The sequence below is a fragment of the Pituophis catenifer genome, unplaced genomic scaffold (assembly GCF_029215685.1).
Source record: "Pituophis catenifer annectens isolate HBS135680 unplaced genomic scaffold, rPitCat1.0.hap2 SCAF_5, whole genome shotgun sequence".
Lineage (NCBI taxonomy): Eukaryota > Metazoa > Chordata > Lepidosauria > Squamata > Colubridae > Pituophis > Pituophis catenifer.
This window is the reverse complement of record NW_027256885.1, coordinates 1,933,250-2,005,338: the sequence shown is the minus strand read 5'-3', so window position 1 is coordinate 2,005,338 and position 72,089 is coordinate 1,933,250.

Here is a 72,089-nt window from a genome sequence, read left to right as displayed (position 1 = left end):
CGCAGTGCTAGTGTTTTTGGACGCTGAAAAAGCCTTTGACAGATTGAATTGGCAATTTTTATTAAAATTAATAGAAAGGATGCAATTTGGAGAACAATTTGTACAATCTATTAAGGCAATATATCAAAAACAAACAGCGCAAATAATAGTTAATGGTGGCTTAACAGATCCCTTTAATATAGAAAAAGGAACAAGGCAAGGTTGTCCCTTGTCTCCGTTATTGTTTGTGTTGACGCTGGAAGTTTTACTAAGTAAAATACGTGAGATGGACACAATAAAGGGAATTAAAATTAGACAGCATGAGTATAAGTTACGAGCATTTGCGGATGACCTGGTTGTTACCTTAACCCAACCGGTGCAATCGATTACAGCCTTGATGGACATAACCTGCTTATATGGACAAGTATCTGGTTTTAAAATAAATGCAGCCAAAACGAAAATAATAGCTAAAAATATGGTCAGAAGCCAGAAAGAAGAGATAGAAAGGTTAACAGGATTTGAAGTAGTTAAGAAGGTTAAATACTTAGGGGTTTATATTATGACTGCAAATATGAAATTATATCAGCATAATTATGAACCACTATGGCACAAAACACAAAAGGAGATGGAAAACTGGAAAAAACTACAATTGTCTTTGCTGGGAAGGATAGCCGCTGTAAAAATGAATATTTTACCAAAATTTTTATTTCTTTTTCAAATGATACCTATACTTTAAAAAGATGAAAATTTGAAGGAATGGCAGAAGGGCATAAACAAGTTTGTGTGGGCAGGGAAGAAACCTCGAGTTAAACAAAAGATAATGCAAGATATCTGAGAAAGAGGTGGTCTTAAAATGCCCAACTTAAGATTGTACTATGAAGCCACTGCCCTCTCAGCAATTACAGACTGGATAAATTTAACGGAGGAAAAGATATTGAATATTGAAGGATATGGTTTGGTCTACGGCTGGCATGCTTATTTAGTCTATGACAAGAAAGTAGATAAGGCTTTTAAAAGTCATATATTAAGAAATTCTCTATTGCGTGTCTGGAAAAAGTACAAATATAAATTAAGTGATAAGTTACCAATATGGACAGTACCCAGACACGCGATAGAGAATATAAACTTAGAGCAAAAGCAAGATAAGAATACATATAAGGAACTTCTTTATAAGGAAGGAGTCAGATTACAATTAAAACCAATGGAGCAATTAAGAGAAGAAGGAATTATTAGGACATGGTTTCAGTATGGACAGCTGCAGGCCAGATGGAGAGAAGATCAAAAAATTGGTATTTTGCAGCAGGATGAGAATTTGATAAAGCAAACAAGAGATAAAGGTCAAATGCATATAAAAGGGTTGTATAATGCACTAGTGGAAATAGATTCAGAAACAGAGTTAGTCAAGGACTGTATGATAAAATGGGCACAAAACGTAGGTGAACCAATAATGATGGAAACATGGGAAAAGATATGGGTCAGAAATGTAAGATTTACACAAGCACAAAATTTAAGGGAGAATTTTTATAAAATGTTTTATAGATGGCATTTAGACCCCAAAAAATTAGCCTGTATGTATCCAAATTTACAACCTAAGTGTTGGCGATGTGAGTGTAAAGATGCTACATATTTTCATATATGGTGGACATGTAAAAAAATTAAGGCTTTTTGGATAAAAATATGGTGGATTATTCAAAATATTTTAAAGAAAAAAATTAAATTTACACCACAGTTCTTTTTGTTGGGAATAGTCATGGATTGTACTGTAATAAAGACTAAGTTGGTTTTGAACTTAATAAAGGCTGCCAGGTTACTGGTGGCACAGTACTGGAAGAAGGAAGATCCACCCACCATTGAGGAATGGACATTAAAAGTTGTGCATTTGGCAGAAATGGCGAAAATTTCATCATATCTTAAAGACCACTCAAATGAAAGATATATATCGGAATGGAGAAGATGGATCGATTACATACAGAAGAAGTATCCGAATAAGAAGATTCATATAGCATATGAATGAAGTAACTTTGAGTAGTTTATGTTTGTTTTTTGAATTATAAGGAGTTAAGGATCTAGGGAGAATATGAAATGTAACAATTTGTTAGCATATTCTAGCTTTTGATTTGTGAATGCTATACCCTGTGCTTGTTCTGGGAAGTCTAGGGAGGGGGGTGGGGGGGAAGGAGGGAAAGGGGGGGGGGGGGAAGGGGAGGGAGGGGTTGAGGGGGGAAGGGGTGTGTGAAAATGTTTGTACTTTCTATAAAACTTTTTAATAATTAAAAAAAAAAGATTACCAGAGTAATAAGAAAAATAAAACTAAGGACTTCCGGTTTGTCTGCCTCCGATGAAAGACGGTCTCTTCTTAAGGACCGCCAGCCCCGCCGCCTGTAGAGCCGCTTCGATCCCAAGAAGCAGCTTGAAAACTCCGAAATCTGAAGGATTGGAGGAGGAGAGCGAGCAAGGTGCAGGTTGAGCCCCTGTGAGCCCCCAGAAAATCGCTACTGGGGAGGAAACAGGCGTGGCTCCCTTTCAACTTGCTGAGACTCCGGACGGCGTGTGACGACTCTGCTTTCCGCAGAGCAAGTCGGCTGCAGCAACCATCCAAACTAAACGAAATTAACTTTTATTTATTTTTTTTATTTATTTCTTTTTTTTTATTGCAAAAGTTTTACAATTACATTTTCACCCCATTTCCCCCCCCTCAATCCACCCAAATCTCCCAACCTCATCCTCCCTAACCCTCCCTAACCCTCCCCTCCCCCTGACCTTCCATACAATATACTCAGATCAAGAGAAACCCCCCCCTTTGTATAAAACTTGAACCCCTCCCTCCCCCTTATAATTTTTCATCTTCATTACATTAAAATATTTCTATCTTAATATAACATTTTCAAATAAAAACTATTTGATACTTCCTGGTTTGATATTTGTTCTGAACATAATCTATCCACTTTTTCCATTCCCATTCATAAGTCTCTTGTGAACAATCTTTTAAATATGCCGAAATCTTCGCCATCTCTGCAAAACTGGCCATCTTCAAAGTCCATTCCTCGATCATGGGCAAAGCTTCATTTTTCCAGTATTTACCTATCAATAATCTCGCAGCTGTTATCATGTACAATATCAACTTTGTTTCACCCGAAGTAAAACCCTTAACTATACCCAATAAAAACAGTTGTGGAGAAAATTGAACTTTTTTCTTCAAAACATTCTGCATAACCCACCAAATTTTTATCCAAAAAGCCTTAACTTTCTTACAAGTCCACCAAACATGATAATATGTAGCATCTAAACAATCACATCTCCAACATTTTGGCTGAACATTAGGGTACATACACGACAATTTTTGGGGGGCTAAATGCCATCTATAAAACATTTTATAGAAATTTTCCCTTAAATTCTGCGACTGTGTAAATTTAACGTTCTGAACCCAAGTTTTTTCCCATGTTTCCAACATCACTGGTTCTTCAAAATTTTGTGCCCACTTAATCATACAATCTTTAACCAATTCAGTTTCTGAATCCCTTTCTAACAAAACATTATAAAGCCTTTTAATATGCATTGGACCTTTCTCTTTTATATGTCTAACCAGTTCTTCCTCATGCAACATAATACCAGTTTTTTGGTCCTCTTTCCATCTCAGTTGAAGTTGATTATATTGTAACCAAGTTAAGTTAATCCCTTTGTCCAACAGTGTCTCTAATGTCTTCAACTGCCATCTACCCGCATCTGTAAAAAGAACCTCTTTATATAAAAACCCCCCGAGTGACATTATATTTGTATTCCACATAATATGACCAAGATACAACCATAGCAGTATTTTGTAATCCCATTTGAGTCGGTGCTTCTTCCAAACCCTCATTAAAGAGTCTCTAAGTATATGGCTTTTAAATACTTTATCCACTTTGTTCTCATAGAATAAGTAAGCATGCCATCCAAATTCAAGATCAAAACTTTCTATATTCAATATTCCAGCCTTTTTCCTTCCAAACCAGTCGCTTACTTGAGTCAAAGCTGCTGCTTCATAATATAATTGTAGGTTTGGAAGTTTAAGACCTCCCCTTTCTGGAACATCTTGCATAATTTTCAGTTTCACTCTTGTTTTTTTCTCGTTCCAGACAAATCTATTCACTCCACTTTGCCACACTTTCAATTGTTTATCACTTTTAAGCACCGAAATCATTTGAAACAAGAAAAGAAATCTTGGCAAAATGTTCATCTTAACTGCTGCTATTCTTCCAAGTAAAGACAGCTGCAGTTTTTTCCAAATCTCCATATCTTTCTGAACCTCTCGCCACAACACCTCATAATTATTTTGAAACAGTTTCATATTTGATTCTGCAACCTGAACACCTAGATATTTTACCTTTGGTACAATCTCAAAACCTGCCCTCCTTTCAAGCTCGTATTTACGATCTTGTGTCATATTTTTAACTATCATCTTAGTTTTTTTTCTGGTTCAATCTAAAACCTGAAACTTTACCATAGTCTTGTATAATGTCTTTCATCTGGATTATTGATTCCATTGGCTGTGTTAGGGTAACAACCAGATCATCTGCAAATGCCTTTATTCTGTAATCCTCTTGCCTTATCATTATACCTTTCAAGATATTAGAGTCCTGAATTGTGTTTAGCAAGACTTCTAATGTTAAAATAAATAACAATGGGGATAACGGACATCCCTGTCTTGTTCCTTTTCAATTTTAAACTCTGTTGTCAAGCTTCCATTGATGATAATCTGTGCCTTTTGCTCTTGGTAAATTGCTGAAACCGCCTGTATAAATTGATCCCCAAAGTCCATCTTTTTTAAAGTCTTTAATAGAAAATTCCAGTCCACTCTATCAAAGGCCTTTTCCGCATCCAAAAAGACCAGCACTGCAGGTACCTGTTTATTCCTCTCAAGATATTCCAATAAGTCTATTACTTGCCTTACATTATCCTTCATGTATCTACCCTCGATAAATCCCGCTTGATCATCATGAATCACCTTTTGAATTACTGGCATCAACCTGTTGGCTAGTACTTTTGCATAAATTTTATAATCAGTATTCAGAAGAGATATTGGTCGATAATTCTCCAGTTTTTTAGGACCTACTTGCTCTTTTGGTATCAAGGAAATATAAGCTGTTGTCCATGATGGGGGTATTTTACCCCCTTGTTGAATATTACAAAATAGATCTCTGAGTTGTTGCACCATTTCTGCTTGCAAAGTTTTATAATACACTGCAGTCAAACCATCAGTTCCAGGAGCTTTAGCTGTTTTCAATTGTTTAATTGCTGCAATTATCTCCTCTACTGTTATAGGATAATTCATTCTTTCCTTTTGTTGATTAGTAATTTTTGTAACTCTTTTATTATCTAAGTATTTTTCTATAAGTCCATTCTGCATATCATCTTTAGCATATAATTTGGTATAATAATCTACAAAGACTTCTTTAATTAATTTTTGTTGAGAAATTTCTTTCCCTCCAATATCGATACTGTCAATAGTCCGCATACTCTGCTTCTTCCTTAATGTATAGGCCAACCATCTGCCCGGTTTATTGGCGTTACAAAATGTATTATGCCTCGCATATTGTAGATTTGTTGCAACTTGTTCCGCCATAAGCATTTGAAATTGATCTTTCAGAAGTTTAATAACACCACGTGTTCTTTCATCTGTTGGGTTTTTAATAAGTAGCTGTTCTTTATTCTTTATTTCTGCTTCCAATTCAGATCTTTTCTTTTGTCGATTCAGTCTATGTTTAGAATTCATATAAATGAGTACCCCTCTCATATAGGCTTTGCTCGCATCCCACACAATTTCAACTGGGGTACCCTTATTCAAGTTCATTTTAAAAAATTCTTTCAACTGCTTCTTAAGTTCTGTTATATTTTTTCCATATCTAAACAAGTTTTCATTTAATCTCCATGATCGTCTCTCGATTTTACCCATCTCAATTTCTATCCATACTGGGCTATGGTCGGTCAAAGTTCTTGGAAAAATCTTTGTTCTTTTTGTCTTAACAAGTAGATCATCTGACAACAAAATAAAGTCAATCCTAGAGAAGGATCTATGTCTATCGGAAAAAAAAGTATAGTCCAATTCTTTTGGGTTGTGTATTCTCCAAATATCTTTTAATTCCAAATCTTCTTTCATATCAAAAAAAATCTGTGGTAGTCTAATCCTAGATTTCGCCAAACTCTTTTTATCTAATTTAGAATCAATTACACCATTCCAATCTCCCATAATTAAAATAGATCTATAGTCCCATTGCAGTATTTTAGTGTGTAACATTTTATAGAAATGATCCTGTTGTTGGTTGGGAGCATAAATTCCAATCAAAAGAATTTGGCCATTTACTGTAAGCAATTCAATTGCTATAAACCTACCATCTTTATCTGCTTCTATAATTTTAGCTGTCAATCTTTTGTTTACATAAATAACCACACCATTCTTTTTTTGCAAAGTTGAAGCTATGAAATGTGTTCCTAATTTAGAATTTATCAAGTATTTTTGATCTTGAGTTCTAATATGAGTTTTTTGTAGACAAATTATATCATTATTAAATTGTCTCAAATATGCAAATAACTTCTTCCTTTTCTATAATGAATTCAACCCATTCACATTCCAAGATAAGCACTTAATTGTCATCTTTATCTTTTTGAAGCGACGAGCAGAATAGCCGAAGACCCTCCGAAATCTTCGGTTTTGCTCCCCCCATGGCTTCAGACTCTTGTGTAGTACTCTTAGCTCCCTTTTTGTATTCTCTTTCCTGTTGTTGCTTTTCTTTAAGTTGCTTAGATTTTGCACGAGTTATACGCTGGTCTTTGACTTCAACCATCCGAGCCGGGTCCAAAATTGGAGAAGATTCTATCAGGTGCTCCTCCAAAAAACCTCCTACAGCACCCTGCATTTCCTCTGGCTCCACCTGCTTAGACTGTTCTTGCAACTCTTGCTGGAGTTGCTTCTTATCACTCTCCTTAATCTCCAACACTGTAGACGTACATGGAGATGGTGTTCTTTCTTTAAGAATAGTAGAATAAAAATGCTCCGCCTTCTCCACAGTATTCAAGCGATGTCTTTCTCCATTATATTTCAAAATTATACCAGTTGGGGCATCCCACCGGAATGGTATCTCTTGTTTTTTCAGTTCATTTACTAGAAAGCCAAAATCTTTTCTAGCTTTCAACATTTTGGGTGGCAATTCTTTGTAAACTCCAATTTGAGCCCCCCCCCCCCCCACTTGCACAGAGGAGAGAAAAGATTTTTGCAGGATATCATTTCTTATTACTCTGTCTGTAAAATATATCACCACATCTCTAGGCAATTGTCTTTGTCTGGCCACCCAAGAGTTCACTCTGTAAATTTTGTCTATTTTATAAAAAACCACATCAGGATTAATTTTTAATAACACTGCCAAAGCCTCAGCACAAATCTGTCTCAAATCCTGTCTGTCATCCTCTCTGATTCCTCGAAGCCTTATAGCGAATTCCATGGCCCTGAATTGCATCATTATAATTTCATTTTCAACTCTCTGCATTTTATCATCAACATCAGAAATTTTATAATCATTGTCCTTAATCTTAACATTGACTTCTGATTTGAATTCTTCCACTTTGGAGTCCACTTTAATAATAAATTCTGCAAGGCCAGACGCCACATCTGATATTTTTTTAGTCACCTTGCCATAATCCTGTTTCACCATATCTTTGATTTCATTAATTTCCTGCATAATTTCCTGTTGAGATTTTTGAAGTTTATCATCTATTTCCTGTTGAGATTTTTGAAATTTATCATCCAAAGCCTGAGAGATAAATTATTTTAAATTTTCAAAATCAAAATCTTTTTTCTGAGTCTGTTGGGCGGAAGGAGGCTGTAATTCATGTTTGTGTGTGGGGGATCCCCCCCCGCTGCCTTTCCTTCCTGCTTCTTTGAAGCCATCCTGCCACGTAAGTTAGTTTTTCTGAAAAGGGAAGTCCTTTTTCCTTTTCCACCTCCACAAAGAGTTCTAAAAAAGTCCCCCAGGTTTAATCAAATAGAAACTAGACTGAAGCAGACTCAGATTTTAAAGAAAGAGTTTTTTCCTCTTCTCCTGTTCCTCTGTATTACAGGCAGAGTAACTTTGTAACAAATCAAAATAGCTTCAAAGAATCACTTTCACTAGCTCGTTAACTCTGCTGCTGGGCGCCATTTTTTTTTTTTTTCAAATCAGTTTCACTCGATCGAACTTTCTCTTAAGTTAAAAAGTCACCAAAGCATTAATACTTGCGATTTCCAAGTTAGGGGGTTCAAGTTGATATTTCCGCTGTTTGTTAAGGTTGGTTTCATTCAATTAAAACGTTTGCAGCAGCCGGCTTGTTCTGCAGGAAGCAGAATCGTCCCACGCCGTCCGGAGTCTGGCAAGTTGAAAGGGAGCCGCGCCTGTTTCCTCCCCAGCAGCGATTCTCTGGGGGCTCACAGGGGCTCAACCAGTGCCTTGCCTTCTCTCCTCCTGCAATCCTTCGGATTTTGGAGTTTTCAAGCCGCTTCTCGATGTCGAAGCGGCTCTACAGACAGCGGGGCTGGCGGTCCTTAAGAAGAGACCGTCTTCACCGGCGGCCAGCAAACCGGAAGTCGAAATTAACTTTAATAATTAGCGCAAACAACAACTTGAACCCTCAAATCTGGAAATTGCAAGTATTACTGTTTTTGTGACTTTCTGTTTTAAGTAAAAGTCTGAGCGAGTGAAAGCGGCTTGAAAAAATGGCGCCTGGCTTCAGCGTTAACAAGCTGAGAGTGAGAGTGGATTTGTAAAGTTATTTTAACCAGCTACAAAGTTGCGCTGCCTGTAATAAGGAGGAACAGGAGAAGAGGAAAAATTCTTTTTAAAATAAGCTTGAGCTTGCTTCAGTCTAATTCTATCCACAATTTGATTAAACCTGGGGGATTTTTTTAGAGGACTTTGTGGTGGTGGAAAAGGAAAAAGGGTTTCCTTTTTCAGAAAAGCTAATCTACGTGGCAGAATGGCTTCTAAGAAACAGGAAGGAAAGGCAGCGGGGGGGGATCCCCCACACATAAACATGAACAGCAGCTTCCTCCTGGTCAGCAGAGTCAGAAAAAAGATTTTGATATTGAAAGTTTAAAAGAATTTATTACTCAGGCTCTGGATGATAAATTTCAAAAACCTCAACAGGAAATTAAGCAAGAAATTAATGAAATTAAAAATGTGGTGAAAGAGAATTATGGCAAGGTGACTAATAAAATATCGAATGTGGTGTCTGGCCTGTCAGAAATTATTATTAAAGTGGATTCTAAACTGGAAGAATTTAAATCAGAAGTCAATGTTAAAATAAAGGATACTGACTATAAAATTTCTGATGTTGATAATAAAATGCAGAGAGTTGAAAACGAAATTACGATGATGCAATTCAGGTCCATGGAATTTGCCATAAGGCTTAGAGGTATTAAAGAGAATGATAGACAAGACTTGAGACAGATTTGTGCTGATGCTCTGGCTGTGCTGTTAAAAATTAATCCTGAAGAGATTTTTTACAAAATAGACAAAATTTACAGAGTGAACTCGTGGGTGGCCAGACAAAGACAATTGCCTAGAGATGTGGTGATATATTTTACAGATAGAAGAATAAGAAATGATATTTTGCAAATATCTTTTCTCTCCTCTGTGCAAGTGGAGGGAGCTCAAATTGGAATCTATAAAGAACTACCACCTAAGATGTTAAAAGATAGAAAAGACTTTGGTTTTTTAGTGAATGAATTGAAAAAACAACAAATACCATTTCGGTGGGATGCCCCAACTGGCATAATTCTGAAGTACAATGGAGAAAGATATCGATTGAATACTGTTGAGAAGGCGGAACACTTTTATTTTACTGTTTTTAAAGAGAGATCACCATCCCCACGTACATCTACAGTGTTGGAGATAAAGGAGAGTGATAAGGAGAAGCAACCTCAGCAACAGATGGAAGAGCAGCTTAAGCAGGTGGAGCCAGTGGAAATGCAGGGCGCTACAGGAGGTTTTCTGGAGGAGCCCCTGTTAGAACCTTCTCCAATCTTGTCCACAAGAGATGAGGCTTTGGACCTGGCTCGGATGGCTGAAGCCAAAGACCAGCGTATAACTTGTGCAATTTCTAAGCAACTTAAAGAAAAGCAACAACAGGAAAGACAATATAAAAAGGGAGCTAAGAGTACTACACAAGGAAGTGAAGCCATGGGGGGAGCAAAACCGAAGATTTCGGAAGATATTCAGCAATTTTGCTCGTCGCTTCAAAAAGGTGTAGATGACAATTAAGTTTATCTTGGAATGTGAATGGACTGAATTCACCACAGAAAAGGAAGAAGTTATTTACATACTTGAGACAATTTAATAATGATATAATTTGTTTACAAGAAACTCATGTCAGAACACAAGATCAAAAATACTTGATAAATTCAAAATTAGGAACACATTTTATAGCTTCAACCTCGGAAAAAAAGAATGGTGTGGTCATTTATGTAAATAAAAGATTGTCAGCTAAAATTATAGAAGCAGATGAAGGCGGCAGGTTTATAGCAATTGAACTGCATATGGTAAACGGCCAAATTCTTCTGATTGGAATTTATGCTCCTAACCAACAACAGGATCATTTTTATAAAACTTTGCACACTAAAATATTGCAATGGGATTATAGATCTATTTTAATTATGGGAGATTGGAATGGAGTAATTGATTCAAAATTAGATAAAAAGAGCCTGGCGAAGTCAAGGATTAGACTACCACAGACTTTTTTCGACATGAAAGAAGATTTGGAATTAAAAGTTATCTGGAGAATACATAATCCAAAAGAATTGGACTATACTTTTTTCTCTGATAGACATAGATCTTTCTCTAGGATTGATTTTATTTTATTATCAGATGATTTACTTGTTAAGACAAAAAGAACAAAGATTTTTCCAAGAACTCTAACCGACCATAGCCCAGTATGGATAGAAATTAAGACTGAAAAGACTGAGAGAAGATCATGGAGATTAAATGAAAACTTGTTTAGATATGAAAAAAATATAATAGAACTTAAAAAGCAGATGAAAGGATTTTTTGAAATAAACTTGAATAAGGGTACCCCAATTGAAATTGTGTGGGATGCGAGTAAAGCATATATGAGAGGGGTACTCATTTATATGAATTCTAAACATAAACTGAATCGACAAAAGAAAAGATCTGAACTGGAAGTAGAAATAAAGAATAAAGAACAGTTACTTATTAAAAATCCAACAGATGAAAGAATACGTGGTGCTATAAAACTTTTGAAAGATCAATTCCAAATGCTTATGGCAGAACAAGCTGCAACAAATTTACAATACGCAAAGCATAATACATTTTGTAATGCCAATAAACCGGGCAGATGGTTGGCCTATACATTAAGGAAGAAGCAGAGTATGCGGACTATTGACAGTATCGATATTGGAGCGAAAGAAATTTCTCAACAAAAATTAATTAAAGAAGTCTTTGTAGATTATTATACCAAATTATACGCTAAAGATGATATACAGAATGGACTTATAGAAAAATATTTAGAAAATAAAAGAGTTACAAAAATTACCAAACAACAAAAGGAAAGAATGAAACATCCTATAACAGTAGAGGAGATAATTGCAGCAATTAAACAATTGAAAACAGCTAAAGCTCCTGGAACTGATGGCTTGACTGCAGTGTATTATAAAACTTTGCAAGCAGAAATGGTGGAACAACTCAGAGACTTATTTTGTAATATACAACAAGGGGGTAAAATACCCCCATCATGGAAAACAGCTTACATTTCTTTGATACCAAAAGAACAAGTAGGTCCTAAAAAACTGGAGAACTATAGACCAATATCTCTTCTGAATAATGACTATAAAATTTATGCAAAAGTACTAGCCAACAGGTTGATGCCAGTAATTCAAGAGGTGATTCACGATGATCAAGCGGGATTTATAGAGGGCAGATATATGAAGGACAATGTAAGGCAAGTTATAGATTTATTGGAATATCTTGAGAAGAACAAACAGATCTCTGCAGTGCTGGTTTTTTTGGATGCGGAGAAAGCCTTTGATAGAGTGGATTGGAACTTTCTACTAAAGACTTTAAGAAAGATGGATTTTGGGGATCAATTTATACAGGCGGTCTCAGCAATTTACCAAGAGCAAAAGGCACAGATTATTATTAATGGAAGTTTGACAACAGACTTTAATATTGAAAAAGGAACAAGACAAGGTTGTCCGTTATCCCCATTGTTATTTATTTTAACATTAGAAGTCTTGTTGAATACAATACGGGACTCGAATATCTTGAAAGGTATAGTGATAAGGCAAGAGGACTACAGAATAAGGGCATTTGCAGATGATCTGGTTGTTACCCTAACACAGCCGATGGAATCAATAATCCAGATGAAAGACATTATAAAAGACTATGGCATGGTATCAGGATTTAGACTGAACCAGAAAAAAACTAAGATGATAGTTAAAAATATGACACAAGATCGAAAACACGAACTTGAAAGGAGGGCAGGTTTTGAGATTGTACCAAAGGTAAAATATCTAGGAGTTCAGGTTGCAGAATCAAATATGAAACTGTTTCAAAATAATTATGAGGTGTTGTGGCGAGATGTACAGAAAGATATGGAGACTTGGAAAAAACTGCAGCTATCTCTACTTGGAAGAATAGCAGCAGTTAAGATGAACATTTTGCCAAGATTTCTTTTTTGTTTCAAATGATTCCGGTGCTTAAAAGTGATAAACAACTGAAAGAATGGCAAAGTGGAGTGAATAAGTTTGTCTGGAACGAGAAAAAAACGAGAGTGAAACTGAAAATTATGCAAGATGTTCCAGAAAGGGGAGGTCTTAAACTTCCAAACCTACAGTTATATTATGAAGCAGCAGCTCTGACTCAAGCAAGCGATTGGTTTGGAAGGAAAAAGACCGGAATATTGAATATAGAAAGTTTTGATCTTGAATTTGGATGGCATGCTTACTTATTTTATGAAAACAAAGTGGATAAAGTATTTAAAAGCCATATACTTAGAGACTCTTTGATGAGAGTTTGGAAGAAGCACCGACTCAAATGGGATTACAAAATACCGCTATGGCTGGATCTTGGTCATATTATGTGGAATACAAATATAATGTCACTCGGGGGGGTTTTATATAAAGAGGTTCTTTTTACAGATGCGGGCAGATGGCAACTGAAGACATTAGAGACACTGTTGGAAGAAGGGATTAATTTAACTTGGTTACAGTATAATCAACTTCAATTGAGATGGAAAGAGGACCAAAAAATTGGTATTATGTTGCATGAGGAAGAATTGGTTAGACATATAAAAGAGAAAGGTCCAATGCATATTAAAAGGCTTTACAATGTTTTGTTAGAAAGGGATTCAGAAACTGAATTGGTTAAAGATTGTATGATTAAGTGGGCACAAAATTTTGCAGAACCAGTGATGTTGGAAACATGGGAAAAAATTTGGGTCCAGAATGTTAAATTTACACAGTCGCAGAATTTGAGGGAAAATTTTTATAAAATGTTTTATAGATGGCATTTAGATCCTAAGAAATTGTCGTGTATGTACCCTAATGTTCAGCCAAAATGTTGGAGATGTGATTGTTTAGATGCTACATATTATCATGTTTGGTGGACTTGTAAGAAAGTGAAGGCTTTTTGGATAAAAATTTGGTGGGGCATGCAGAATGTTTTGAAGAAAAAAATGCAATTTTCTCCACAATTGTTTTTATTGGGTATAGTTAAGGGTTTTACATCGGATGAAACAAAGCTGATATTGTATATGATAACAGCAGCGAGATTATTGATAGGTAAATATTGGAAAAATGAAGCTTTGCCCACTATCGAGGAATGGACTTTGAAGATAGCCAGTTTCTCAGAGATGGCAAAGATTTCAGCATATCTAAAAGACCGCTCACAAGAGACTTATGAATGGGAATGGAAAAAGTGGATAGATTATGTGCAGAACAAATATCAAACTAGGAACTATCAAATAGCTTTTCACTGAAAGTATTATATTAAGATAGAAATATTTGAATTTTGTGAAGATGAAAAATCATATGGGGGATGGAGGGGTTCAAGTTTTATATAAAGGGGATTTTGATGGGAGTATGTTCTGTGGAAGTCCGGGGGGGAGGGGAGGGTTGGGGGGGGTTGGGAGGGTTAGGCTGGGGAGCTTGGGGTGGGTTGGGGGGGGAAATGGGGTGAAAATGTAATTGTAAAACTTTTGCAATAAAAAAAAAAGAAAGAAAAATAAAACTAAGAAAAAGACACTTCCAGATACCTTCAAAAACATGACACAGGAACTACAGCTTCAAGATGTATGGAGGGAGGTGAATAAAGAAAAAAAAAAACCAGTATACATTCTATTCTAGCCCACACCAATCGTGGTCTAGAATAGACATGGTCTGGATGACGACAGAACTCAGAAAAGATGTAGAGGAAGTAGAAATATCAACAAATACTTGGGCGGACCATAATCCGGTAAAAGTAATATGGAAAGGATATAGAAGAAAGAGAAGATGGATGATGAACAAGGAAATATTAAAGGATAAAGATTATTCACAGATGATTGAAAAAGAAATGAATATATTCTTCAAGATAAATACAAAAGAGCAAACCTCACTCCAAAATTTATGGGATACGGCAAAGGCCTATATAAGAGGCTTGACAATTGCATACACAGCGAAGAAAAATAAAGATAAACAACAAATAAGAGACAATTTGTTAAAAGAACTTAAAAATATGAATCAGAGTTACAGAAAGAACCTCAAAACAAAACAATTAAAGGAAAAATAAATTTGACAAAACATAAAATTAATCTGATTACACAAACAGAAATAGCAAGGAAAATCAAATTAGTGAAACAGAGCCACTTTGAACATGCAAACAAAACAGGACGTTGGCTGGCATACAAATTGAAAAAAGAAAAAGAGAAGAGAACAATACACCAACTGCAAGATGACACAGGAGAGATATACTATAGAAACGAAGATAAAAAGAAAATAGCAAAAACTTTTTCCCAAAATTTATATGAACAAGAAGAGACCTTGGAAGAAGATATTAAAGAATATTTAAATAAAACAAACACCCAAGGATTAGAAGAAACACATAGAGAATAGACCAATTACCATGATAGAATTAATAGAGGCAAAGAAAAAAAAACCCAATAAAACTCCAGGACCAGACGGCATACCGACAGAATTTTACAAAACATGTCAACACCCAATAGATGAAATCTTACTTGAAACCTTTAACGATGCACTCTTGAAAGCCACAATCCTCAAGCTTATAGAAGAGTATGGAAGAGTAGCTGGACTTAAAATTAACGAACAAAAAACAAAGGCATTAACGAAAAACCTTACAAACCAACAAGAGAAAGAATTAGAAGATAAATTGGGAATACTGTGAGGGATCTCACGAAGATCGATGGTTCGTTGAGGGCACTTCCAAGAAAAGTCAGCACACAAGGATGCAATCAAATTAAGTCTTTATTTAGAAGTAAAAGTGGAGTAAAATGAGTTTCCTGGCATGGAGGCATCCATGCCTGGATTGAGCCCATGGATCAGTTCCATAGGAAGGTAGAACAAGAGCAGGGGAGAGCAGCCCCTGTGCAGGGGTTCTTATAGGGGCCCCTGGCCCCTCCCTTACCAATGTGTGAGGGGGCCGGAGGGCCATTAACTTTCCCCAATGGGGCTGCAGGGGCCGGAGCCCCTTGACCCACCAGTGGGATCAAAGGTGCCTCTTTGCTCCCATCTGGTGGCCTTTGAAGAAACTGCCATGGCTGGCACAAAACACCTAATAAATACAAATGTCAAAAAAGGTAAAATATTTAGGAATCTGGCTTACTAACAAAGGCTCATCAATTAGAGAGGATAATTATAATAAATTGACAAGACAGATAAAAAAGGATTTAGAAATGTGGAGTAAGTTACAATTATTGTTCCTGGGAAAGATCGCCTTGATTAAAATGAACATATTACCCAGAATCCTTTATTTGTTTCAAGTAATTCCAATAAAACTGGGGAAGGATTTCTTTAAAGATTTTAACAAAATGATTGCAAATTACATCTGGCAGGGGAAGAAAGCAAGGATCAAAATAAAACACTTACAAGATACAAGAGAGAGAGTAGGATTAGGATTAGGATTACTGGATTGGGAAACGTACTACAAAGCAGCATCACTGATTTGGATTAAGGACTGGATAGAACTCAAAAATAAAAGAATACTGACATTAGAAGGTTTTGATTTACAAAGGGCCTCGCATGCATTTCTGTGGGAGGGAAAACACAAACAACATGGATATTTCCAATGACATATTATTAGAGAAGCACTGTTCCAAACTTGGCAGAAGATAAAAAAAAGTACATTATGATAAAATTCCAGAATGGCTATCGACCATGGAGGCACAGATCTACCCCAATGCTATGGATATTGATAAAATGAAAACCTATAAAGATTTGTTAAACAGCCAAGGGGAATTAAGATCAAGACAAGAACTGAAAGAACAGGGTACAGACATTGACTGGTGGCCATATTTACAAATAAAATCTCGGTATAAGACAGATTCGGTACAATTTGGATTCCAAAAAAAGCCATATGAATTAGATAAAATTTTACAAGGGACAGATGATAAATTGATAACCAAAACTTATAATTATTTATTAAGATATAAATTAGAAGAAGAAGTGGTTAAAGAAAACATGATAATTTGGACGGAAAAATTTCGGATATAACATTGAATTGGAAAAATGGGAAAAATTATGGAATGTAAATTATAAGCTAACAATGTCTGTATCCTACAAAGAGAATATGTACAAAATGTTCTATAGGTGGCACCTCCCGCCCGCCCGACTGGCAAGAATGTTTCCGAACACCTCCCCAATATGTTAGAAATGCAAACTTCAAAAAGGAACCTACTACCACATGTGGTGGTCCTGTCAGAAAGCAAAACAATTTTGGCAAGCAATCAAGATACAAATAGAGGAAATCATACACCAGAAAATAGAAATAGAAATGAGGCCAGAAACCTTTTTATTAGGAATAATTACAGGACAATACAAAAAAGAAATAAAATACCTAATTATTCATATACTAACGGCAGCACAAATAGTTTTTGCCCAGAATTGGAAGAATGAGGACATACCAATAGAAGATAAAATAATTAGTAAAATTATGGAATGTGCAGAAATGGACAAACTTACAAAGGAAATACAGGAAAAGGAGGAAACGGACTATTATTTAGTATGGCAGAAATGGTATAACTGGTTGGAGAAGAAGAAAGGAAAACAAGGATAGGGATACAAATGAGAAGATAAAAATTATAGATAAAAAATTAAGTACCAATTAAGGAACATAGTAAATTAAATATGTAGATTAAGAAAACACAAAGAGATGAGGTATTAGGAATATAGATACAAAGGATATATTAGAAAAAGATAGAAAAAAGGTATAAATAAAAATACAGACTACCAATGCGATAAGTCTAAAAAGAAGATGTAAAGATTTGATTTATGTTTATTTGTTTTGTAGGTTTTATTGTCGTTTGTATGTTTGTTTGTACTTTTTAACAATAAAAAATTTAATTAAAAAATTTACAAGAGGTGATTAGTAATGTAATGTTGGATATATTTAATGATTTATTAATGAAGGCAAAAATGCCAGATTCATGGAAGGAGGCATATGTAATACTTATACCTAAAGAAGACACGGATTTACAATTGATAAAAAATTATAGACCGATTTCGCTGTTAAATGCAGACTATAAGATTTTTCCGTCAATAATGGCACACAGATTGAAAAAGCCACTAAATGAATATATGCATGCAGATCAAAATGGATTTTTACCAAAAAGACAAATTAAAGACAATATGAGGATGATTTTGAACACTTTGGAGTATTATGAGAACTATCCAGAAAAACAGATGGCGTTGATGTTTTTGGATGCCCAAAAAGCTTTTGATAATGTGAGTTGGCAGTTCATGATAAAACAACCACAGAGAATGGATTTTGGGGAGAGATTTATAAATACTATAAAAACAATATATAATAGACAATTTGCTAAGATAATGATAAATGTGGATATGACAGAAAATTTCAGCATAATGAAAGGTACTAGACAAGGATGTCCTCTTTCGCCATTGTTGTTTATCTTGACCTTAGAAGTTTTAAATAGAAATATTAGACGAGATGAAGAGATAAAAGGGATAAAAGTTAAAAAAGAAGAGTATAAATTGCAGGCCTTTGCAAATGATTTGGTATTTATTATAGAGGACCCACAAACAACAGGCCCTAAATTATTAGAACAAATAGAAGATTATGGGAAAGTCTCCGTCTTGAAAATAAATAAAGACAAAACAAAAATTTTGGTTAAAAGCATAACAGAAAAACAAAAAAGAGAGATGGACGAAAATTTGGATATACAAATAGTGAAGTATCTTGGAATATATTTAACTTCAAGATGTGTAACAATAAAAGAAGAAAATTATTATAAATGAAAACAGCAAATTGAAAGAGATTTGGAAAAATGGTAGAATCTTCAATTATCACTCATGGGACGGATTGCACTGATAAAGATGAATATATTACCAAGATTATTATTTTTATTTCAGACTGTGCCAATAAAAATTGAAAAGACCTATTTTCAATATCTTAATAAGATAATAAGGAAATTTATATGGCAAGGGCCCTACCCTCCATTTATATGGAGGGTAGGGCCGAGGACTTTGTGCAGTATCTGTATGACAAAATCCCTCAGATTCGGGAAGACTTGGACTCTGACTGGGTAGATTCAGGAGGGATGACAGAGGCAGGTCTTGAGAATGTTATCTGGGAAGAGTTTGACCCTGTGACTCCCGAAGACGTGGACAGGATTCTGGGTAGACTGAATGCAGCCACATGTTTATTGGACCCGTGTCCCTCCTGGTTGGTGCTGGCTTCTTGGGAGGTGACACGAGGCTGGCTCCAGGGGATTATAAATGCTTCATTGAGTGAGGGTGACTTTCCCGCCGCCTTGAAAGAGGCGGTGGTGAGGCCTCTCCTCAAGAAACCTTCCCTGGACCCGGCAGTGTTAGCAAACTATCGTCCAGTCTCCAACCTTCGCTTTGTGGCGAAGGTTGTTGAGAGTGTGGTTGTGTGACAGCTTCCCCAGTACCTGGATGAAACAGTTTATCTGGATCTGTTCCAGTCGGGCTTCAGGCCTGGGTACAGCACGGAAACGGCATTGGTCATGTTGGTTGATGATCTCTGGAGGGCTCGGGACAGGGGTTGCTCCTCTGTCCTGGTCCTATTAGATCTCTCAGAGGCTTTTGATACCATCGACCATGGTATCATGCTGCACCAGTTGGAAGAGTTGGGGGGTGGGGGGCACTGTGTTACAGTGGTTCTCCTCCTTTCTCTCCGACTGTGACTGTCGCAGTCTGTGCAGAGGTCGACCCCGAGGTGCCTTATATGTGGGGTGCCACAGGGGTCGGTCCTCTCGCCCCTTCTGTTCAACATTTATGTGAAGCCACTGGGTGAGATCATCCGTGGTTTCAGGGTGAAGTACCATCAGTACGCTGATGATACTCAGCTGTACATCTCCACCCCGGACCACCCCAATGATGCCCTTGAAGTGATGTCCCGGTGCCTGGAGGTCGTGCGGATCTGGATGGGGAGAAACAGACTCAGGCTCAACCCATCCAAGACTGAGTGGCTGTGGTTTCCGGCATCCCGATATAGTCAGCTGGTGCCATCACTGACTATTGGGGGCGAGTCATTGGCCCCCACGGAGAGGGCTCGCAACTTGGGTGTCCTCCTGGATTCACGGCTGTCTTTAGAAGAGCATTTGACGGCTGTGGCCAGGAGGACTTTTTATCAGGTTCGCCTGATTCGCCAGTTGCGTCCCTTTCTGGATCGGGACTCCTTACACACAGTCACTCATGCCCTCATCACTTCCCGCCTGGACTACTATAATGCTCTCTACATGGGGCTCCCCTTGAGGAGCACCCGGAGGCTCCAACTGGTGCAGAGTGCGGCCGCGTGGGTGGTTATGGGAGCGACATGGCATTCCCATGTAACACCTCTCCTGCGCAAGCTGCACTGGCTCCCGGTGGTCTTCTGGGTGCGCTTCAATGTTTTGGTTACCACCTTTAGAGCGCTCCATGGCTTAGGACCCGGGTACTTACGGGACCGCCTGCTGCCACCAGTAACCTCTCACTGGCCAGTATGCTCTCATAGAGAGGGGCTCCTCAGGATGCCGTCGGCCAAACAGTGTCGACTGGCGGCCCCCAGGGGAAGAGCCTTCTCTGTGGGGGCACCTGCTATCTGGAATGAGCTCCCCCCAGAGATACGGAGGATCCCGGATTTACGCACCTTCCGCCGCGCCCTCAAGACTGTTTTATTCCAACAGGCTGGCCTGGCCTAACCTCCCTTTTTAATTTTTAATTGTAAATTTTAAATTTGTCTAAAATTTTAGGGGTGTTTTAATCTGTTCTGGGCCAAATTTATTTAATTAGGTTTTTATACTGTTTTTAAATTTTGTAATTCTGTGTGTTTTATCTCTTGGCTGTTCACTGCCCTGAGTCCCTCGGGAGTAGAGCGGTATATAAATCTAATAATAAATAAATAAATAAAAAATAAAAGGGAAAAAAGCAAGAATAAGCATAAGAATGCTGCAAGATACGAGATTGAGAGGTGGATTTCGTTTACCAAACTGGGAATTATATTATCAGGCAGCAACACTGACATGGTTAAAGGAATGGGTGGAGCTAAGAAACACAAGGTTGTTAACATTGGAAGGTTATGACTTACAATTGGGATGGCATGCTTTTTTGTGGTATGGTAGAAATAAGATACACACATATTTTCATAGACATTATGTAAGAAATGCATTGTGATTGGTATGGGAGAAAGTAAGAGATAAGTACTATGTAAAAATACCAACATCGTTAAGTATTGAAGATACAGGTCACAAATAAGGTTAAGTACTTGGGGATATACTTGACAGCAAGATGTAGTACACTTAAAGAGAACAATTATAATAAACTCAAACAACAGATAGTGACAGACTTGGCAAAGTGGGAAAATTTACAATTATCATTAATAGGGAGAATATCAACGATTAAGATGAATATACTACCTAGAATTCTATACTTGTTCCAGACAATTCCACTTAGGTTGGGGAAAGATTATTTTGAAGATTTGAATAAAATAGTGTTGAAATATATTTGGCAGGGAAAAAAAGCAAGGATAAAATTAAAATTGTTACAAGATGCTAGAATAAGAGGAGGATTTGGCTTGCCTAATTGGGAATTATACTATCAAATGACAAATTTGATGTGGATCAAGGAATAGATAATGGATAATGTTAAGAAATACTAGATTATCAAGGTCATGATTTGTTGTTGGGGTGGCACACTTTTTTATGGTACAAGGGAACAAAAACACAGGGGTATTTTAGAAGACATTTTATAAGAGAGGCTTTGCTATTAAATTGGGAGAAGATTAAAAGACAACATTATTTAAAAATTCCAGTCTGGTTATCAACTATTGAAGCATTCTCATATTCAATAACATTTAGAAAGGAACAAATTGTTAGATATAGTGAATTATTGAATGAAAAGGGTGAACTTAAATCTATGCAAGAATTAGAAGAACAAGGTATAAAGATGAATTGGTTTTCCTATCTGCAAATACATTCTAGATACGATAAAGATTTTAAGACAGAAGGTTTTATGATAATTTGACTAATTTAGATAAAATTTTAACAGGTACTGATGAAAACGTAATTAAAAAATTATATGGATATTTATTGGAGGTTAAATTGGAAGAAGAACAAATTAAAGAAACAATGATTGCTTGAGGGAAAAATTTTGGATGCGGGATTGACTTAGAGAAATGGCAAAAATTGTGGTCGCAAAATTATAAAATGACAATGTCAACTGCATATAAAGAAAATTTGTATAAGATGTTTTACAGGTGGCATTTACACTGAACGAGAATAGCCAGAATGTTCAAGAATAAATCAGAAAAATGTTGGAAATGTCATCAGATACCGGGCTCATATTACCATATGTGGTGGACGTGTGCAGAAGCTAAAAGATACTGGACTAAAATCCACACATAGGTGGAAAAAATGACTTCAAACCAGAGATTTTTTTATTGGGGATTGTACCTGAAACATATAATAGAGAATTGAGATATTTGATTGTGAATGTATTAACAGCGGCTAGAATTGTGTTTGCCAAAAATTGGAAAAATGAGAAAATACCAACGCAAGACGAAGTTATTAAGAAAATAATGGAATGTGCAGAAATGAGTAAATTGACATTTGAAATTAGAGAACAAGAAGATAAACAATATTATAAGATATGGGATTTATTTTATCAATGGTTAGATAAAAAAATATGGAAATGAAATATGATGGAGATTTTTATAATATAAGAATTGTAGAACTATATAAAATATAACATAAAGATGTATTATTATTGGATCGATTTAGGATGATGAAATGAATGTTATAATATAAATTAACTTAAATCTTAGAATATTTTGTACAAAATGAGGGAAGAATAGCTATAGTCAAATAAATGATTAATGAGGGCAATAATACATAGATATATATTAGATCGATAATATAAGAATTTAGGTAAACTGTAAGCTATGAATATGGTGAAGACGCACAAAAGACTTGTAACCAACTGACACACTGTGTGTAATTGAAGATGGTTTTATGTTTTTATGTATGTTTGTTTAAAAATAAAAATAAAATTTTTCAAAAAAAAAAAATACCAACATGGTTATCGACTATGGAAGCCTTAATATACCCAAATGTTTTCAATTTTGGAAATATTGTTAGATATAAGGATTTACTAACAGACAAGGGGGAATTGAGAGAGAAACAGGAACTAGAAGAACAGGGGATTGAGACAGATTGGTATATGTATATGCAGATACAAACAAGATATGAGAAAGATGCTAAATTATATGGTTTTTACAGGGAAAAGACTGAGTTGGATAGGATACTCACAGGAACAGATGATAATTTAATAAAAAAAACATTATAATTTCTTACTTAGCATTGAATTAGAGGAGGAACAAGTAAAAGAAACAATGATAGCTTGGGGAAGAAACTTTGGATATTCAATTGATTTGGAAAAATGGCAACAACTATGGGAAAGGAATTATAAATTAACGATGTCCACTGCATATAAGGAAAACAATATAAAATGTTTTATAGATCAATGGTCACCAACTGGTGGTCTGTGGACCACTGGTGGGCCATGAGAAAATTTTGGTGGTAGGCAGAAAATTTATTTGCATTTTTTTATATTGCACTAAATCAGGGGTCCTCAAACTAGGGCCCCTGGGCCAGATACATGCAATGAACGTTTGTGTTGCTGCAGAGTGTCTCCCCCTTTAGGGTCTTTTGTGTGGGTTGGAGGGAGGCAGAAATTCTGACTTGGGGTCTGCTTCAGCCTCCTGGTGTGGGGCTTTGGGCGAAGGCTGGAGCAAAGCGTTGCTGCTGGCAAAGAGCTGGAGGGCCTTGTTCCAGTGGGACTGCATCATGGCCTGGAATTGGCTGACCATCTCAGCCTGCTGAGCCTCCAGGCGCCTGTACCTGGCCTTGCACTCCCGCAGGTCTTCCCTCTGCTTGGAAAGCCTATGCTCGTAGTCCTCAGTGAGGTGCTTCTACTGAGCCTCCTTCTCGGTCAGATCCAATTTGAACTGAGCAGTTGTTTTGCCAACTCTTTCTCATGGTGGCTGCTTAGCTCCACAACTGCTTCCTGTTGGGGCCATAAGGAACCCGGGCGGGCAGGCGAGGAGTGGCTGGGAGGGGAGGGATGAGTAGAGACTGGCGAGGTACCCCTCAATGTGAGTGACACCGAGTTGACCACACCCACCCAGTCACATGACCACCTAGCCACACCCACCCAGCCGGTCATTAGGCAGATCATATTAGTGGTCCGCGGGATTTAAAATTATGAATTTAGTGGTCCCTGAGGTCCAAAAGGTTGGTGACCCCTGTTATAGATGGCAGATGCCACCTGAGAAATTAGCAAAAATGTTTAAAGAAAAATCAGCTAAATGTTGGAAGTGTCATCAACTACCAGGATCATATTATCATATGTGGTGGACATGTCCAGAAGCTAAAAACTATTGGAGTAAACTTAAGACTTGGTTGGAGAAAATAATACAGCAACGTATTGAATTTAAACCAGAGCTGTTCCTATTGGGTATCCTACCAGAAAAAACTAGCAAGGAAAATGTTTATTTGATAATACATGTAATAACAGCTGCAAGGATTGTCTATGCACAAAATTGGAAAGTAGAGAAAATACCTTTGGAAGAAGAAGTAATAAAAAAATTGTGCAGAAATGAATAGATAAACTCTAATGATTAAGGATAGAGAAGACTCAGAATATTTTAAAATATGGAATTATTTTTATTATTGGCTGGAGAAGAGATATAAATGATTAACTATATAAGTATGTATAAATATGTGAAAAGTAGAATATTATGTTAGTGATGAATTGATACTATGGATTGGATAAGGATCAAGATAGAAGAAATAACAACTACACAGAAGAAGAAAGAACTTTGGAAGATAACACCGAGATGTCGCAGGGAAGAGATAACTGATGTATTAAATGTTTGTTTGTCTAAAAAAATAATAAACTTTTTCTAAAAAAAAAAAGAAAGAGGACAGGAGGAGAGACTGCCTGAAACTTGTGCCGTGTCCAGCCCAATGAAGTCGCTCCATGAGCCAGAATGGAGGGGTGTGACAGCTTTGGGATCAGGGGATTCCCGAGACTGGAACCTGTTGCCTCCGTCTCAAAGTCAATCGTTGACAGATCCCTGAGCGGTTTGAACGGATGGACGTGGGAAGTTATGCGCTCCCTACACAACCTTCTCAAGTGAGATGGAGCTTAACACAACCCACTTTCACTTTTCCTGATCCAGGACCTGGTGGAGGAATTAGCAGCCAGCAGGCACCTTTCTACCTGGCCAGGGATGACAGGAGGAGCGGCTCTGCGCAGCCGGGCAAAGAAGCATTTGGGAGACAGCAGATGCAGCCAGTGGGGACCGCCAAACCCCCCTGCTGCCCCCCCTCACCAGCCTGCTTTTGCACTACCCCCTGCAGAATGTATCCCCCCAGGCTCAGGATTCTATCCTGGCCAGGGGTGGGTCCAGTGCCAGTGGTCGCCAGCACCTTCTGCTCCAATTTTCCAGGGATCCCCATGGGCCCAATTTACCCCAATGATCCTAGCACATCGGTGGGGGATAATCCAGCAGCCGGCTGGAGCTCCTCCCCCCTGCAGCCCAACAAGCAGCGCAGCAACTGGCCCCTGTCCCTCCTCCGGCTGCAATCCAGCCACCAGCAGCAGCTCTGCCACAGGATCCAGCCCAACTGTCCGCGCTCACCCCACCATCCGCCGGGGCGCACCAGCAGCTCCCAGCCCAGCCACCTGTTGCCGGGCCCAATACACCTGCAAGACCACCTCCACCCCATTTTAGGGCCACCTTCGATGGTAAGCCTCCCAAACTGGCTTACTTCCTCAGCCGTATATGGGCCCATATAGATCAGTATGGGGAACAATACGAAACTGATCGCGACCTAGTATCTGCAATTTCAGAGGGGATGAATGAAGGTGATGCTTTGGACTGGGTAGCCCAGCTGCACAACGAGGGAGCGGCTGAACTAAATGATGCTGAAGGGTTTGTTGAGCTGCTCTGGGCCCGATTCGATGACCCTGATCGGATCAACGAGAACGAGGCCACAATAAAAGAGATGAAGCAAGGTAATCAACCCATAAAAGACTTTGTATGGGACTTTAGATGGGTCACAGGGAACCTTGGACATTGGCCGGACCACATACTCCTACACTATTTTAAATAAGCCATTGATCAAGAAGTCAGGAAAGCATGTGGCATCCGAGGGGTGCCAGAGCGACTGCAGGACTGGTATGCCATGTCCATTGCTCTGGATAGAGAAATTCACCCCCTCTGCAAAGCCCCAGCAGAGAAGCTGCCTCGGAGAACCCTGGCTAGACGTCAAATTTCAAAGCCTGCTGAAGTCCCTCCCACTCAACCTGCAGGGGTGATTAAATGCTATCGTTGAGGACAAACAGGTCATTGAGCTTCTGAGTGCCTAGCCCCTGCACCAGTTCCACAACAACGCCCAGCCACAGCCACCCAATGCAGAAGGGCTCCAAGAAAGCCCCTGGATGCCAGCCGATTTGCCAGACAAGCCATAGAGGTTCCCCTCCCCATCGAAGAGAGCGAGGAACCTCTGGCCAAAGAAGCCCCTCCTGACGAGGCTAGCAGAGAAGACGACCCGATGGTGAGTTCACCCATCCCCTCTTTTTCAATTAAAGTGAAACTAGTGGTGCCAGAGACTGGGGAGCAAGGAGAAATACCAGCAATAATAGATACAGGCTGTACCAGATGTTTAATTGGACTTCCAATTGTTGAATAATTAGGAATAAAAACAAAAGACTTAAAGCACCCAATTAAGTTTGAACAGGTGGATGGGACATTAATTGGGGGAGTCCCAGTCACCCAAGTCACTGAAGTGGTTAGATTGGACTTTGGGAGACATCGTGAACTTATACGCTTTATAGTAGCACCAAAGATGTCAGAATCTGTTATATTGGGCCTTGCTTGGCTTGACAAGTGGGCCCCCACCATCAAATGGGAGGATAGATACCAGAAAATAATAATTGGCATCGGCCCACTGCCCCCCATCCCTCCTCCCAAGAGACTGCCAAACTATAGAAGCCAATTGCCAGAAACCACAACAGCCGCTTCAGACTGCCCTCCAGGCGAGCCCCAGATTCCCAAGGAATATAAAGACCTAGCTGAGGCATTTAGTGAGGAGGAATGTAATTTCCTTCCCCCTCATCGACGCACTGACTGTGCCATCGAATTAGAACCTGGGGCCAAGTTACCAAAACCCAGAATGTACTCCATGACACCTGCGGAAATGACCGAGTTGAGGAAGTACATAGACACCAACTTAGCCAGAGGATTCAAGACTGCAAAATCTAAAGTGGCAGCCCCCGTCTTGTTTAAAGAGAAGTTGGAGGGCAGAGATTATGTGTTGATTTTTGGAATATCAATGCAGTTTGCATACAAAACACCTACCCCCTACCCCTAATGAAGGACTTGCTGGACTTCCAGCGGTGACGTCATCACGAACGGGTGAGGAAACGGAGGCTCCGTCTCTGAAACCCAAATTTCCTCATTAATTGCTCTTTAGGGGCATTCCCGAACTTGGAGGGATCGGGAAACGAAAGAGGAATTCGCGAAGCCCCCTGGTGTTGCGCTGTCATCAGGGAGGTCGAGCGATCAACCTCTTAAATTGGTGGAGAAGAAGTCGGCCTTATCGGCGGACAGGAGTGATGGCGCCCACCTAGATCAAAGCAAAAAGTGGAAGCAATTCCGAGTGACTGTCAGATAGATCACCTACAATAGAGACGGCAAACGGGACGCGCGATCGAATCAGAGAAAGACAAGTGAGTTACAACAGCGGCGATACAAGAGGAGAAGGAAAAAAGGGGAAATAACTACAGCGCGGAAGAGAGAATCCCATAGAATGACTAAGCAAAACATCAGAAAAGGAGAAATAGCACTCGAAGCGGTCTGACTGCAGACCTTTACAGCTGATCAAAGGGAGCAGCCTGTGGACTTTGTGGATATAGAGACAAGCTGTTTGATCTTGGGAATTATAACTGATTCAAACCCCAAACATCGGAAACCGAATACAGAGACTGAAATACCGGACTAAGTGGTGAATTTCACGGATACAGAAGATCTGTCAGGATTTTGAACTCTGGATTTACAAATAACTTTGGATAATAAGAACTTAAGTTTAAAAAAAAAAGATTTGAAAATTGAATGCAGAGATCCGATTACTGGGAGAAGAAATTAAAAAAAAAAAGACTGAGACAACACAGATTGTGTTTTTCATGATTGTGAAAGAACAGACTGAGAGAGGTAAAACAAGAAGACAATAAGGACTAAAGAAAATAAAAATTAAGTGAATTATTAATTTTGAACTGTTTAATTAGTTAATAAGTTTAATATTTGAAAGAAATATATAAGTTGACAATATTTTTATAGCTATAAATTGTATTGTGGAATTGTAGTTAGACAAGGAATTATTGTTAAAGCGAAAGACTGATTTTTATATAAAATAACAGATAAGTTGACTGTATCTCTGAGATAGACTGATTGAAAAAGGGGGTAATTGAAAAGATTGCTAATTAGGAAAATAAGAAAATTAAATTAAAATCTTGATTGATAAGTAAATAGATTTATACTGTGAACAAGAATTAATTGCTTAATCGGGATAACTGGCAATATAATATAATATAACGATATATAAGTTGTGTGGTGTATAAGTAGTATTTGGAGGGGAAAAGAGATATTAAGGAATAACTTAATAATTGATGCTAAGGTTGGAAAGCTTTACACGAATATTAAAAATGTATACAACATCCACCATAACAAAGACAGGGAAAAAACCTACAACTAGTACGTTAGTAATGACTCCCTCCCCCTCACAACAAAAAACAATAGATAGCATGATGGGGAAAGAAAAAGAAAAAGAAAAACTGGAAATGGCACCTAATGTAATACAAGATATGTTTCAAAAGATCCAGGAAACACTGCTTCAAACACAAGAAAAAATAGCTGAAAATCAGGAAGAAATGAGAACGTTCCATGCAGAGATCAGAAATGAATTAGGAGAAGTTAAGGAAGATATTAAGACCATGAAAGATAAAATTGGGGGCATTCAAAATTCTATAGCAGAAAATGAACAGAGAATTAGGAAAACGGAAACAAAAATAGATCACGTGGAATTAAAAGTAGAAGCAATGGAACAAAAAACCCTACAACTAAACAAAGAAATGTCAGACTCCTTGGCCATGCTCGAAATGGAAAAGGCCTCATACTTCCTGCGTTTTCAAAACGTTCCAGAAGAAAAAAATGAGGATTTAGAAGGAAAGATGGTGGAGATTATTGCAGGAATGATACAAAAAGAGCCAGAAGAAATAAAAGGACAATTGGAAGAAATTTATCGTGTACAAACAAATTATATAAGAAGACACAGATTGGCGAGAGAAGTCCATGTTAAATTTTTAAAAAAATCAATCCGAGATGAAGTCTATAAGAAATCTAGAGAAGAAACTGTGATCTATAATGGAAAAGAAATTATAATTTTAAAACAGATACCCCGAAGAGTAAGAAATCTACGACAACAATATCAGTTTTTAACACAACTATTGATCAAATACAAGATAATGTATAGATGGCTGCCAATAGAGGGGATCTTAATTACGTGGGAAGACAAAAGATATAAAATAGACACTCTAGAAAAGGCAAGAGAATTTCATAACACACATTTTAGACTAGAAGTAGAACAGGAAAGTAAGGAGGAAACAGATAGTAAAAGTCAAGAAGAAGAACCAATAGAAACAAAGGAAGAAAAAGAAATAAGACAGAGGCAAGAAAAAGAGAGAAAACAGAGAGAAGGTGCAAAACCTAGAGAACGGATGGAAACAAGAAACACCAAAAAACAGATACAATAGGCAATGGATGAACAGATCAAACTCTTTTCGGTAAACATTAATGGCTTAAATGCCCCAAAGAAAAGGAATCAAATTTTCACAAAATTACAAAAATTAGAAGCAGATGTGATATGTCTGCAAGAAGTACACATTCAAAAAGATTATCAAAAAATCCTAGAAAACCCCAAATTAGGAAAATTATATTTATCTCTGGCCCCAAAAAAGAAAAAAGGAGTAGTGATTTACGTAAAAGAAAAAATACAATCTAAACTAGTTTATACCGATGAGCAAGGTAGAGTGGTGATGGTTGAATTAGAAATAGGAAAAAGGAAAATGTTAATTGTAGGGATTTATGCACCTAACCAAAAACTACAGGTTTTTTTTAAAGACCTACATATAAAATTAGCAGAATTAGAATATGATGATATTTGTGTAATAGGGGATTATAATGCAATAGTAGATGCAAAGAAAGACTACAAAACTGGGGAAAAAAAACAAAAGAAAAAAGAAATACTTCCAAAAGAATTCTTTACTATGGCTGAAGAACTAAACTTTTTTTTTTTTTTTTTTTTAATTTGATTTATATGCCGCCCTTCTCCGGAGACTCAGGGCGGCTTACAATGCTTTAAGCAATAGCCTTCATTCTTTTGTATATTTTATACAAAGTCAGCTTATTGCCCCCACAAACTGGGTCCTCATTTCACCTACCTTAGAAAGGATGGAAGGCTGAGTCAACCTTGAGCCTTGGAGAGATTCGAACCAGCAGAAATTGCAGGCAGCTGTGTTAATAACAGGGTGCACTAAACCCTTGGCAGACGTATGGAGGGAAACATATGAAGAAGAGGCCCAATACACCTTTTACTCCCATCTGCATAACTCCTGGTCAAGACTGGACATGGCATGGATGACCCCAAGTATCAAAACAGAAGTAGAAAAAATTGAGATAGGCACAAACCAATGGGCAGACCACAATCCACTATTCATAAACTGGAAAGGGGAAAGAAGACGTAAGAGATGGACAATAAACCAAAGATTATGTAAAGAAAAAGAATTTAATTTGATGTTAGAAAAGGAAGTAAAAATATTCTTTCAGATAAATAAAATAGAGGAAACCTCTTTACAAAACACATGGGATACTTTAAAAGCATATATAAGGGGCCTAGTAATAGCATATACGAGGAAAAAAAATAAAGAGAAGAAAAAACAATTAGATAAATTAGAGAAAGACCTAAAACAAATAGAACAAAAACTCCAGGAAAAGCCCCAGAACAAAACAATAAGAGAAGAATGGGAAATGATTAAGCATAAATTGAATTTGATAAACCAAATAGAACTAGCCCAAAAAATAAAAATGGCGAAACAAAACTATTTCGAGCACGCAAATAAAACGGGCAGATGGCTAGCCTATAAACTGAAAAAAGAACAGAAAAAAAGAATGATATACCAATTGAAGGATGATAAAGGAGAAATTCAACATAGTAAAGAGGCCAAAAAAGATATTATTAAGAAATTTTATGCGAATCTATATAATCAGGGGAAAATAGAGGAAGATAAAATAAAACAGTACATAGAGAAATCAGGAATGCCAAAAATCACAGAAGAACAAAGAATTACTCTCAATAGGCCAATAACCAAATTAGAACTGGTAGGGATTACGGAGACCTGGTTGGGCCAGGAGGGGGGGGTCCCCCTCGTTGAGATGTGCCCTCCAGGTTTCTATGCATTCCATCAGCATTCCATCAGCCGAGGTCCCAGGGGAGGGGTGGGGGGGGTGGCGGTTCTAGTAAAGGAAGGTCTCGCCCCAAGGGAGGCCACTGTACCTCAGATAGCCGGATGTGAGTCCCTCTTTGTGAAGTGGGGACAAGGGAGGCAGATGGGCTTGCTGATTACGTACCTGGCTCCCTGCCACGTGTCGGCGGCCCTGCCCGAGCTCCTCAACGTGATTGCCGAGGTGGCGGTGGAGACCCCCAGGCTTATGGTCATGGGGGACTTTAATCTGCCGTCTGTCGGTGAAGCGTCTGAGGCGGCTCGGGAGTTCATGGCTTCCATGACGGCCATGGACCTGACCCAATTAATTTGTGGACCCACGCACATAGGAGGACACACTCTGGATCTGATTTTTGTCTCTGGGCAGTGGAAGAATGATCTCGAGATAGGGGAGATAGTGATTAAGCCCTTGTCATGGTCGGATCATTCCCTTCTTAGGCTTGACTTTCTAACCGCCACATCCCGCCGCAGGGAGGCGGAACAGACCAGATGGTTCCGCCCCAGGCGCCTGATGGATCCTGATAGGTTCCAGATGGAGCTTGGGCCATTTCCTGAGACTCTGACTCATGGCTCGGCTGAGGATCTGGTGGCCGCCTGGGATAGGGCGGCCGCTGATGCTTTGGACCGAGTCGTGCCTGTGTGGCCTCTGACCTGTCGCCGAGTCTACCTGGCTCCTTGGTTCTCCGAGGAGCTGAGGGGGATGAAGCGCCAGAAAAGACGCCTAGAGAGCAGTTGGAGATCTAGTCGCTCCGAATCCAACCGAACACTGGTAAGATCTCATATTAAGACTTACCTAGTGGCGATAAAAGCGGCAAAATGTAACTATTTTTCCGCTCTTATCGCATCGGCAGATAATCGCCCCGGCCGCCCTGTTTAGGGTGACCCATTCCCTCCTTCATCTGGGAGCGCGGGAGGATCCCTTGCAGGGTCGTGCCGAGGATTTTGTCCAGTATCTGCACGATAAAATCACTCAGATTCGGGAAGGCTTGGTCTCTGACTGGGTAGGTACAGACGGGATGATGGGTGTCGGTCTTGAGACTGCCATCTGGGAGGAGTTCGACCCTGTTGCTCCCGAGGACATGGACAGGATACTGGGGCGGCTGAACGCAACCACATGTTTATTGGACCCGTGTCCCTCCTGGTTGGTGCTGGCCTCCCGGGAGGTTACGCGAGGCTGGCTCCAGGGTATTATCAACGCTTCCTTGAGCGAGGGTGTCTTGCCGTCCGCCTTGAAAGAGGCGGTGGTGAGGCCCCTCCTCAAGAAGCCTGCTCTGGATCCGGCTGTTTTGGCTAACTATCGTCCGGTCTCCAACCTTCCCTTCTTGGCGAAGGTTGTTGAGAGTGTGGTGGCGCAACAGCTTCCTGGGTACCTGGATGAAGCTGTTTATCTGGATCCGCTCCAGTCCGGCTTCAGGCCTGGGCACAGCACGGAAACGGCATTGGTCGCGTTGGTGGATGATCTCTGGAGGGCTCGGGATAGGGGTTGTTCCTCTGTCCTGGTCCTGTTAGATCTCTCAGCGGCTTTTGATACCATCGACCATGGTATCCTGCTGCGCCGGTTGGAGGGGTTGGGAGTGGGGGGCACTGTTTTGCAGTGGTTCTCCTCCTATCTCTCTGACCGGTCGCAGTCGGTGTTGGCAGGGGGGCAGAGGTCGACCCCGAGGCGCCTTGTTTGTGAGGTGCCTCAGGGGTCGGTCCTCTCGCCCCTTCTGTTCAACATTTATGTGAAGCCGCTGGGTGAGATCATCCGTGGCTTTGGGGTGGAGTTCCATCAGTACGCTGATGATACTCAGCTGTACATCTCCACCCCGGGCCATCCCAATGATGCCCTTGAAGTGATGTCCCAGTGCCTGGAGGCCGTGCGGATCTGGATGGGGAGTAACAGGCTCCGACTCAACCCTTCCAAGACCGAGTGGCTGTGGCTTCCGGCGTCCCGATATAGCCAGCTGGTACCATCGCTGGCTATTGGGGGCGAGTTATTGGCCCCCACGGATAGGGCTCGCAACTTGGGCGTCCTCCTGGATGCACGGCTGTCTTTAGAAGAGCATATGACGGCCGTGGCCAGGGGGAATTTTTATCAGGTCCGCCTGATTCGCCAGTTGCGTCCCTTTCTGGATCGGGATTCCTTACGCACAGTCACTCAGGCACTCGTCACTTCCCGCCTGGACTACTGTAATGCTCTCTACATGGGGCTCCCCTTGAGGAGTACCCGGAGGCTCCAACTGGTGCAGAATGCGGCCGCGCGGGGGATTATGGGAGTGAGGGGTCGCTCCCATGCGACACCTCTCCTGCGTGAGCTGCATTGGCTTCCAGTGGTCTTCCGGGTGCGCTTCAAGGTGTTGGTTACCACCTTTAAAGCGCTCCATGGCATAGGACCTGGGTACTTGCGGGACCGCCTTCTGCCGCCGATAGCCTCCCACCGTCCAGTACGCTCCCACAGAGAGGGACTCCTCAGGGTGCCGTCGGCCAGGCAATGTCGGCTGGCGACCCCCAGGGGGAGGGCCTTCTCTGTGGCAGCCCCCGCCCTCTGGAACGATCTGCCCCCGGAGATAAGAAGGATATCGGATCTTCGGGTCTTTCGCCGAGCCCTGAAAACTCTTCTTTTCCAGCAAGCAGGGCTGGCGTGAACCCCGCCCCCCTTTTTTAGTTTTTAATGGTTATTAATTGTTTAGTTTTAATTTGTTAATGGGTTTTAATTCGCACTGTTTTAATTCGGGCCAAAGTATATAATTCTTTTAATTAATTTTAAATTTTGTATTGTTATGTATTTTAGTTTTGGCTGTGCACCGCCCTGAGTCCACTAGGAGAAGGGCGGTATATAAATTGAATAAATAATAATAATAATAATAACTAGATGAAGTACTGAAAAAGCAAAAAAACAATAAAACACCGGGTCCCGACGGGCTACCGGTAGAAATATATAAAACAATGCAAGAAGTATTGGGAGAGAATATGTTGCGATTATATAATGAAGCTATGGAGAAAGCCAAGATACCAAATTCATGGACAGAAGGACTTGCTGAACCACTTATCAAAAGGCAAAATCTTCACCAAGCTAGATCTAAGGGAAGCCTACTACTGAGTCCGCATAAAGGAGTGGGACAAATGGAAAATGGTGTTTAACTGCCCGCTGGGCAGCTTTCAATTCTGGGTCATGCCTTTTGGGCTTCAAGGGGCCCCTTCAGTGTTCATGCAGCTGATCAATGAGGTTCTACATGAGCACCTATATAAGGGGGTCCTGGTTTACCTTGACATATTCAGCGAGAACATGGAAGAACACATCAAACTAGTCAGACAGGTATTGAAAAAACTCGTAGCCATCAAACTTTATGCAAAGCTGTCAAAATGCGAGTTCCATAAGGAGTCCCTGGACTACCTGGGTTACCGGGTATCTAATCAAGGGATCCTAATGGACCTGGGAAAGGTGAAGGCTGTGCTAGACTGGCAATCACATAAGCAACTTTAGAGCTTCCTGGGGTTTGCAAACTTTTACAGACAATTCATCCCTTCCTTTGCCGAGGTTGCGCTCCCTTCTGATGGAGTTACTAAAAACTGGTCCATCTCTGACCAAGCCAAAACCTAGCCAGCCCCTAGCTTGGACAATGGACTGTCAGAAATCCTTTGAACAATTAAAACGGCGGTTTGCAACAGAGCCGATCCTCCAACACCCTGACCCAGACAAGCCCTTCATAGTCCAAGCCGATGCCAGTGACATAGCGGTCACAGCTGTCCTACTGCAGAGGAATGCCCAAAATGAATTGATGCCTTGTGCGTATGTGTCCAAAAAACTAACGGACATGGAATGCAGTTGGGCGCTGTGGGAGAAGGAAGCTTTTGTGGTGCGATGGGCTCTCCTATCCTGGAGACACTTCCTAGAGGGGGTTAAGGAGCCTTTTGAGGTATGGACTGATCATAAAAACCTTGAGGCACTAAAGACCCCCTGGAAGCTTTCCCCCAAACAAGTTCGCTGGGCTCAGTATTTTAAACGCTTTAACTTCAAGCTAAAATACATCCCGGGGCGGGGGGAAAAACCTAGTGGTCGATGCATTCTCCAGGAAGCCCCAGTTTGACAGCCGACAAGAAGAGGTAGTACATGCCATGATCTCCAAAGCTCAGCCAGCTTGCAAAGCTTTCAAGTTGCCATGAGCAGGAGGGAGGAAGAACTGATGGAGCTGATTGATTTCCCTAACTGAAATTACATTCCACAGATGCTTTTCTACTGGAATCAGTAGGAGAGTTTTGGGTTTCACAGCCAGCCAAAGTGGTTAATTGGAGAATGTGATTTATGACATGGCCAGGGAGGAGGGGAGAGACAGGGTCATAGGGGAATGTAAATCTACGTAGGATTAGTTCTAACTGCATCCGAATATTGCTGAAATGGTGCTCCTAATAAATGACTGTATTTCTTTTGAAGTTTGGCTCATGGCTCATGAATTAATTAGGGCATCTTTCGGAAACTTCACAACCCAAATACACACTAGGGCACAAACCAGACTCCATTCTGACCTCCCTGAAGACAAGTTGACAGTGGAGTTAAAAGCTGTGCTATCAGACGATGTCTGGTTCAAAGAAAACCAACTGGACTTAACGTTGCGGGAGGGCCTGGCTTGGAAAGGGAGTAAGGTTTATGTGCCCCGCTCCATGAGACTGCTGGTGCTGAAACGTAGCCACGACTCCCCACTAGGGGGCCACTTTGGGTTCTTAAAAACCCTCCATTTGGTTAGAAGGCAGTTCTGGTGACCAAAGATGAAAACCGACGTAGGGGACTATTTTAGAAGCTGCACTACCTGTGCCACCATGAAATCCCGACTGGGGAAACCCCCTGGTGTTCTCCAGCAAGTGGCAGAACCTACGCAACCATGGGAGGAGATTGCAATGGACTTTATCGTCGAACTGACAGAAAGCAGAGGAAACACAGTGATTTGGACTGTCATTGATTTATTCTCCAAACAAGCACACTCCACTGCCTGTAATGGACTACCCTCTGCCAAAAAGCTGGTGAAGCTTTTTGTGAAGCACATCTACAGGCTACATGGGGTCCCTCGGAGAATAATATCAGATCGAGGGGTCCAATTTACTGCTAAGTTCTGGAAGGAGTTCCTAAGGTCCATTGGGACGTCACAGGGGCTTAGCTCAGCATTTTATCCTTTGACTAACGGATCCGTTGAAAAAGTGAATGCCATGGTAGAACAATACATTAGATGTTATGTAAATTATCAACAAGAAAACTGGGCGGAGTTATTACCATTTGCGGAAGTGGCTTACAATAATGCAGTACACAGTACTACAGGATTGACTCTGTTTCAAATAACTACTGGCATGGATTTTGTGCCTATGCCTGAATTGCCTAGAGAACCACCCACTTCCATGTCCCTAACAGAATGGATGACCTCTTTGAAAAAGGGTTGGGAGGATACTAAGAAGGCCCTAGCAGAAGCAGCTGAGAAATATAAAACCCAGGCAGACAAACACAGGTCTCTCCAGCTGCCTTTTTGAATAGGAGATAAGGTGTATTTGTCAACGAAGTACCTAAGATTGAGACTACCTAGCAAGAAATTTGGACCAAAATTCATTGGTCCCTTCCCTATAGTGAAGGTGATTAACCCTGTAACAGTCCAGCTTAACCTCCCTCGAATCCTGGGAAAAATCCATCCTGTGTTTCACAGCACCCTTTTAAAACCAGCAGTGGGCTCTACCTTGAGACCCTTACCAGCTGCTCCCCCCCTCCTTTGATAGTACAAAGTGAAACCCATTACGAAGTCAAGAAGATTCTTGACTCTAGGATGCAATGAGGTCGGTTACAATATTTAGTACACTGGAAAGGGTACCCTTTGTCAGAAGCCACATGGGTCAAAAGTTGGGGTCTGAAGGCTGATAGACTAGTGAAACAATTTCATGATAAGTTCCCTGACAAACCAAAGGGTCCTCTGGGAGGAGGGAGACGAGGTTAAGTGGTTTTATGAACAACATGTTAATCAGTGGTGGGTTTCAAAAATTTTTACTACCAGTTCTGGTGGGTGTGGCTTGGTGGCCGTGGCTTGGTGGGCATGGCAGGGGGAGGATACTGTAAAATCTCCATTCCGTCCCCAATTCAGGGGAAGATTACTGCAAAATCCCCATTTCCTCCCGAGAATAGATGGGGACGGGGCCAGTCAGAATTTTTACTGCCGGTTCTCCGAACTACTCAAAATTTCTGCTACCGGTTCTCCAAAACTGGTCAGAACCTGCTGAAACCCACCTCTGGTGTTAACCCTCTTCTTTTGTGTTTTGTTCATTTTATTTTCCAGAGTGTGGTTTTTCCATCGGGGGGGGGGATGCCTTCAGCTTTGGAAGCCATATTAACACCAGAAGCTTCCACGCTGCCAACTCCATGTGCCTAGGAAAGTAGGAGGGGGGATTTAGGAGAGTGAATGTAGTTAGACATAATAGCATTCTTCCTTTCAGTCAAGGTCATGGTGTTTATGCATCTAGAGGAAGAGTGGTTACAGCAGTGGTGAAATCTAAAATTTGTTACTACCAGTTCTGTGGGCGTGGCTTGGTGGTGGGGGGTTAATGTGACTGGGTGGGCATGGCCAATTTTTTTTTTTACTTTTAAAACCATTTTTTCTACAACCTCTTCAGCGAAGAGGTTGTAAAAAAATGCTTTCAAAAGGCTCTGACGATCCCAGCTGAGTTGCCTGATCAGCAGAGGCTTTTTTAAAAACTCAGCTTCGATCATCAGAGGCATTTAAAAGAAAAATAGGGTTTTTTTCTTTTAAATGCCTCTGACGATCCAAGCTGAGTTTTTAAAAAAGCCTCTGCCGATCAGGCAACTCAGCTTGGATCGTCAGAGGCATTTAAAAGAAAAAACCCGGCGGTGACATGGGGCCGAGGTGGCACAGGAATAGATCGCTTCATTCCCAGTGCCGATTTTCTAACGTTTTGGAGCCCTTTGCGGGCAAAGATCGGTCCTGGTGGGACCGGCAATAAAGAGGGGAATCTTTGGAGGAGGCGTGGAGAGGTGCGATCTCCCACCACACCAAGAAGGACCCTCAATCCAAGCTTAGAAGAAGCCAGCTGGTGTGGCTGACTCAGAGGCCTGACGCCCTGAACAAGAACAACAGGAAGCAGAAGAGTGAGTATGGTGTGAGAATCGGCAGTGAGAGCAGAATAAGAAGAATTTAAGTTATTTTTTGCTGAATAATTGAAAGAGGAGAAGAAGTTGGATTTCGGAGGGGTAGCAGGCTGGAAGAAAGGCTCAGAGTGTGAACGGGCGGCAAACAACGAGGAGAGCAAAAGTGAGGAGTTGAATTTCAGACCAGCTGAGAAACATTAGAGAACTGAATATTGAACGTGGAAAGCGGGCGACCCAGGAAGCTGGGAAAGAGCAGTGAACCGGACACAAGGTCTTATTTCTATCCTCATTTTAGCTGCCCCAACGGAAAGGAAAAGGTGGATTGGCAAAAGTAAGAGATGCATATGAGTGACAGTGCTGATTAGAGATCGTCATATTGGATTACTTCAGAGAGGAAGCTGGAAGTGTGAAAAGGAAAAAAAAAGACTGTAGTTGAAATACACTTGACTTTTTAAAACATACAAAATTTGGAAACATAGTGAACTTTTGGTTATATAATTTAATCACTGATAAATGAATACATTGCTAGAGGAATCTTTGTATTTTGGGATCTATTTGGGAATTATATTTAACTGGTAGTAATTTATTATCTATAGTGTTATATATATATCCACATATTTCTACATCTATATATAATCCATATTTATATTTATAGCAATTTAAAATTTGTACTTATAATTAATTATTATTAACAGCCTCTTAATTACTTATTAACCTTTTAAAGTTGTGATAGTTTCTTTTTCTACCTCTCTAGTTTCTCTTTCTTTCTTTTCAGTACATTTCCTTTACATTAATTATCAATCATTTAAAGTAAATAGCAAAAGTTAATATTAGATGTTTCTTTTTAATTGAGTAACTTTCCTAAATGAACTAATTGACTAATTAATACTTAGAAATTATATAGGATTTTAGAGTAATTATTAAGGGATTAATGAATTGTTCTTGTTAAATAGAAATTTAGTAATTAATTTAATAATTTATCAATTTAGTACTGCAACATATTAAGAGGATAGAAAAGAGAGGGAAAGGAAAGAAGCTGTATTGTAAAGTGAATGGTGAATGGTGATTTGGGAGAAGATAAGATAAAATCTTAGTGGAACAGTATAGAATTTTTTAAAAAATGACTAGCACCACCACAACTACAGTGAAAACAGGAAAGAAAATCACTTCAACATTGACTGGACAACTTCCGGTGGCACCGCAGGCATCGATGGCTGCTCCCTTTGGAGCGCTAGCCCTGCGATCTTGTTAAAACCGCTAGAACAGCGAAAATCAGCTGTCTAGCGGCTTGGAAACTTTCCCCTCAGGAAAAGGGGGGAAAGAGAGCAGCCAGGCTTGGGTAGAGCTCCCCAAGAGCCCCAGGAACAACTCTGGGGCTTGAAGGGTGAGAGCTCCCTGGAAGCCTGACAAAAGCTCCGGACCCGGGACGCTTCTGCTTAAAGCAGAACAAGATGCTGCGACCACTCCTGCAACAATCTTACAACATATTGGATACAAAAGCAGGCAGAGCGAAGTCAGGAGGGACTCTAATTGCAAGTATCAATCTTTAACTCCTGTGTATTGAATACTTCCTTCTTGATTGCCAAAGGAAGAAAGTGAAAGGAAATGGCGCCGAGTCCTAATTGGGTGTGGTAATGAAAGTTAACTGTAAAATACTCCTCAGCGCAGACAGACTTTGCTGATAATAATTGAAATTTGTTTTAAAAGAAAGAAGAATTAAAGTGGATTGCAGATAAATTTAAAACTTATTGAGGACTGGAAACTAATTGGAAATTAAGTTGATTTACTGGACTTGTTCTGGCTGTTGTAAAAGTTTTAAATTGAAACTGAAAATTGGAAAATGGCTTCCAGGCAAATAAAAACTGCTGTGCCCAAAAGTACTGCGAGCTCTCCTGCCCCACCATCTAAACCACAATCTTTGTCAGCCCCAGCAGAACCACAAGTTTTAACAATGGAAGCCTTGCAGCAAGCTTTAAAGCTACAAGCCTTCACCTTAGAGGGGAAAATTACCTCTGCCTTTGAGGAAAAAATGAAGGAGGTGACTGAAAAAATGAATGTGGTGACTGAAGAAATGGCAGAAATTAAAGATGTGATCCAAGCTCGAAATAAGGAAATTAGAGAAGATATTATCTTTGCATTTCAGGGTTTGGCAAGTCACATTGAAGGGTTAGATGAAAGAATAGAGGAAATTAATCAAACCAACTTGAATTTGGATAATAAAATGGGGGAGGTTCAGACACAGATGGAGAGGGCAGATTTAGAGGTGATGATGATACAATACAGGTCAATGGAATTTGCTATAAGAGTAAGAGGTTTGAAAGAAAATAACCAAGAGAATCTGAGAGAGATTTTTGCAGAAGCCTTTGTACAGATAACTGGAGAAAGAAAGGAAGATTTGGAATGGCAAATTGACAAAATTTATCGTGTAAATTCATGGGTGGCCAGACAGAGAAATTTACCAAGAGATATTGTAATCTACTTCACAACAAGGAGGATAAGAAATGAAATTTTACAGGCTTCTTACAAAAACAAACTCCAAGTGGCAGGGCAGGAGGTTTTAACATTGAAAGAAATCCCCCCCAAAATGTTGAGAACAAGGAAGGGCTATGCCTTTTTGGTGGAAGAACTCAGAAAGCGCCAGATACAGTATAGATGGGAGGTTCCAACCGGATTGGTGGTGAACTACTCAGGACAGAGATATCGTCTTAATACTGTATGGAAGGCAAGAGATTTTTACTCCAATGTATTAAAGGCTGGAGGTTCATTCTCCCCAGAAACCAGAAGAAGAAAGGAAGCAGAAGGAGCAAGAAAGGGAGAGAAAGAAGCTATGCAGGCCCAGGTACAGGCTCAAGGAGGGGCCTTGATTGCTGAAGAAGATTTAATACAACTCACGAGCTCTGCCCAAGATCTGGAGCTATTTGACAAAACAGAGGAACCAAAGGACCAAAGACAGTCTCGAGCAGCAACTAAACGCAAAGCGGAATTAAAGGTGCAGCAAGCTCAGATAAAAACACAAGAAACTACCAAAACAGAAGCAGGGGGGGTGGGGGGCAAGGCCGAAGATCAAAGTGAAAGGTGATCTCCAGCTAATGCTTCAAAAGCTTCAAATTGCCAAAGATGGCAAATAAATTTCTAACCTGGAATGTCAATGGTTTAAATTCACCGCAAAAGAGGAGGAAAATATTTCATTACCTGAAACAGTATAAAAATGACATTATTTGCTTACAAGAGACACATATTAGAACGAAAGATCAAAAATATTTAATAAATGCAAGGTTGGGGACACATTTTGTAGCATCTGCACCAGAAAAGAAAAATGGTATAGTTATATACCTAAAAAAAGGCTTAATAGCTAAATTAATTGAAGCAGATGTGCAAGGAAGATACATTGCAATTGAAATTTTAATAGAAGGGAAAAAAACACTTTTGATTGGACTATATGCACCAAACCAACAACAAGAAAAATTCTACAAGATTTTACATGCTAAATTAACACAATGGAATTACAAATCGTATATATTGATGGGAGATTGGAATGGAGTTCTGGATCCTAAAAAGGATAAAAAAGAATCTTTGCAAAATATTCAAACGCGTGCCAGACTGCCTAAATCCTTTTTTGATATGATGGAGGACATGGAGTTGAGAGATATTTGGCAAGAGCAGAATGTAGAAGAAAAAGATTTTACTTTTTTTTCCGATAGACACCAGTCATTTCCAGGATTGACTTTATACTAATTACTAATGTTTTCCTTTCCAGGGTGAAGAAAACAAAGATATGTCCAAGAACATTATCAGATCACAGCCCGGTTTGGATGGAATTAGAGCATGAAAAGGGACCCAGGAAGTCCTGGAGGTTGAATGAAAATTTGTTTAGATATGAGGAAAATGTGAAAGAATGTAAAAAATTTATGAAATAATTTTTCGTTATGAATATGCATAAAGGTATATCTATGGAAATGGTTTGGGATGCAAGTAAAGCATATATGAGAGGTATTTTAATATATTTGAATAACAAACATAGACATAGACAGGAAAGAAAACGGAAGGAACTAGAAGAAGAAATAAAAAATAAAGAGCAAGTATTAATATTAAATCCTACAGATAAGAGAATAAAAGAAGCAATTAATTTATTGGTAGGGCAATTTAATATGTTGATGGCAGACCAGGTGACAACTAACTTGCAATATGCCAAACATAATACTTTTTGTAATGCTAATAAACCAGGTAGATGGTTGGCATATCTGCTCAGAAAAAAACAAAAGTCACGTACCATAGAGAAAATAGAATATAAGGGTAAAGAGGTGTATCAGCAAAATATGATTAAAAAAGCATTTTTAGAATTTTATACGAAGTTGTATACTAGTGACAAAATCCAAGGTATAGATATAGACAAATATTTACAGAAGGAGAATATTTCTATCGTTTCAGAAGAGCAAAGGGAAGGTTTGAATCAATTGATAACTTCTGAGGAAATTGTTTTAGCAATTAAACAATTGAAAATGGGAAAAGCCCCTGGGACAGATGGATTGACAGCTGTTTACTATAAAAATCTGCAGATAGAAATGGTGGAACCATTTAAAGAATTATTTAACAAAATACAAACTGGAGGAGAAATACCTCCTTCCTGGAGAACAGCATTTATTTCCTTGATCCCAAAGGAGGATCAAGATCATACTCAGCCAAAAAACTATAGACCTATATCACTTCTAAATACAGATTATAAGATTTTTACTAAAATATTAGCAAATAGGATAATGCCAGTTATGCAACAAATGATTCATAATGATCAAACTGGTTTTATTAATAGGCGATATATGAAAAATAATGTAAGGCAAATAGTTAATATATTGGAGTATTTGGGAAAGAACAACCAGGTCCCTGCGGTGCTTATATTCTTAGATGCGGAGAAGGCGTTTGATCGATTGATTTGGAATTTTTTATTGAAAATAATTGAAAAGATGCAGTTTGGAGAGTATTTTACACAATCTATTAAGGCAATATATCAGCAACAAACAGCACAAGTAATAATCAGTGGTAGTTTAACGGAAACTTTCAACATAGAAAAAGGAACAAGACAAGGATGTCCCTTATCTCCATTACTGTTTATTTTGACTTTGGAACTTTTGTTGAACAAAATACGTGGTTCAGATAAAATAAGGGGAATTAAAATTAGGCATGATGATTACAGATTACGAGCATTTGCAGATGACCTGGTTGTGACTTTGACCCAACCAGTAAAATCGGTTATAGGTTTAATGGATATAATTAATCAATATGGACAAGTATCTGGATTTAAAATAAATGCAGGGAAAACAAAGATAACAACTAAAAATATGGTTACAAGTCAAAAAGAAGAAATAGAAAGAAAAACGGGATTCGAAACAGTAAAGAAGGTTAAATATTTAGGGGTTTATATTATGACATCAAATGCGAAATTATATAAGTATAATTATGAATTATTGTGGCAAAAAATACAGAAAGAGATGGAAAACTGGAAAAAATTGCAACTATCGTTGTTGGGAAGGATAGCTGCAGTGAAAATGAATATTTTGCCAAAGTTCTTATTCCTTTTCCAAATGATACCAATATTGAAAAAAGATGGAAATTTGAATGAATGGCAGAAGGGCATTAGTAATTTTGTGTGGGCAGGAAAGAGACCGAGAATAAAACAAAAAATAATGCAAGATATACGTGAAAGAGGAGGTCTTAAAATGCCTAATTTAAGATTGTATTATGAGGCAGCTGCTCTCTCAGTAATTAGCAATTGGATTAACTCAACAGAAGAGAGAATATTGAATATTGAGGGATATGATTTGCTATATGGGTGGCATGCATATTTACTATATAATAAAAAGGTGGACAAGAATTTTAAAAGTTATATATTGAGGAATGCATTATTACGTGTATGGAAAAAGTATCAATATAAATTAAATAATAAATCATCTATATGGGCAATACCTAGACATACGATAGAGAATATAAGTGTAGAACAGAAACAAGATGTGATTACTTATAAAGAGCTTCTTATTATGGAAAGAGGTACATTGCAGTTAAAGTCTTTAGGGGTATTAAAGGAAGAAAGGATAATTCAAACTTGGTTTCAGTATGGACAGTTGTATACTAGATGGAAAGAGGATCAGAAAATTGGTATCTTGCAAAATGAGGAAAATCTGATAAAACAAATTAGGGATCAAAGCCCAATGCATATTAAAAGGTTGTATAATGCATTGATAGAAATAGATTCAGAAACTGAGCTAGTGAAGGACTGTATGATAAAATGGGCACAAAACATCGAGGAACCAATAATGATGGAAACATGGGAAAAAATATGGGTCAGAAATGTAAAATTTACCCAAGCCCAAAACTTGAGAGAAAATTTTTACAAAATGTTTTATAGATGGCATTTAGATCCCAAAAAGTTAGCTTGTATGTATCCAACCCTACAATCTACGTGCTGGAGATGTAAATGTGATGATGCAACGTATTATCATATATGGTGGACATGTAAAAAAATTAAGGCATTTTGGATTAAGATATGGTGGATTATACAAAATATTCTTAAAAAGAAGATAAAACTTACTCCACAGTTGTTTTTATTGGGTATAATTACAGACTGTACGGTTATAGAGACTAATTTGATTTTGAACTTAATAACTGCAGCCAGACTTTTGGTGGCGCAGTATTGGAAGAAGGAAGACGTACCTACCATTGAAGAATGGACATTAAAAGTAGCTAATTTGGTGGAGATGGCTAAAATCTCTGCATATTTGAAGGATCGCTCGAATGAAAGATACATATTGGAATGGAGAAGATGGATTGATTATATTCAAAAAAAAATATGGGACTAAAAAGTTGCAAATAGCTTATGAATGAATTTAGGTGAATTTTTATATTCCTATATTTTGGTATGTATGGGGGAGTTAAAATGTGAGGGGGAGTTAAGAGCTTATAGTTAGTTTGTTTATGTTTGATTATGTTTGTTGAATGCTATACCCTGTATTTTGCTCTGGGAAGTCGGGGGGGGGGAGGGAGAAGGGAATGGGTGGGGGGAGGAAGGGGGAAAAATTTGTTTGTAAAAATATTTTAAAACTTTTCAATTAAAAAAAAAAACATTGACTGGACCATTGGCCTCCCCATCGGCACAAAGGACTTTAGAAGGAATGTTTCCAACAGAGAAACAGCCGCCCACTTTAAGTATGCCAACAATGCAGGCCACATTGATAACAATCCAAGAGACTATGATTAAAATGCAGGAATGCATGACCAAAAACCATGAAGAAACAAGGAGAGATATGGATGAAATTAAAAGAGAAGTAAAAAGTGATATTCAGAAAATAGACAAAAAGATGGATTCAATACAAGAAATTATACAAAAAAATGACCAAAGAATAATAGATATAGAAAAGAAAACAGAATTGACGGAAGAAAGATTGGAATCCTTGGATTTGAAAATGATGGGGCTTAACAAAGAGTTGGAAAATACAGTGGTGCATTTGGAGATGGAGAGGGCTGCATTTTACCTAGGCTTCCAGAACGTGGCCGAAGATAGAGAAGAGGATTTAACGTTAGTAATGGCAGAAGTGATAGCGGAGGCTCTTCAAAGAGAAAAAGATGAAATAATAAACAGAAGTTCTTTATAAGTAGTTACATCCTGTCTTTGTTCTATACTTATATTTTCTATCGCATGTCTGGGTACTACCCACATGGGTATCTTGCCATTCAATTTATATTGGTATTTTTTCCAAACACGCAGGAGGACATTCCTTAATATATGACTTTTAAAAGTCCTATCCACCTTCTTCTCATAAACTAAGTAGGCATGCCAACCATATAGCAAATCATACCCTTCAATGTTCAGTATTCTTTCATCTGTTAAATTAATCCAATCACTAATTGCTGACAAAGCAGTTGCTTTATAGTACAATTTTAGATTGGGCAATTTCAAACCTCCTCTTTCACATATATCCTGCATTATTTTTAATTTAACTCTCGGTCTCTTCCCTACCCAAACAAAGTTGTTAATGCCTTTCTGCCATTCCTCCAAATAGAAACTTGGGCAGAACATTCATTTTAACTACTGCTATTCTTCCCAACAAAAACAGTTGTAATTTTTTCCATTTATCCATCTCTGTCTGTATTTTATGCCATAGCAATTCATAATTATACTTATATAATTTCCCATTTGACGTTGTAATAACAATTCCTAAGTACTTAACCTTTTTCACTATCTCGCATCCTGTTACTCTTTCCATTTCTTCTTTTTGATTTATATTCATATTCTTAGCTATCATCTTTGTTTTCCCTATATTTATTTTAAACCCTGACACTTGACCATATTGCCTAATTATCTCCGTCAAACTTGTAACTGAATTTACTGGTTGGGTTAAAGTTACAACCAAATCATCTGCAAATGCTCGTAATCTATAATCATGTTGCCTGATCTTAATACCCTGTATATTATCCGAGTCCCGTATTTTGTTCAGCAATACTTCCAAAGTTAGAATAAACAGTAGTGGAGACAAGGGACATTCCTGTCTTGTTCCTTTCTCAATTTGAAACATTTCTGTGAGGCTACCATTAACTATTATTTGTGTTGTCTGTTTCTGGTATATTGCCTTAATAGACTGTATGAAATGCTCTCCCAACTGCATCTTTTGTGCTACTTTCCCTAAAAACTGCCAATTGAATCGATCAAATGCTTTCTCTGCATCCAGAAACATAAGCACTGCATGGACTTGGTTGTTCTTCCCCAAATACTACAGTATATTAACAATTTGTCTTACATTACTTTTCATTTGTCTCCCTTGTATAAATCCAGTTTGATCTTTATGAATCACTTGTTGCATAACTGACATTAGTCTATTTGCCAAAATTTTTGCAAAGATCTTATAATCTGTATTAAGCAATGATATGGGTCTATAATTTTTGGGTTGACTATGATCTTGATCTTCTTTTGGAATCAGGGAAATAAAAGCTGTTCTCCAGGATGGTGGCACTTCTCCTCCCCGTTGTATTTTAGCAAATAACTCCTTAAGAGGCTCTACCATTTCTAATTGAAAATTTTTATAATACACTGCTGTCAAACCATCTGTGCCAGGAGCCTTTCCACTTTTTAACTGTTTAATTGCCAAAAGAATTTCCTCAGTGGTTATTAATACATTCAATTTTTCCCTTTGTTCATCAGTAATTGCAAGAATATTTTCCTTCTGCAAATATCTCTCTATATCATTACCTTGTATATTATCACCAGCATATAACCTCGTATAAAAATCTAAGAATGCTTTTTTAATCATATTCTGTTGATATACCTCTTTACCTTTATACTCTATTTTTTCTATTGTACGAGATTTTTGTTTTTTCCTTAACATATATGCTAACCACCTGCCTGGTTTATTTGCATTGCAAAAAGTATTATGTTTAGCATATTGTAAGCTAGTTGCCACCTGATCAGCCATTAACATATCTGACATCAACATATTAAACTGTCCTCGCAATATTGTAATGGCTTCTTTTACATTCTTGTCATCTGGTTTATCCACTAACGCCTGTTCCTTCTTTTTTATTTCCTCTTCCAATTCCCTCCGTTTTTTCCCCTGTCTACGTCTGTAGGAATTATTCAAATTTATTAAAACTCCTCTCATATATGCTTTACTTGCATCCCATACCATTTCCACAGGTGTGCCCTTATGCATATTTAAAACAAAAAATTCTTTCATTAACTTTTTACATTCTATCACATTTGCCTCATATCGAAATAGGTTTTAATTCAGTCTCCAAGATCTCCTAGACCCTCCCCGAGCTCTAGTTCCATCCACACTGGATTATGGTCTGTTAAAGTTCTTGGACATATCTTTGTCTTCTTTACCCTGGAAAGAAAATCATTTGTAATTAGTATAAAATCAATTCTAGAAAAAGATTGATGCCTATCAGAAAAAAAAGTAAAATCCTGTTCTTTAAAATTTCATTCACGCCATATATCTCTCAACTCCATATCATCCATCATGTCAAAAAAAGATTTAGGCAATTTAGCCCGTGTTTGAACACTTGGCAAAAGGGTCTTCTTGTCTTTTTTAGTGTCCAATACTCCATTCCAATCACCCATCATTATACATGATTTATAATCTATTTGTATTAATTTTTTATGCAAAAGTTTATAAAATTTCTCTTGTTGATTGGGTACATATACTCCCACTAAAAGTATTTTCTTCCCTTCTATTAATAATTCAATCATTATATATCTTCCTTGTGGATCTGCTTCAATTAATTTAGCCATTAAATCTGTTCTTAGATATATAACTATACCATTTTTCTTCTCAGGAGCTGATGCAACAAAGTGTTTGCCCAGTCTAGCATTTATTAGGTATTTCTGATCACTTGTTCTAATATGTGTTTCTTGCAAACAGATTACATCATTTTTAAACTGTTTCAAATAGTGAAATATTTTCTTTCTCTTTTGTGGTGAGTTTAGGCCATTAACATTCCAGGTCAAAAATTTATTTGCCATCCTTGGCCCCTGAAAGCTTATGGAGCACCGACTGGAAGTCCTCCTGGAATTTCCTCTTCAGTCTAGCTCCTCCCACAGCTTCCATATCTGTAGTTGCAATTTCTTGGGTTATTATCTGGCTTTGTTGCTTCTTTAATTCTTGTTCTTTGCGTTTGGTTGCTGCTCGAGTTTGTCTTTGATCCTTGGGGTCTTCCATTTTTCAAATAAATCCAAAAGTTGAACATCCTCTGAGAGTTGCAATAATTCTTGTTGTGTAGTCAAAACACCTCCTTGAGCTTATGCCTGCATAATTTCCTTTTCCCCATTTCTGACCTCTCCTGGTTCTTTCCTTCTTCTGGCATCTGGAGATGGTGGATTTCCAGCCTTTAGTATGGTAGTGTAAAAATCTCTTGCCTTCCAGACTGAGTTGAGACGATGTCTCTCACCCAAATAATTCACCACTAATCTGGCTGGAGCTTCCCATCTGTACTGTAACTGACGCCTTCTAAGTTCATCAATTAAAAATGCATAGTCCTTTCGAGATCTCAACATTTTTGGGGGAATTTCCTTCATTACTGAAACCTCCTGTCCTGCCACTTGAAGTTTCTTCTTTTTTTTTTTTATTGAAAAGTTTTACAGTAAAAAAAAAAATTCTTCCCCCCCATGTTCCCCCCACCCTTTCCCTCCCCTCATCCCACTCTCCCCCCAGACTTCCCAGAGCAAAATACAAGGTATTTCATTTAACAATCATAAACTAGATTAACCTACTTATCCTCAGACTACTAACTCCCCCCCTGAAACCTTAACTCCACTATAGATAACATAATACTTCTAATACTTAACATTCATTCATAAGCTATTTCTTATTTTCTTGTCTGATACTTATTTTGAATATAATCAATCCATCGTCTCCATTCCGATATGTATCTTTCTTGTATATAGTCCTTCAGGTACGCTGAGATTTTCGCCATTTCTGCTAAGTTAGTTACTTTCAGTATCCACTCTTCAATAGTAGGCAAAGAGTCCTTCTTCCAATATTGCGCTACCAACAGCCTAGCTGCTGATATTAAGTTCAAAATCAATTTAGTCTCTGATACTGTACAATCCGTCGTTATACCCAATAGGAACAATTGAGGAGCAAATTTCAACCTTCTTTTCAGAATATTCTGCATCACCCACCAAATTTTTATCCAAAATTCCTTGATTTTCTTACAGGTCCACCATATATGATAATAGGTTGCATCATTACATTCACATCTCCAACATTTAGCTTGCAAATTCGAGTACATACATGATAATTTTTAGTATCTAAGTGCCATCTATAAAACATTTTATAAAAATTCTCTCTCAAATTTTGTGCTTGCGTAAATTTAACATTTCTGACCCATATTTTTTCCCATTTTATCATACAATCCTTAACCAATTCCGTTTCTGAATCTATTTCCAATAATGCATTATACAACCTTTTAATATGCATCTGACTTTGATCTCTAAACTGTTTCACCAGATTTTCCTCGTTTTGCATAACCCCAAATTTTTGATCTTCCCTCCATCTAGCTTGAAGCTGACCATACTGAAACCAAGTATAAATTATCCCTTCTTCTTTTAATTCATCTAAAGATTTCAGTTGCAACTTACCCCTTTCCAAAAGAAGAAGCTCTTTATAAGTAATCACCTCTATTTTTTGCTCTATACTTATATTTTCTATTGCATGTCTGGGATTTGCCCATATGGGTATCTTATAATTTAGCTTATATTGGTACTTTTTCCAAACCCTCAACAACGCATTTCTAAGTATATGACCCTTAAACACTTTATCCACTTTTTTTCATATAACAGATAAGCATGCCATCCATATAACAAATCATAACCTTCTATGTTTAACATTCTTTCTTCAGTTAAGTTAAACCAATCACTAATTTGTGATAAAGCAGCCGCTTCATAATACAATCTTAAATTAGGCATTTTAAGACCTCCTCTCTCACGTATATCCTGTATAATTTTCAGTTTCACTCTTGGTTTCTTCCCACCCCAGATGAAAGTATTAACCCCTTTCTGCCATTCCATTAGATTTCCATCTTTCTTAAGCACTGGTATCATTTGAAACAAAAATAAAAACCTAGGTAGTACATTCATTTTTATTGCTGCTATCCTTCCCAGTAATGATAGTTGTAGCTTTTTCCAATTTTCCATTTCTTTCTGTACTTTTTGCCAAAGAATTTCATAATTATTTTTAAACAATTTTGTATTTGAGGCTGCAATATATACTCCTAGATACTTAATCTTTTTAACTATTTCAAACCCCGTTATTCTCCCTAAATCTTCTCTTTGAGTTATGGACATATTTTTAGTTATCATCTTTGTCTTATGTAGATTTACTTTAAATCCAGATACTTTACCATATTGAGCTATTATGTCCAACATATAGGGAGCCCCTTCTATAGGTTGAGATAAAGTAACAACCAGGTCATCTGCAAACACTCTTAATCTATAATCCTGCTGTCTAATTACAATTCCTTTTATTTTATCAGAGTCAGGTAACTTATTCAACAAAACTTCTAAAGTTAAAATAAACAACAATGGCGACAAAGGACAACCCTGCCTAGTACCTTTCTCAATTTTAAACACATCTGTTAAACCTCCATTAACTATTATTTGTGCTGTTTGTTCCTGATATATTGCTCTAATTGAGTGTATAAAATACTCCGCAAAATGCATTTTTTCTATTATCTTAAACAGAAATTGCCAGTTCAATCGATCAAATGCTTTCTCTGCATCCAAAAATATGAACGCTGCAGGGACGTGGTTGTTTTTTTCCAAATATTCCAATAAGTTTATAATTTGTCTAACATTATATTTCATTTGCCTCCCTTTTATAAAGCCTGACTGATCATTATGAATTGTTTGTTGCATAACTCGCCCCCACGGAGAGGGCTCGCAACTTGGGCGTCCTCCTGGACACACGGCTGTCTTTAGAAGACCATTTGACGGCCGTGGCCAGGGGGGCTTTTTATCAGGTTCGCCTGATACGCCAGTTGCGCCCCTTTCTAGATCGGGACTCTCTACGCACAGTCACTCAGGCACTAGTCACTTCCCGCCTGGACTACTGCAACGCTCTCTACATGGGGCTCCCCCTGGGGTGCACCCGGAGGCTCCAGCTGGTCCAGAATGCGGCCGCGCGGGGGATTATGGGGGCGACGAGGCGCTCCCATGTGACACCTCTCCTGCGCGAGCTGCACTGGCTCCCGGTGGTCTTCCGGGTGCGCTTCAAGGTGTTGGTGACCACCTTTAAAGCGCTCCATGGCTTAGGGCCGGGGTACTTACGAGACCGCCTACTGCCACCAATAGCCTCCCACCGGCCAGTACGCTCGCACAGAGTGGGCCTCCTCAGGGTGCCGTCCGCCAGACAATGTCGGCTGGCGACCCCCAGGGGGAGAGCCTTCTCTGTGACGGCGCCCACCCTCTGGAATAACCTTCCCCCGGAGTTACGTATAATAACAGACCTCCGGATTTTTTGTCGGGCCCTGAAAACTTATTTATTTCAACTAGCTGGGCTGGCTTGAGCTAAATTTTAAATTGGTTTTAAATTGGGTTGTTTTAATTTACGGCCAGAATATTTAATTATTTTAATACTGTTTTTTTAAATTTTGTATGCTTTGTTTTTACTTAGGCTGTGCACCGCCCTGAGTCCTATTTGGAGAAGGGCGGTATAGAAATTTAAACAAATAAATAAATAAAATAAATAACAAATAAATAAAATAACTGGCATTAGTCTATTCGCTAATATCTTAGCAAAAATTTTATAATCTGTGTTCAAAAGTGAAATTGGCCTAAAATTTTCAGGTTTAGTACAATTTTGATCTTCCTTCGGGATCAGTGAAACAAAAGCTGTTCTCCAAGAGGGTGGAACTTCTCCCCCTAATTGAATTTTACAAAATAGAACCCTAAGCGGTTCTACCATTTCAAGCTGTAAATTCTTATAATAAACAGCTGTTAATCCATCTGTTCCCAGAGCGTTCCCTATTTTTAATTGCTTAATTGCATCAATAATCTCCTCAGAAGTTATTGGTTGATTCAATCCTTCCCTCTGTTCCAACGTTAATTCAGGAATATTCCCTTCCTCTAAATATCTATCTATATATATACCTTGTATTGAGTCACTAGCATATAACTTTGTATAAAATTCTAAAAAAGCCTTTTTGATCATATTCTGTTGGTAAACTTGCTTACCTCTAAATTCTATTTTACCAATGACTCGTGATTTCTGTTTTTTCCTCAACATGTAGGCCAACCACCTACCTGGTTTATTGGCATTACAAAATGTATTATGTTTAGCATATTGTAAGCTAGTTGCCACCTGATCAGCCATTAACATATTAAATTGCCCTTGTAGTATATTTATTGTTTCTTTTACTTTCTTGTCTCCTGGATTAAATATAAGTAGTTGTTCTTTCTTTTTTATTTCTTCCTCTACCTCTTTCCGCTTCTTTTGTTGTTTTAGTCTATATTTATTATTCATATGTATTAACATACCCCTCATATAAGCCTTACTAGCATCCCAGACCATTTCCATAGAAGTACCCTTATTCATATTAATAACAAAAAATTCTTTCATTTGTTTTTTAAACTCTTTCACATTTTCTTCATATCTAAATAAATTTTCATTTAACCTCCAAGACCTCCTTTCTCCCCTTTCCTGTTCAAATTCCACCCAAACCGGACTGTGATCAGTTAAAGTTCTTGGACATATCTTCGTCTTCTTCACCCTGGAAATAAAATCATTTGTGGTTAGTATAAAAGCAATCTTGGAGAAGGATTGATGTCTATCAGAAAAAAAAGTAAAGTCTCTTTCCTCCACGTTACGTTCTCTCCAAATATCTCTCAGTTCTATATATTCCATCATATCAATAAAAGATTTAGGTAATTTTGCACGTGTTGAAATCTTTGATAAACTTTTTTTTATCTTTCTGTGTGTCTATTACTCCATTCCAGTCACCCATTAATATAAAAGATTTATAATCCCATTGTATTATTTTAGTATGTAGAAATTTATAAAACTTGTCTTGTTGCTGATTAGGGGCATATATTCCAATAAAAAGCATTTTTCCAGTCTGTGTTAATAATCCAATTGCAATATATCTTCCTTGATCATCTGCCTCAATTAAATTAGCTGATAATCCTTTCCTTACATATATGACTAGCCCATTTTTCTTCTCTGGCGCTGATGCCACAAAATGTGTACCTAATCTTGAATTTATCAGATATTTTTGGTCTAATAATCTAATATGTGTTTCTTGCAGACAAATAACATCATTGTTAAATTGTTTCAAGTAGTGAAATACTTTCTTTCTTTTTTGTGGTGAATTTAGGCCATTGACATTCCAAGATAGAAATTTAGTTGCCATCTTTAGCCTTTCGAAGTCGTATGAGCATCAGCTGAAGCTCCTCCTCCACCTTACTCTTCGGCCTAGCCGCCCCCCCCCCACTGCTTCTGTTTTTTGAACTTCTTGAGATAAATCTTGAGATTGTTGCCTTTTTGATTGTTGTCCTTGAAGTTTATAAGTTGATCGGGTCAGTCGTTGTGCTTTTGGCTCTCCCTTCTTAGGTGGTTCCAAAGTTGGGGGTAAACCCCCAAGATCCAAATCTTCTTCCATGATAATTCCTCAAGCTGCAACCTCCGCATAAGTTTGTATCTGCTTTCCATCTTTTTCCTGTTGTATCATCTCCATTTTCTTCCTCCCCCCCCCCCCCCCCGGTGAGGGTGGGTATCCAGCCTTTAAAACATTTACATAAAAATCTTTTGCCTTCCAGACTGTGTTTAACCGGTATCTTTCTCCATTATAAGTCACTATTAGACCAGTTGGAACGTCCCATCTGTATGCCACTTGTTGATTTCTCAGCTCATTTACCAAAAAGCCAAAGTCTTTTCTACTTCTCAGCATCTTTGGAGGAATCTCTTTCAAAACCACCACCTCTTGCCCAGCCACCTGAACTTTATTCTTGTAGGAAGCTTGTAAAATATCATTTCTGATCCTCCTGGTTGTAAAGTAAATCACCACATCTCTTGGCAGCTGTCTTTGTCTTGCCAACCAGGAGTTAACCCTGTAAATTTTATCAATTTGGCTTGCCACTTCTTCTGGTCTTTCTTTAATTATCTCTGCAATAGCATCAGCACAAATATCTTTTAAATTTTCTTTGCTATTTTCTTTCGGGCCTCTCAATCTCAAAGCAAATTCCATGGACCTGTATTGTAACATTACCAATTCATCATCCACTTTCTCTGTTTTGGTCATTACATCTCCCATTTTGCTTTCCAAATTTAAATTGGCTTCATTAATTTCTTCCACTTTCCCATCAAGCTGGATAACAAGTTTTGACAATCCTGATACAGCATAAACAATATCATCTCTTATTTCATCGTGTTTTTCTGCAAACACTTCTTTAATTGATCTTATATCCTCCTCAACTTTCTTTAATTTCCCTTCCACAAGTACTGTTAAATTATTCATTGCTGTGGCCTGATTATTCATAGCTTCTTTCATTGCTGTTGCTTGATTATTCATGGCTTCTTTCATAAATTCTTTAAAATCATTAAGAGCAGCCTCCTGACTCTGTGAATCAGCCGGAAGTTGTACTTTCTGTGTCACCACTGACACTACTGGAGAACCTCCCCCTCCTTTAACAACTCCTGGTTTCACTTGTTTAGAAGCCATTTTTTCCCCCTTTTAAAAAGATCTTTTTTTCTCTTTTTTTTTTCCAAAGCCACAAAGTCCCTTAAACAACTTTAAAATGTTTGTAATTTATAGTCTCTAATTTATCAGGCAAGATAGTTTTTTTCTCTCCACAAGCTCTCACTTCCCAGCAGTTAATAAGCAGCTAATCCACTCTCCCAGCGCAAAGTTCTCAATAAGCACTTTCGTTTTTGGCTTTCACTTTCAAAACCATAACAAAAATGCCATCTTCAGCCTCCAGCTCAATGAAATTCTGTTTGAAACAAAGTAACTCCGGAGTTAAGCTCTGTACTTTTAAGGCTTGTTCTCCTGTTTCCGCTCTGCCTGCCCTTGTAATCAGTCAGACTCACTTTTGACAGCAGGATCGGATCACGGCTTCTCGCTCTGCTTTCACAGAGTCGTCCTGGCTTCAGAGCTTCTTGGCGGGCTGGCTGGGGAGCTCTCACCCTCCAAGCCTCTGGAAATATTCCAGAGGACTTTCGGGGAGCTCTACTCTCGCCCACCGGCTCTCCTCTCCTTCTTTTCCCGAAGGGGAGGTTTTTCAGCCGCCAGACAGCCGATTTACGCTGTCAAAGTGGCTTTTACGAAGACACAGGGCTGGCGGTCTAAGAAGACCGTCCACGAAGCCTGTGGTGCCAACCAGAAGTCTCTTGAAGTTTCTTCTTATAAGAGACTTGTAAAACTCCATTTCTTGTTCTCCTTGTGACAAAGTAGATCACAATATCTCTTGGTAATTGTCTCTGTCTGGCAATCCATGAATTAACGCGATAAATTTTGTCTATTTGCCAGTCACACTCTGCTTTAGACTCTCCAGTAAACTGAGCAAGGGCTTCTGCAAAGATCTCTCTGAGATTTTCCTGGTTATTTTCTTTCAAGCCTCTGACCCTCACTGCCCGTTCCATCGCTCTGTATTGTGTCATTATAAGTTCTGCTTCCACCTTTTCCATCTTGTTTTGAGCCTCTCCCAATTTGGCTTCCACATTCAAATTAAACTGATCAATTTCATCCACCCTTTCTTCCAATGATGTAACATGACCCACCAGACCCTTAAATGCTTCCACAATATCTTCTCTTATTGCATCATTCTGGGTTTGAATTGTTTCTTTAATTTCAAGTAATTCCTCAGACACTCCTTTATTTTTTTCCTCAAAACGGAGTGTGATTTTTTCTTCCAAATCATTAGACAATTCAGTAGACAATTTCTTTAAAGCTCCTTGAAGAACTTCTAGTGTCAGTGTTTGTGTATCTGGTGGGACTAACAAAGACTGCATTTTTGATGTTTGAGCTGGAGAAGTCCCCGCACTTTTAGTCACAACAGTTTTTATTTGCTTTGCAGCCATCTCCAACACTTTCCCACCAACCACTCAGCAGAACCAACAGGTCTTCTTAATCTCAGTCCTTAATAATTATTATGGCTTATTGATAAGTCAATATTGTATTCTTTAATTTCCAATCCTCAAAATTCCCCAACAAAGTCTTTTAAGAGGTACTGACAGCATTAACGAGCGTTAATGAGCATTAACAAGCACTTTCTCTTTTTAACTTTCGATTTCACGCCCTTAAGCAGCTCAGTGCCATCTTTTTTGATTTTCTCCCATCTCAAGCTCCGAAGGAAGTGGTAATTTATTAGAGTTAAAGTTTAGTACTTGCAGTTGTGATTTCTCCTGTCTTGCTCTGCCTGCTTTAAATCCAATCGCTGTAAGATCATTTAGTTTGCAGGGGTGGTCACGGCGCCTTGTTCTGTTTAAAAAACAGACACGTCCCGGATCCGGAGCTTCTTCAGGTGCTTGGGGAGCTCTCACCCTCTGCGCCCCAGGATTAATCCTGGGGGTCCTGGGGAGCTCTACCCACACCTGCCTGCTCGCCTTCCCCTCTTCTCCCGAGGGGAAAGTTCCAAGCCACTAGAACAGCTGATTTTCGCTGCTCTAGCGGCTTTACGAAATCATGGGGGTTAGCACTCCCAAAGGAGCTGCGGTGCCACTGGACGTCACTGTAAAACTTTTTAAAACTTTTCAATAAAAAAAAAAAGAAGATAGATAGATAGATTAATAGATAGATAGATAGATAGATAGATAGATAGATAGATGATAGATAGATAGATAGATAGATAGATAGATAGATAGATAGGGATGGATGGATGGATGGAGGGGTGGATAGATAGATGATGATAGATAGATAGATAGATAGATAGATAGATAGATAGATAGATAGGGATGGATGGATGGAGGGGTGGATAGATAGATGATGATAGATAGATAGATAGATAGATAGATAGATAGATAGATAGATAGATATGGATGGAGGGATGGAGGGATGGATGGATAGATGATAGATAGATAGATAGATAGATAGATAGATAGATAGATAGACAGATAGATAGATAGGGATGGAGGGATGGATAGATAGATGAAACATAGATGATAGATAGATAGATAGATAGATAGATAGATAGATAGATAGATAGAGATGGAGGGATGGAGGGATGGAGGAATGGATAGATAGATGATAGATTGATAGATTGATAGATTGATAGATTGATAGATTGATAGATTGATAGATTGATAGATTGATAGATTGATAGATTGATAGATAGGGATGGAGGGATGGATAGATAGATGATAGGTAGATGATAGATATATAGATATATAGATAGATAGATAGATAGATAGATAGATAGATAGAAAGATAGATAGATGTTGGATAGATAGAAAGATAGATAGATGATAGATAGATAGATAGATAGATAGATAGATAGATAGATAGATAGATGATAGATAGATAGGGATGGATGGATTTAGGGATGGATAGATAGATGATAGGTATATGATAGATAGATAGATAGATAGATAGATAGATAGATAGATAGATATGGGATGTAGGGGTGGATAGATAGATAGATAGATAGATAGATAGATAGATAGATAGATAGGGATGGATGGATGGAGGGGTGCATAGATAGATGATAGATAGATAGATAGGGATGGATGGATAGAGGGGTGGATAGATAGATAGATAGATAGATAGATAGATAGATAGGGATGGATGGATAGGGATGGATGGATTTAGGGATGGATAGATAGATGATAGGTATATGATAGATAGATAGATAGATAGATAGATAGATAGATAGATAGATATGGGATGTAGGGGTGGATAGATAGATAGATAGATAGATAGATAGGGATGGATGGATGGATGGAGGGGTGCATAGATAGATGATAGATAGATAGATAGATAGGGATGGATGGATAGAGGGGTGGATAGATAGATAGATAGATAGATAGATAGATAGATAGATAGATCATAGATAGATTGATTGATACAGGATGGGTGGATGGATGAATAGATAGATAGATAGATAGATAGATAGAGATGGAGGGATGGAGGGATGGAGGAATGGATAGATAGATGATAGATTGATAGATTGATAGATTGATAGATTGATAGATTGATAGATTGATAGATTGATAGATTGATAGATTGATAGATTGATAGATAGGGATGGAGGGATGGATAGATAGATGATAGGTAGATGATAGATATATAGATATATAGATAGATAGATAGATAGATAGATAGATAGATAGATAGAAAGATAGATAGATGTTGGATAGATAGAAAGATAGATAGATGATAGATAGATAGATAGATAGATAGATAGATAGATAGATAGATGATAGATAGATAGGGATGGATGGATTTAGGGATGGATAGATAGATGATAGGTATATGATAGATAGATAGATAGATAGATAGATAGATAGATAGATAGATATGGGATGTAGGGGTGGATAGATAGATAGATAGATAGATAGATAGATAGATAGATAGATAGGGATGGATGGATGGAGGGGTGCATAGATAGATGATAGATAGATAGATAGGGATGGATGGATAGAGGGGTGGATAGATAGATAGATAGATAGATAGATAGATAGATAGATAGGGATGGATGGATAGGGATGGATGGATTTAGGGATGGATAGATAGATGATAGGTATATGATAGATAGATAGATAGATAGATAGATAGATAGATAGATAGATAGATATGGGATGTAGGGGTGGATAGATAGATAGATAGATAGATAGATAGGGATGGATGGATGGATGGAGGGGTGCATAGATAGATGATAGATAGATAGATAGATAGGGATGGATGGATAGAGGGGTGGATAGATAGATAGATAGATAGATAGATAGATAGATAGATAGATAGATAGATAGGGTTGGAGGGATGGAGGGATAGAGGGAAAAGCAAATTTTGACAAAATTTATCATGTCAATTCATGGGTTGCCAGACAGAAACATTTATCAAGAGACATTGTAGTCTATTTTATAACAAGGAGAATACGCAATGAAATCCTACAAGTCACTTTTAAAAATAAACTTCAAGTGCAGGGGCAGGAGGTTTTAATACTGAAAGAAATCCCCCCCAAAATGTTGAGAGCCAGAAGGTTTTATGCCTTTCTGGTGGAAGAACTGAGAAACCGTCAGATACAGTTCAGATGGGAAGTTCCAGCTGGACTAGTGGTGAACTATTCAGGAGAAAGATATCGTCTTAACTCAGTGTGGAAGGCAAGAGATTTTTACACCAATGTACTAAAGGCTGGATGCCCACAGCCCCCAGAAGCTAGAAGGAAGACGGAAGCAGAGGGGGCAACAAAGGGGGAGAAGGAAGAATCGCTGGCACAGGCCCAAAGGGGAGCTTTGATTACTCAAGAAGATTTAATACAACTTTCATCTACTGCTCAAGCTTTGGAAGTATTCGACAAAATAGAAGAATCTAAGGATCAAAGACAGACCCGAGCGGCAGCCAAGCGTCAAGAAGAATTAAGATTGCAACAACTCCAGATGATTCAAGAAACTACAAAAACAGAAGCAGTGGGAGGAGCAAGACCAAAAAGCAAAATGCATGGAGATTTCCAGCAGATGCTCCAAAAGCTTCAGGCGGCCAAGAATGGCAACTAGATTTCTGACTTGGAATGTTAATGGCCTAAATTCACCACAAAAGAGGAGAAAAATATTTCATTATTTGAAACAGTTTAAAAATGATGTAATCTGTCTACAAGAGACTCATATTAGAAGGAAAGATCAAAAATACTTAATAAATGCAAGGTTAGGCATGCATTTTGTTGCATCTGCCTCCGAGAAGAAGAACGGTATAGTTATATACCTAAAAAAAGACTTAATTGCTAAATTAATTGAAGCAGATGATAAAGGAAGATTTATAGCAATTGAACTTTTAATAAAAGGAGAAAAAATACTTTTAATTGGAGTATATGCACCGAACCAACAACAGGAAAAATTTTATAAGTTTTTACATTCCAAGTTACTACAATGGGATTATAAATCATGTATCTTACTTTTTTTTTTTAATAAAAAAGTTTTTATTTTCTGATCAAACAAGTATACAATATAAACAATCATTCAAACTATCATCAAGAAAAAAAAAATCAATCCTTGGTAAACTCAATCTTCAACCCCTCCTCACCACCCCCCACCCCCGACTTCCCAGAACAAAAACAGGGCATAGGTTTCACCAAACATTCGCTAAAATAAACTAGCTAACTGCAAGATTTAATAGCTCCCAAGACCCCTTAACTCCCCTTTTACAATTTCATCAACCTGCCTTTTTATAGACTCAAAGTAGTGTATAATCCAATAACTCTAAGAGTTTTAAAACCATTAACAAATATTAAGCATTCAAACCTTAAAAATTCTCTTAATATATCAATAAAGTATTCAATTCATTTGCAAAAACATTTTTCCCCCTCCTACTTTTCTCAAAGTTCAGATATTTTGAAATCTCATAACAAAAAATAAACCTTAGATATTCAATAGTTAAATTTCTACATTTTTTAAGTTTCTAAATTTTCCCCCTTCATTATTCCTCCCTCCAACTTTTAAAATTTTAAAACATAATCATCAACATAATTAACCATTAATACATAAACTAGAAAACCAAAAAGGATTAATCTTACATTCAACCATTAATGCATCGTATTTAAAAATCAATATTTAACTTTATACTTTTTCCCCCTCAGTAGTTATAACACCTAAAACATAATCATTTTTAACCATGAGTAGAACAACTGCAAAGCCAAAAGGAAAGGTTAATCTTCCATTCTTGCTTTCTTTTTATATTTTTTCCAGTCTTTCTGCATCCCTCCTACTTCTATTTTGAGGAGGTTTTTCATTTTAATTTGAGGTTGATGTAACTGCAAAGATTGTCCCCTTTTTGAGAAAATTTCCTCTGATTTAGAGCCCCCAAATCGCCTCTTCTTGCTTATATAAATCAGTTCATTCCTTCATCTGTAGGACCAAAGATTGTCAAGAGTTTGTGAAAAAAAGTTCAGTTGTTTCTTTTCTATTAAATGTATAAATACCACTGGCAAATCTCCTTCATCTTCTGAAACTTCGAAAGTCTGGTCATTTACTACTTTCTTCCAAACCAAGTCGTAATTTTGAAAGATTCTATCAATTTTTTCAAAAAGAGCAGAGAATAAGCTCGAAAATTCTTGAGAAGATTCTTCCACCTTCTCTGCTGCAATCAGAATATTTCCTGAATTGTCATCATGCTCCGTACTTGTTTTTGTCTCCTCAGTCATTTCTGTCGTTATCCCTTTAAGAATTGCTATTTGATTACTTATAGCTGCAGTATGATTATTCATGGCTTCTTTTATAAATTCTGTAAATTCTGCATCAAAATCCTTATAGCTCTGTAAATCAGACAACTGTTTCATTTCTGACACCTCCAAATAGCTTCCAGCACTTTCAAGATCTCCTTTCTTGGAAGCCATTTTATTTTAAAAAGATTTTCTTTCTTCCCACAACCATAAAATCATAAAGTCAGAGCCATCCTTTTGAGCAGCTTTCAGCAATTTCTTTATAAATCACCAAACGAGATAATATTTTCCCAAACAGCTCTTCAAAATCTATTCCAGCAACTTAAAGCCAGTCTCTGAGCACGAGTCTATTAGCAAAGACTTTCCTTTCTAACTTTCACTTTTAAAATCGCAACAAAGAAACACCATCTTTACTTCCAGCTCAGAAAATCCAATTAGAAACATTGTATCCCCGGAGTTAAGTATTATACTTGCAAAAAGCTTGTCCTCCTGCTTCTGTTCCGCCTGCTTTTTTTGAAATCATTTAATCTTCTGTTTGACAGCAGAAATTGGACGCAATGCCTAGCTCTGTAAAAAAAACAGAGTCCCCCCGGATCTGGAGCTTCAGTGGGCTGAACGGGGAGCTCTCGCCCTCCTAACCCCTGGAATTAATCCAGGGGTTTTCGGGGAGCTCTACCCTCACCCACCTGCTCTCCTCCCCTTCTTTTCCCGAAGGGGAGATTTTCAAGCTATTTGACAGCTGATTAGCGCTGTCAGAACGGCTCAACGGGATCGCGGGGGCGGCGGTCTAAAAAGACCGTCCATGGCGCTGCAGAGCCAACCCGGAAGCCTCTAAATCATGTATCTTACTGAGCGATTGGAATGGAGTTTTAGACACTAAAAAAGATAAAAAGGGGCTCTTGTAGAATATCTCAACGCGTGCCAGATTGCCAAAATCATTTTTTTTTTATTGAAAAAGTTTTCAAATACAAGTTTTTCCCCCTTTCCCCCCCTCTTCCCTAACCCCCCCCTCACCACCCATCCCCCCCTGAGACTTCTTCTTCACAACAATAAGCTAATTCATAATTAATTACATAATATTTTACCATGCCCTTACTCACTCCTCAAAGTACTGACCCTTAGCATAATATTCTTACAACTCCGCTTTTCTCCGCTTTTCGCAATAATCTACCCTTTTTCTCCTCCCCCAAACTTATAAAATATTATTATTATTACAACAACATAACCTTTAATCTTTTATATATATTAATATAACATTTCAAAGCAGCCTTCTCCAGATTTAACATTTATTCAGTTCTATCCAATTCTTCCACTCCCCAAAATATATGACTTAAAAATCCTTTTTCTTAAACTAATCAATCACTAAACTAGCCTATTTCAACCCAGTTTCCTGCAAGATTACCATACACTACAATTCTAAATATAATCCACTGCCCACTCTGCTAAAATATACATATGTCTATATATACATTCCATTTTATAAAAAGAGAAAAGACAATAACTTTAAATTTATAATTCATTTAGTATCTTCTTTGATGTCTTTCCACTAGATTGTTAAATCCATCATCCATCATAGGGTAACATAGCATCCTGGTGCAACAGTTTATTCAAAATCTTCAGTCATCTTCTGCCCCCATCAATAATGAATATCCTCATGTATATATAAAAGTAAAAACAACCACCCGAGTGACATTATAATTATATTCCATATAGTTGTAATTGTGGTTTTCATCAGGATTATAAATTCCCATCATCTTAGTGGGTAACAGCCAGATCTTCTGCATGCCCCAGCATGACTCTCTTGCCTTGTAACTCAGAATAGTTATAATATATTTATCAGTAAAAGAAATCCAAAATAGATAGTTCAAATCCAACAATGTAAGGCTCTTTCCACATCCCAAAGTCACGGCATTGCAGAGATCTGCCACTTTCCTCAAGATAGTATTAAACGATAATTCGCCTCCAATATCTTTTCACATATTCATTTATTTTTTAAAATCCCTGGCTTCACTGTTGCTTGGTTTAGAAACTACTATTTCTACGAGATCTGTTTCTTTTCTTTTTCTTTTGCGGGTTGCATTTCCATCCAGATTTCCTTCCTACAAGTTGTGTATCAGCTGATCGGTTGTCATTCTGCTTTGTAAATTGATCTTGTTGGTTTTGTTTTATTATCTCATATGTCTTTTCCATCACTTGTATATCAACTGGTTGATTTACGCACTTGTCTGTAACTTGATAATTCATCACATTAGAATCAAATGACACTGCTCTCAAATTTATAGACAGTCCAGCTGGGGTATCCAAAGAGTCCAAAGACAGTTTATCTACCACAGCCTCTGTAATTTGATGTTTTCCCTTTATTTCCAGCTCCTTTTGCTTGTCCTGTGTTATGCCTAAAGATGTTAAATTTATTTTTAAAATTTTTTGATAAAATTCTTCCGCTTTTTCGACAGTATTCAGTTGGTATCTTACTCCTTGGTGTCTCAATATTAAACCAACTGGGACGTCCCACCTAAATAGAATATTCCTTTTTTTTAACTCATTCACTAGAAAACCAAATTTCTTCCTCTCCATTAACATCTTGGGCGGGAGTTCCTTAAAAATCCAAATCTTTCTTCCACGAAATTGCAAAGTAGAATTATAAGAATTCTGCACAATATTATTTCTAATTTCTTTGTCTGTAAAATAAATCACCACATCTCTAGGCAATTGCCTTTGTTTTGCCAACCAGGAGTTTATTCTATAAATTCTGTCAATCCTGCAAAACACTTCATCAGGTTGAACCTTTAAAATCCCAGCCAGAATTTCAGAAGATATCTTCCTTAAATCATCTCTGTCATTTTCCTGCAGACCTCTCAGTCTAATTGCATATTCTGTAAAATTGTGTTGGATCATTAAAACTTCTCTTTCAATCCTCTGTTGTACATTTTCTTCATTACCAGTCTTTTGATCAGCCTCCATTTTAAGTTTGTCTTCTGAACTATTATCCTGAGTGTTTGCCAAATCCTTTTTAATTTTTTGGATCTTGTCATCCAAATTCTCCTCAGTTTCTTTCATTTTAGACTCTAATAATTTAGTATTTGCATCCAACTGAATCACAAAGTCTGCTAAGCCATTAACTGTTTTTAAAATCTTTCGATCCAAAAAGCCAAACTTAGATTTCACCAATTCACCAATTTCTTTGATTTCCAACTTAAATTTTTCAAGTTGCTGATTCACAATCTCATCCCTTCTTACAATCTCCTCAAGAAGAAATTCTATTATATTAAAGTCAGGTTTCTGAGACTGGAGAGTTAAAACTTGTTGATGTAATTTATTAATGGGGGAATCCCCCCCCCCACTGCCTGTTTGTCTAGCTTTATAAGTCTCAGTGCCATTTTTCCACGCAGACAAAATTTACTGGAAAAGAGAAAAAAAAAACTTTTTTCCAACCAAGATCAATATCAGATCCCCAAGGAAAAAAAAAAGGAAAAAAAAAACAGAAGTGAGAGTGAGGTTTTGCCTTCAGTTACAGCCAAAAGTATTCATTCCGCTACTTTGTAATTGAAAACGGAAGGAGTTTCCCTTTCAGCCTCTCTTCAAGCCGCAGCAGCAATCGCCATTTTAAAAAACTTTTTTCCCTTCACTTCACTTCTTAGGCAAAATAAAATAAAAAGAATACTTGCGCTTCAGGATCAGAGGTCCAGCTCATATCTTCTTTAATTAATTTATTTGACAGATTTACAGGCTTGCTTTTGCCCCCTAGCTCTGCGTGTAGCAGAGATTTCCCAGAGCCCGGAGCATCGGCTGGGGATACGGGGAGTCTCTTCCGCTCCCTCCCAAAAGTAAATAAAAAACTTTTGGGATTAGGCAGAGGACTCTACCCACCCCAGCCGGCTCTATCTCCGTTTCCTAATGGAAACGGAGTTTTTTCGAGCCGCCATTCCGCTAAAAAAGGCGGCTCTTACAGGCAGTGGGTTCGACGATCCCGAAGGAGCGTCCAGCGGGGACAAGCAGCAAAACGTTTTTTTAAATGATGGATGATATGGAGTTGAGAGATATCTGGCGAGAGAGGAACTCCAAAGAAAAAGACTTTACCTTTTTTTCTGATAGACATCAATCATTCTCTAGGATTGATTTCATATTAATTACTAATGATCTTTTTTCTAGGGTGAAGAAGATGAAGATCTGCCCAAGAGCCTTAAAGGATCATAGTCCAGTTTGGATGGACTTAGAGTATGGAATGGGATTTAAGAGGTCTTGAAGGTTAAATGAAAATCTGTTTAGATATGAGGAAAATGTAAAAGAATGTAAAAAATTTATGAAAGAATTTTTCATTATAAATATGCATAAGGGTACATCTATGGAAATGGTTTGGGATGCAAGCAAAGCATATATGAGAGGTATTTTGATATATTTGAATAATAAACATAGATGTAAACAGGAAAAAAAAAGGAAGGACTTAGAAGAGGAAATTAAAAAAAAAAGAACAAGCTTTGATATTGAACCCAGCAGACAAGAAAATAAAAGAGGCAATTAACTTATTGCGAGGGCAATTTAATATGTTAATGGCAGATCAGGTCGCAACTAATTTGCAATATGCTAAACATAATACGTTTTGCAACGCTAATAAACCAGGGAGATGGTTAGCATATCTGTTAAGGAAAAAACAAAAGTCACGGACCATAGAGAAAATAGAATATAAAGGTAAAGAGGTTTATCAGCAAAATATGATTAAAAAAGAATTTTTAGAATTTTATACGAGGTTGTACGCTAGTGATAAAATTCAAAGTATAGATATAGATAGATACTTACAGAAAGAGAATATTCCTACAATTACAAAAGAGCAAAGGGAGGGTTTAAATCAACCAATAACTTCCGAGGAGATTATGTTTGCAATTAAGCAGTTGAAAGTGGGTAAAGCTCCTGGGACGGATAGTTTGACAGCTGCTTATTATAAACACTTGCAGCTAGAAACGGTGGGACCACTCAAAGATTTATTTATTAACATACAATCTGGAGGAGATGTACCCCCATCCTGGAGGACAGCTTTTATTTCTTTGACTCAAATTTATGACCATTGCGGCATGCCCGCCATCACATGATTGTGATTCAGGCTCTTGGTGAATGACACATATTTAACACACTTGCAGCATCCCACAGTTATGTGATTGCCATTTGCAACTATCCCAGCCAGGTTCCAGCAAGCAAATTAATGGGAAAGCCGGCAGGGAAAGTTGCAAGTTGTAGTCATATGATGCCTCGTTTAACAATTGCACCATTTTACAATGAATTTTCTGGTCCCTATTGTGGTCATAAGTCAAGGACTACGTGTAGATTCCACATTTGGAAGGGAAGTTGCTTGCTGGAATTCTTGTGTTTTCACTTTGTCCTTTCTCCTTCCACCTGTACTGTTAGCAACACAAGTAAGAGGTTTAAGAACAAGTAGTTTTGCTTTGCCATGATATTAATTTCCTCCGATACGCACACTGGGTTTAGAGAGATTTCTTCGGCCCCATTTAGAATATTCTTGCCATTCCTAAATTCTCCTCGGTACTTCACCCTGTCTGGGTCAATCTCCAAGTGGAACAAGAGTTTTGCAGACAGATGTCCTAGAAGGAAGAAAATGGCCAGTGTGTAAAAGGCAGAGCAGACACTCTGCAAGTCCTCTATCTGTTTTTATGACTATTACAGCAAATCTCTGGATCCTGTTGTATTGAAAATACAATTCCATCCCCCCACAATCCCGTGCCTCAAAAAAAAGAGTGAAAACCAGGAAACAGGAAGTAAACAAGTAGTCCTCATAAATTCCCTTTTTCAGGTAGGTTGTAACTTCAAACGGTCTCTAAGTAACCGATCATAAGTCGAGGACAACCTATACAAAACCGATTAAAAACAATAAACATTTTTTAAAATAAAAAGTGCCAAGGAAATGGATGCTTTCTTCCCTTTTAGATAATTAAAGACAAAATTGTGCTAAGTGGAAAAGTATTAGAAGGAATTGTTACGGAACGTCCCCAAGGGGATTATTACAGATAGTCCCTGACTTACAACAGTTAATTTAGTGACCATTCAAAGTTACAACATCACTGAAAAAAGTGACATGACCATTTTTCACACTTACAACTGTTGCAGCACCCCCATGGTCACATGATCAAAATTTGAAAGTTGGCGATTCACGTTTATGATGGTTGCAGTGTCCCAAGATCATGTGATCACCTTTTGCGACATTCTCATCAGCAATGTCAATGGATAAACCAGTTTCACTTAACAACCATGTAACTAATTTAACAACTGCCATAATTTACTTAACAACTATGGCAAGAAAAGTCATAAAATGGGGCAAAACTCACTTAACAAATGTCTTCCTTAGCAACATAAATTTTGGGTTCCATTGGGGTCATAAGTCAAGGACCATCTGTATAAGACAGGGGTCTCCAAATTTGGCAACTTTAAGACTTGTGGACTTCAACTCCTAGAATTCCTCAGCCAGTTATGCTGGCTGGGGAATTCTGGGAATTGAAATCCACAAGTCTTAAATTTGCAAAGTTTGTAGACCCATGTTTTAAGCAATTGGAGGCCTTTCATAAAGAACACCAATGGCATTGCTACCTAAACAGAAAACTACTTTTAAAAAGGAGCAACTTTGGAAGTCCTGAATGAAAGACACAGCTGAGTCCAAAGCCTTGGTAGTGCTTTGCTTATGCCATTTTAAGTGAGGATAAAAATGAAGACTATAACAAGACACAAACACAGAAAACACTCAAATGTAATGGACTGGCCAATTCTACATTTGGGTTCTTTCTAAAGTTGGCAATTTCATAGGAAAGCAACTAGCATCGAAGAAACTACGGGATGTTTCGTCTTGTCCTCATATCACTTGCTGTGCAACTGATGTGAATGCTGGATTCTTCTTTGGATCAGGATCAGTCCCACAGTTTGGTTGTCCTCCAGATGCCTCACCTGTGTAATTCTTGGTGGAAAAGCTGTTATCAAAGCAGATCCTGAGTTTCAAGTTTATATTTTGCCAGGGTTTGCTATGCCTGGCGCAATCAACATCTTTCACTGGAATTTCCTTGGGCTCGAAAGTCACTCTTGTGGCCATGTTAACAATTGGTCTGGATCTGCAAGTACCAGAAAACAAAAATATTCTACTAGTCCCTGTGGATCAAAGCTTCTACATTCAGGTGAGGAGGGAAGGAGGTACCACTATTTATTATGGAAGAAAAAGAAATGTAGGAGTTTAAAATTGTGGACTATCTGTAGATTCCATGGAAAGGGAAAAGCACTATGTTTATGCAATTAAACAAAGGTAGTCCTTGACTTACAACCATTTGTTTAGTAGCTGTTCAAAGTTACAATGGCAGTGAGAGGGTGGGGCTGACTTCACAGTGCTACGACATGCCTCACAGAAGCTCTGTGGGATCATTGAAATCCCAGCTGCTGGGTGGTCCTGTTTGGACCTAAATCTCCTTGAAGGGGAGATAAACAAGGGAAGCACACTCTGCTGGTCTCAGGGAGCCTACAACTCCCTGATTGATCCAGAGATAGGTTCCTAAACTGACAGCTGGGAAGGTGGCCAGTGCGAGCCGCTACTAAGCTGGGCAGTCACCGGAAGAGTGAGAAGATGGAAGGTGTGATCAGTCTGGGTGAGATACTATTACTAAAGGACTTTTAAGTTTCAAAAAACAGTTTTTTAAGAAGAGCCTCCTGGGGATTAACAAAGGAAAGTGTGACTCAAAGTGGAGGTGGTATCAGGTTTCTTTCCACCTCCAGAAAGCTTTTTTTTTTTTGAGCCAAAAAAAAAAAAGAGAGAGTAAATTTGCTTATAAGAGTTTGTTTGAAGAGAAAAGTCAGAAATCTGGACTGGGTATCTTTATTTTTAATTTTTATTCTTAATTTTTAAAGTTGGAACTATTGGTTAAAATTAAAAGAGACTACATGAACTTGGTTTTTCTTATAAATATTGCATTTTATAAATTGTTTTGAGATACATTGTAAAAGAGGAAGAAAGAGGGAAGCAGAGCAACAGTGCCATCTACAGGCAAATGTGAACATTTATAAGATATAAAAGAGAGACAGAAAAGAGGGAGGGGAGTGACCTTGACAGTTTTGAGAGCCTGTGAACTAAACTGATAATGAGGTTGTTTGGTCTAAAGAACTAAGGTAGAGAGTGGAACACTGAAATTCTTTTCTTTCTGAATAGTGCAGCTCTTGGAACTTGAATGGAAAATATCAGGCAAAGTAACAGAAACTGAATAAAACAAATCTCCTACCTCTTTGAACAAAGTTTTTTTTTATTTGTTTTTATGTTTTGTTTTGTTTTTGCTGCTGCTCTGTGAACTCTGTCTTTGGATATAAACATCTGGTGGTTGTATTTTTTTGGGGCTTGGTGAGCCATTTGGATTACAAATTATTATTTTACTGGTTCCCTTTCCTGTGATAATTTGGATTAGGGTTTGAAGAACCTGAAGAAAAGAAGAACTTTAAGAAGGTTATACAAATTGATAAGATTCGGATTTGGATTATAATTTTTTCCCTTTCTTTCCCTTGGATTACAATTGAATTATATTACTTACACTTGGTGGATTATAAATATTAAGACACTACAACATGAGGAAAGCAACGTCAGCACCATCCTCAGCATCATCATCTACAACTTCTAGCCCTGCAGGCCAGAGAACACTGGATGCTTTGATTCAGCAAGAGAAGGCCAATGCATCACAAGCAGAGCTAAAGACTATGATACAAGCTCTTCATGAGGATATGAAGGAAAGAATAGGGAAAGTAGATGAGAAAATTGAGAAGATGGGAAAAAAAACTAGAGCATTTTCAACAAATAATGGAGAAAAGCGAACAACGCATACAAAAAGTAGAAGAGAAAGCTGAGATAACAGAAAAAAGAGTGGGAGAGCTTGGCTATAGGCCAGTGATGGCAAACCTTTTTGGCACCGAGTGCCCAAACTGGAATGCGCACCAGAGCGCCAGAAACCCGAAGACCAGCTGGCCGGTGCGCATGCGCCTACCGGCCAGCTGGTCTTTGGATTTCCAGAGTGCATATGTATGCTGGCCAGCTGGTCTTCATGCACACTGGAAACCCAAACACCAGCTGGCCGGTGTGCACATGCGCACTGGTGTTGTGGCCCGCCAGCGGCCTACGTGGATTGTGGCTGATCCTGATGAGGAGGAGGCTGGTGTGGTGTCACGCCAGCAACCTGTGCAGCCGGCACTCGAGTCGGACAGCGAGGAGGCTAAAGAAGATGTGGTGTCAGAGGCAGAGATTCAGCCAGGGCCTTCAGATCCTCCAGAGGCTCCTTCAAATGAAGAGAGTGAAGTGGAGGAGCCTCTTCTCAATGCACGAGCACGCAGAGCTGCCAAAAGGCAGGAGTGGTTACTCAGGAGGAGGTCTTCTCGAGAGTAAGGCTTGGGGCTAATTGGCCACTCCCTTAGCCTATTTAAGTTTGCACACAGATGGCAAACATTGCAAGAAACAATGTGTGTTCGTCCGGTCGTCTGTTGAGCATTTGAGAGTGAATTTTCCTTGCAAACCTGGTTTCTGGGCTAATTGCCAACTCTTGTAAACCTTTATCTAATCTTTGGAATTTCTGGCAGGCTGTTAAGGACATTTTTAGTAATAGCCTGCATTTGAAAAAGACTGTGTTTGTAGTAAATGGAGTTGTTCGGAGTTTTGTGTGTGCTACATTTCTTGGGTTCCATAGCTGGGGCAGAACAACTGGCCAGCTGGTCTTTGGGTTTCCAGCACTCTGGTGCGCGTGAAGACCAGCTGGCTGGTGAGCATGTGCACGCCAGAAACCAGAAGGGTAGCTGCCGATGGCGCTCATGCCCACAGAGAGGGCTCTGCATGC